Here is a 72,089-nt window from a genome sequence, read left to right on the forward strand (position 1 = left end):
GCATTCATTTATTCAACAACTGTTTATTGAATACTTGTTTTGTGCCAGACATTATTCTATGTACTAGAGATAACGTTGTGAACAGAATATATCAAGTCCCTATCCTTATGGAGCTTACATTCTAGTGGGGAAAGACAGACAATAAGAACATAAACAAGGGGCTGGCCCGATGGCGTAGCAGTTAAGTTCACGCACTCCACTTCATCAGCCCTGGGTTCCCAGGCTCGGATCCGGGTGTGGACCCATGCATTGCTTATCAAGCCATGCTGTGGCAGCATCCCATATGAAGTAGAGGAAGATAGGCACAGATGTTAGCACAGGGCCAATCTTCCTCAGCAAAAAGAGGAGGATTGGCAAGAGATGTTAGCTCAGGGTTAATCTTCCCCTCACACACAAAAAAAAAAGAACATAAATAATGTATGTTATGTCAATGTACATTTAATGATGTAATCCTTTATGTTTTCCCACAACTTTCATTTTAATTAATGGTCAATTCAATAACCAACGGTATCTTAGAAGTAAGAAAATATCATATATTCATTTTTTATTAATCCTTCGCAATATTTTTGGGAAATATTTGCAAATCATGGTGAAAAGCAATTCTGAAGTCTCCTTATGAACTGGACTGAGCAGTAAGCATCCATTAGCTATTTTAATCCTCTCAACACCCTTCTGAGATAGGTATTATCCCCCATTTTAAAAAAGCAGGAGATAGTTTGGAAAGTTTCACAGATGGTAGTATACATTTTTTGGGTTTGGTTTTTGATTTGTTCTTTGGCTGTCCAGCACTAATTTCCTCTCTGGGGGCCAGTCCCATTATATATGTATATAATTGGTGATATCTCTGGAAGGTGTCCTGCCTCCTAGTATGGAGGTCAAGTTGGGGAAGTCCTCTTGCTTCTTACCTCTGGACATCAGGGTGAGGGCACATAACCCAGGCCCAACCAATAGAATCTCCCACTGAAGACTCTGAATGGTGAGCCAGGGAGACAAAGAGGAAACAAGAGCCTAGCAGTAATGGCCTTGACCATCCAGCTGGAATACTGTCCAGGGATAAGAGGCAAGGGCCCCAGCAACACATCACTCCTTGGCTTTGGTTTCTACTGCTCTTGGTTCTGTTGGTTCTCCCAGCCCAATGCTCCAGGTTTCCTGGCAATTCTCTGAGCTACCTTATATCCTTTCAAAAAAACACGTTTTCTCTTAAATTAGCCAGAATTGGTTTTCATAGCTTGAAACTTAAGAAGACTGACTGGTAACACATCTAGAAAATGGCCAAGTCAGTGTTTAATTCTAGGTCTGTCTAAATACAAAGTCTGCACCTTTTATTTAAGTAAGGCAACTAGTTAGTCAGTTATTTATTCAACAATTACTCATCAATCCATCACATGCATAGCAGGTACCATCTCAGAAACCTAAACATTGAAGATTTACTAAAACACCTATGGAATTGAGTTTAGCTAAGATCTAGCAAGTAGTTCTCTGAAGTGAAATTGATTCTACAATTTAAAATCCTATCTCCTTGTATTAGTGGTACATGGAAACTTGGGTTCTTTTTAAAGTTTCTAAGTAGGATCCCCGAAACATCATCCCTGCCCAGAGGTTACCAGCTTGCTGTCTCACGTATATTATTTTTTATCACCCAATTTTTCTACTCTGCTTTCCACATTTCTCTGTGATATGGTCTCTCATTCATTCCCTTTTAGTCATTAACTTGCTTTGACATGATCTTTTTAGGTTGGAATGATTTGGATTTAATTTAGATTTGATACAAGAATGATAAAAAAGAAAGCAGATTTTTGCTCCCCTGTAAAGAGAGAAAAATCAGGATGAGGAAATGCCTATAGTGTGAAATTACCAGCTTGAGTTTGTCAGTCTCTTTGGAAAGGTCAAGGATGTTGCTTAGCACTGGCCTTGACGTGAAATTTATTCACACTAACGTGTAAATGACTTACAAGAACATAAATTACCATTCCTCTTCAGTTTTTGCACTTAACAATCAAAGCGTCATACTTAGGAATATCGGGATTGATTGCATTAACGCATTAGAAGAGTGGATACTGGAATCTTCTAGAAATATCTAGATCACAGCTTATAGGCAATTATTTACCTCAATCTGCTTCCAAAAATGGAATTTAGCATACTCTTTAGAGTTCTAGAGGTGAGAATATTTTCTATTGGCCCCAGAGTTTCTTTATTGTCATTCCTTCCACTCCAAAGCTTCCCTTCCTGTCTGTACTGGGGCCATCATGATGAGTTGGAACAGTGGTTTGGAAAGAAAATAGGGGAGCAAGATGACCAAATGGAGGGAAGTTTCAAGGACTCATTCCTTGCTCTTCAATTTGGCAGGGGCTATGAAGGTGTAGTAGCTGCCCTGCAGAGGACAAGAAAGGATACAAACGCAAATTTTGAAAGATTACTGTAATAGTCTTTTCCTTTCCTCAAAGCAAAAGATGACAATGAATATATACATTTGTACATTCATTCGTTCTTTTATGAAACAAACTTGATTAAGTGACTTTCGAATCATTCAGCCTTCAAGGAGTTTACAATCTAGTTAGTTGAATTAGTTTACTAGATCCGTGGTTTTCTTTTATTTTCTTCTAAGGATCATGTTTTGTGTGTCTCACAGTACATGACAGAGATGAAGTTCACATGTGTAACAAACTCTCGTTGGGTACCTGGCATTATTCACTGGACCCCACACACAGGCTGTAACTCCATCGTTTTCTCTTCCATGCAGGAAAGTATATCAGAATGCAACAGAGCAAGAGAGCGAGACACCACTATAGTAACAAGCTTGAATCTCGTCTAAGTGTGAAGGTAAGTCATTCACACACTTTCATGGCTTAACAAGTACTAGTAATAAATTATTTGCAACACACTTCACAAATGACTTGCAAATACCAGGTATGTCACCACCAAAACACATTACTGTAGACGGCAAGGGCAGTATTGAATACTCTCTGTGACTGGGATATTCTTGGCACTTTTTATACATTTTTTAATTTATCCCAGACCCCATAACCCTATTTGCTCAAATAATCCAGTGGAGGATTTAGCATGCATCAGAATTACCTGGAAGGCTTGTTAAAATGCACCCTGCTGGGCTCCATTCCCACAGTTTCTAATTCAGTTAGTCTCAGTAGGGCCTGAGGATTTGCATTTCCAACAAGTTCCCAGTTAATAGTGATGCTGCTGGTCCACGAACCACACTTTGAGAATCATCAATCGAGTCATCCATTCATCCATTCAAAAATCATTTATTAAAAGCCTACCAGGTGCCTGGCACCAAAGTGAAAAGATTAATTGAACATGGTTTTGTAAGAGCTAATATCTACTGAGCACTTTGATAGGGGCTTCGTTATGACCTGATTTATTCCTTTATGACAATCCTATAATTAGGTATGTTTTTCCCTATTTTACAGATGAAAATACTACAGCTGAAAGAGATTGAGTAACCTGCTCAAAGTCATATGGACAGGGATGAGAAATAGGATTTGAACTCAGGTCTACTGGATGCCAAGTGGTTCCAGCAGACACCATGCTATATGCTATGGTACCGCTATAACACTGATGAGCTCACACACAGTATTATTGTCAGTCATTGGCAGATTAAAAAAAAGACAGATGTTCAGAGATGTTAAATAACTTGTCCAAAGTCATACAGCTAGGAAGTATCTTAAACAAAATTTAATCTGTTTGTTTGATGCCAAAGTGTTTTTCTTACCATTCAACACCTTTTCTCCATGCTACTTCTAGATCCTGATCCATCTAAAGCAGAGCCAAGAAAAAGAACATGGCTCCAGCTAACCAGAGTGTGCAAAGAATGGGAAGTTCCATCTAACATTTTGGTTAACTAAGATATATCTCTGTGTTAACTTATTCAAAAGCTTTTTAACAGTTATCAGTTCACTTTCTATCCTAAGTCAGCATAATATAATGTCATGTTTCCTTGATGATTCAGGATCTTACGTGTCCCAGAACCATCATTATAAGCAGCATTCGTTACCGAGAAGTGTCAAAGTGGCTGCAGAAGATACCAAAGATTCGATTGAATGTGTGGGGAGCCCAGAATTACTGAGACAAATTCAATTATATTCTAATCATTTACTTTTTCTGTAATCAGAATGGAAAAGACCCCTAAACTGAGGCTAATCAAATGTTTCAGCTGAGTTGGATTCAAATTAATCAAATTTACCCCAATTTGTGTAACTAGCCGACAAACTTCAACAAAAGTGACTTTTTTCTCCTTCTGCGACTTGGTAAATCGCAAAGAGTGAAGCTTTCCCTGACTCCTGTGTATCGCTGTGTTACCCCGTCATCAGGCAGAGAAATGAGCTGTATAATTACCTTTTGAGACATGAATCATCCTTGCTCTCAGGGCCCAGACCTGTTTGTCTCTATAAAAGCAGCTCAAGGTAGAAGTGCAAACGTGCACTGTCTGTCGTCCCCCAGGCTGATATAATTACCACGCTACCGTGAGGAGATGAAGGTGTTCCTTGCATCTGGCCTCGCTGTCCTCCTCATCATGGCTTTGAAGTTTTCCACTGCAACCCCCTCCCTATTTGCAGCCACCCCCAGGACCTCAAGGAACAACTACCACCTCGCACAGGTTTGTGAATCTTTGCACAATTCCCTCTTCCTCCTCCTGCCCCGGAAAACCTAAAAGGGTGTAATGAGAAAAATAGAAAAAATCTGTTATTGTTTTAAAATCATCTTATAAGTTCATTGAGGTCTAATAGATACTCTCTCCTGGACGGCGAAGACTGATGGTTGGTGCACATTAGGCGTACGTGTTGCGTGACTGAATAAATACACGAATAAATATCTATCTAGGTATCTTGCTTCATACAGAATTTGAGGTGGCTTGCAAAATTACATGCAACGGGAAAAGACAAAAGAAATATTTGAGGAATAATGTAGAAGGAGATTAAGGGCAGAAGTAAAAATTGTGGTGTAAGATTCACATGCCAGAGATGGGTTATAAATTTAGTGCTAAGCTTCCTAGCAGTCACAACAGAAAGATTTCCTATGTTCACATTTCAGAAAATGGTTTTTCTATTCAAGGCAAATTTGATCAAAATCTAAAGCGAACCAAGGTTTTCCCGGGTGCCCACCCGGTTCTCATTTGAGAGTCTTTCCTCTCTAAAGCATGTTCCCCAAGTACCTTATTTACTTATACTTTCTGTATTTTCCTCTTTTAAAAATCTCTCCCAACTAACAGTTGGAAAGGATCTGATACAAATAATTCATATTAGAATTTTTGCAAAGACTATGTGTGACTCAAACTGATTTAATGTACAGTCATGCGTTGCTTAACAATGGAGATACTTTCTAAGAAACATGTCCTTAGGTGATTTCGTCGTTGTGTGAACATCATAGAGTGTACTTACACAAACCTAGATGAGTAGTCTACTACACACCTAGGCTATATGGTACTAACTTTATGGGACCACCATCGTTTATGCGATTGGTTGTTGACCGAAAGGTCGTTATGCAATGCATGACTATTTGCTTCCAAGCGTTCTTTCCATTTAAAAAGAAGGTGGCAATCTTGAATCTAAAGAAACCAGTTTCTAATGATAGAACTTCCAACAAAGGTGTGTGGATGAGACGTTTTTGCACCAGGGCCTCTCTTTCAAGAGTCTGTCAAAATGACAGCACGTCTCTGGTTACTAACCCTGCCCCCGGGTTGCCCTCCTACCTGCCAGGCTGCGCCTGTGCACTGCTTCAGTGGATGCACTGCAGAGCTGATCTACACCCGGACACACTGGTGTGTCCCTACAATTGTTGACACCGCCCATCCTTTCTAATTGGTTGGTCCCTCCTGCCACACCAGTTATTAAACATTTTGAATATCAGCCCTGCATATAAACAATACAGTGGATGCCAAATACAGGCCTGTTGAATTGAACATCCTTTGACTTAAGCCCACTTTTAGATAAACTAAATTCAAAATAACATATCTCAGAATACTAGGGTCTATTTCAAACTGTATTTCACTGGTGCCACCTAGCTTTGAATCCCTTCTCCCCAAACGTAATTTTCCTTCACCTAGCCTCACGCCACTCTGATTCAGAAACTACAGTCTCTGTGTCCTCCAGGAGGAGGGTCATGCCGAGGCCAGAGCTGATCTGAGGTGGCCAAAAACTGTGATTATAGTCCAGGTTCACACAAAGTATGGTCATCGGGACAAAACTGGCCACATCTATTCATTTACATATTGTGTTACTGCTTTTGCATCACAGTGGTGGAGTATGGTAAAACCGAAAATATTAACTATCAATCAGCCTTTACAGAAAAAATTAGCTGACCCTTGAGCAGTCTATGCAGGAATAAGGCCAGAAAGTTCTAGGAAAAGCTATCCTTGCTAGGAATATTTGGAAAGAATCAGGTGGCCAAGGAATGTTGAGGATCTTTAGTGATCCCTTACTTCTTCCTCTCCAAAATAAGTCAGCCCTCCTCAGTCTCCCTCATGACCCACTCCCAGAAAGACCTTCAACCAGAAACCAAGGAAACTTGTCCACACCCTGCCACCTGGCAGACAGCAACTCCTCCTGCCTGCCTCCTCAGTCATCAGCTCTGGGCAGGAGCAGGTAACACTCTTCAGCAGGCTGGGACGATCTGGGCAAGCCTCTAAAGTGGACCCCAGTGACCAGAAAGAATAATGTCTCACCTTATAGTTTACAGAAACATATAACAACTTTGGCACAGCCTTACAATACAACAAATGAAATGACATGAAAATAGCCTTACGTCATGAAAATAGCTTATGTTCATTCATTCAACAATTATTCATGAATGTTTACTATATGCCATGTGCCGGGGTCTGTTCTAAGTACTGGAGAAACATCAGGGAACAAAACAAGTTCCTGTTCTTACGGCGCTTCCGTGGGGGTGTAGAGGAGGTGGGAAGATGCTTGGGGGAGATAAACAAGTCAGTCAATAAGTGCCCGAGACTATTTCAGAAAGTGAGAAGTGATATTGGAAAATAAATTAACCAAGATTATAGAGAGTGACTGGAACGGGGGGGGGGGGGGGCATTTTCACCTGAGTAGTCCAGGAAGGCTTCTCTGAGGAAGTGACATTCGAGATGAAGCTGAACTATGTGAAGGAGCCAGTCATGTGAAGATCTGGAGACAGAGCCGTCCAGGCAGAGGAAAGAGCAAGTGCAGCAGCTGGGGCGAAGGAGCCTGGGTTTGAGCATCGGGCTAGTGTGGCAAGAGCTGAGAGCCCACGGGAAGAGGCTACTGGCTGAGCCCCAGAGTCAGGCCAGGCCAGCCGATCACCTGGGGCCTGGCAGCCCGGGTCAGGTTAAGCACCTTCCACACGGCTCTCTTCTTTCCAGGTTGCTCGCTAAGAGAGAAACAAGTGGTTTCTCGTGCCTGGAAACTCCAGACAGGCAACGTTTCCAAATACCATCTGCTTCTTCCCAAACCCACGGTCACAATAATCTACGTTGGAAAAGATAAACAGGTTTTTAGTTGATTTATTTAATGCCACTTGCATCCTTTAAATTCTGATTGGCTAATTACCATAAAGACTTCGAAAATGATAGAATGATAAAATGGTTGCTTAGTCTCATAATCCAGGGTTTTATTCCACTCTTTTGTTTGTTTTTCGAAAAGTAATATCAATACAACATTTAAAACAGGTTGTTAAGTTGTCCTTAAAAATAATATAAATTTTCATTATCATGTTATTATGAACTTATAATTAAAGAAAATAAAAAATAAAAAGCTTCCAAATACAAACGGTTGAATTCAGCTGCTTTACTACCATTTTACTTTCTGTGCATAAAGACATTTTTAAATTGTTATTATATTCAAAATTTGGCTCCTACTTTCCTGAATACTATGTCATAAGAAAATTTTGATTTTAATACTATTTTCATAACATCGTTTTAAAGAGTTACAAATATTCCATAATATAAGTGAGTTATAATTCATTTAACCATTTCTTTTGTTGGACACAGATTATTTTAATATGAATAATATTTCTATGAACATCTTTGTACAACAGTCTAATCTAAAGGATTATTTTTTCAGGATAGAATTTCAGAAGTAGAATACTGAGTAAAAGGGTATATACATTTTAAAGTCTTTTGATACATTTAAAAGCATTTGCACATTGAGGCCCTCATTGGATCCTCACACTGGTGTGGTCAGTAGTACGGACACCAATCCCATTTTATGGATGAGAAAACTGAAGCTAAAAGAAATTAGGAATTCCCTAGCTTGTTAGAACCCAGGATTTATCACACAGCAAAGAGTTTCCACAACTCCATTTCTGTGCCTTAGCCAAAACAGAAAGAAATGTTGAAGAACCATATCTTGAATTTCACCTTATCCTGAAGCATACTTAAATATGACTTTTAAGCTCTTAACTCTCAGGAAGGACACTAGGAAAGTGCACTGACCGATGAGTTGGGAGGGAGCTTGGGCCACTAGCTTGCTGGGACTGCCTCTCTAGGCCTCTGTCGCTTTTATCTATCAAACGTTGGAAGAGAAGTGGAGAGAGGACCATCTGAGAGCCAACCTCAAATCCTGTGATTTTAACTATGGGGGGGGGGGGGTGCGGCAAATGGGACAATGCTGGTGAGTCCTGAAATCTTTGACCCAGTGCCCCAGTCAGGTGTTGAGCCAACAACGTACAAGTGTTCGAATTAACAGACACAATTCTAAGTGCACATCTAAGTACCTCATCGAACATCTGGACTCTAAAAAGTATGCTAAAATCTTGTTAATAACTTTGGCAAGAAAATGCCCAGAATAATTTGGGCTCTCAATACCTCAGAACATCTGATAATTCTTCAAAGAAGCATATTTTCATATTTTGCCTAAAGAAAAAGAGCTCAAATATTAACTGAACATCTACTCTGGGCCCAGAACTGTGGCAGGACAGGGCCCGCGTTGTGAAGGAGTCATGGTCCCCACCAGGAAGGAGCTTACGACCCAGCAGACGAGAGTGACGAGAAAGCCGTGGACGATACTGCAATGTGGCAGGTGTTTACTAGTTTAAGAACCACATCCTGCGGGAGCAACTCCCTTGTATCCCCACAGTAACCAATTTTTCTCTTTTTAAGTAGGAATCGTTTCTAATTTTATTTTTACTTCACTAAAAGGTACTATTTTAATCCTATCTACTATGACTGGTCTTAAGCCTTTTGAGCCGCAGGTCTAGCATCTTATGCATATTTTAAAGAATAAATATTTTATTGTAAAACTGTATATGTTCACATTAGAAAAATCATAAAACATATATAACTAAAAAAGAATTATTCCCCATTTCATCACTAAGATACATCCACTGTTAACCCTTCAGTCTTTATCTTTCAAAACAACTTTTCTATGACTCAGGGCCAGAACTAGGGTGAGGGGAGTGAAGCAGGTTGGACACTGTCTTTATTTAAAATTTTGATATTTTGTGTATCATATATTTTTTGCATTAATTTTGATTTTTTTAATATATTGCATAAAATATTACTTTTCTTGATTATTGAGTTTTTGGCGATGCCTCACGTCCTCACCCTGGTCCCAGTTTATGACTATATATCTGTGTGTGTATCCATATACACAGATTTTTGTTTATAAACATGGCTTATACTATAATAGTAGTTGTAAACCTGTTTTACACTTAATATATCACGAGCATCCTCCCTTATATGACCATATTTTGTGAAACCAAAATTAGAATATAGAGTGCAACATATAACCTAAGAAGGGAACAAAATATTTGAAATCAAAACTGTCTCAGAAAATAAGGAGCATCTGGTTTTCTGCACAGAGCTCACCTCTGAAGAGCATAGTTCAGACTTACCATGAGCATCACATTATCACAGCATCAACTTGAGCAAACAGGAATGGCTCAGAGAACCAACGTCATCTTGCACAAAGATCAGAAACACAAGATGCGGGCCGGCCTGGTGGCTTAGCGGTTAAGTGCGCACGCTCCGCTGCTGGCGGCCCGGGTTCGGATCCCGGGTGCGCAGCGACACACCGCTTCTCCGGCCATGCTGAGGCCGCGTCCCACATACAGCAACTAGAAGGATGTGCAGCTACGACATACAACTATCTACTGGGGCTTTGGGGGGAAAATAAAGAAATAAATAAACTCTTTAAAAAAAAATAAAAAAAAAAGAAACACAAGATGCTTACTTAAGATGGCCTAACCAGAGATGGACAAGGAACCAAATAGTTACGCCTTTGTTTCAGAGCCCCTCAGCCAGGTCCCAGGGCCTGGGCATCCCACGCTGCCTCTCCTTTGCCTCCTCTGGGCTCTCATCTCACCAAGATTTGTACAAGGGACGACCACCAGGGAAGTGAGCTTCTCTCACAAGCAGGGCAGGGAGCAAAAAATCGGTTGATCCCACAGTAAGGAAACAGAGCACCTTGTCAAACAAGCGAGCAAGTCTTACTCCTTTTTATCTTTTCCTGAACAATTACAGTCCATATTCATAGCAGAAAACTTTGGAATATAGGAAAGAGTAAAGAATAAATTGTCATCAATAATTTTACAAACCAGAGGTAAATAAGAACAATATTCAGACATAGTTCCTTCCATTATTTATGTTACTTATATTCATTATAATATTATGTATATTATCAATTTTATATATATTATACATATCAATTATATATTATATATACATTATATAATATATATACACATTCTATATACATTATATGTATATACATTAACAATATATCCATTAATATCTTAATTTTAAATATTAACATACATATTAACATTATTGTATTAATATACATATATAATGAACATAAGTATAACATAAATACATACACATATATATATTTGGTTTGGTTTATTTATGAAATTACGGTTATAATTTGTATAAAGATTTCTCCTCTGCTTTTCTCAGTATATTGTCATTATATTGAGTGCATTATTCCATGCCATTGAATATTTTCCAAAAATATGATTTTAGGAGATGGCTAGTATTACTTCACATGAATATATAATAATATATCTAACAAATCCCCTATTGTTAGACATTGAGTTTGCTTCCCATATTTTATTACTTATGTATATAAATAGATATATATAAATATGTATATATAGCAATTTATAAATAGGTATATATAACATAAAAATAATACACATAATGTATAAAATATAAATAAGTATATGGTTATATGATATATAAATAAATATAATTATATACAATAAAAATATAAATAATATATAAATATATAATTTTATATATAATAAAATATATATATAAATCTTTAGCTGCTCTCTATTTTCCTAAAATAAGTTGGGTGAGTGAAATTCCTGTGCCAACAGCAGGCTCTAATCCTGCCTCACTCACTTCACCCAAGCAGTCATATGAAAGTGTTTTGAATCATATATTACAGGTTTTAAGCCTTTACGTGCAAATGAAAGCCTTATAACTTATGGTTAACTTTACTTGTCTCAAGGGAAAAAGAGCCTGTCCCAGGAACACTGCCCCATGGAAACAAGCTCAGCCTCCCACATTGAACACACGGGAACCAATTAAAATCCTCAGGAGGGAAACAGATTGGCCCTCTGCCTTCATGTAAGATGACAGGCTGGAACATAAAGCCTCTGAGAGTTAAAAACATACTGACCTTGCACAATGTATAATGAAAATATGATACCAATAACTGCTTACCTGGTGGTCTAGTGGTTAAGATTCGGCGCTCTCAACACTGCAGCCCGGGTTCATTTTCCGGTCAGGGAACCACACTACCCATCCGTTGTTCTTACACTGTGGCGGCTGCACGTTGCTGTGATGCTGAAAGCTATGCCACCAGTATTTCAAATACCAGCAGGGTCACCCATGGTGGACAGTTTTCAGCGGAGCTTCCAGACTAAGACAGAGTAGGAAGAAGGACCTGGCCACCCACTTCCGAAAAAACTGGCCATGAAAACCCTACGAATAGCAGCAGAGCACTGTCTGATACAGCGCCGGAAGTTGAGAGGATGGCGCAAAAAAGACCGGGCAGGGTTCCACTCTCCCTGTACACAGGGTCTCTAAGAGTCAGAATTGACTAGACAGCACTAACAACACCTGCTTACCAGAGAAATAGGATTGTCTGTTTTACAAATTGGGTAAAGATTTCAATGACAAATAAATGATCCATGGGGAAAAAGTGTTCACGTCATTTTCCTTCCACTATTTCTCTCTCTTACAACACCTATTCATTGTAGAAAAACTATAAAATGTAGCTGAGCAAAAAAAAAAAAATCTGAAATCCCCACTACCCAAAGGTAATTAATAATAATTTGGCATATATCTTTCTACGCTTTATGTAAATATATCTATTTTTTTTCAAAAATGGAAATATGGTCTACACACTATTTTTAATATATCAAGACTGCTATCCCTGTCTTACCTGAGCATGGTATTTCCCAGAGACTGTGCTGTAGATGTGTCAGCCTCCCTCTCCATTTCAGGCATACCTTGACAAGTATTACACAGTTAAAGGAGGGCACCAGGTTGGTGAGATGGTTGCAAGAGGAAGTAAGTCCATGGTAAAGAAGATTAAGGAGCTGCAAGTGTTCTTCGGCCTCCCAGTCACCGGGAAGTTAGACAAGTCCACGATGGATGTGATCAAGAGGCCTCGATGTGGAGTTCCTGATGTGGCAAACTACCGCCTCTTCCCAGGTGAACCCAAATGGAAAAAAAATACTTTGACCTACAGGTAATGAGATCTGAGTCTTTCCAAATTCAGAGAGAAACACCCTCTCTCTCTTTTCTTCTTTTCTTTTAAAAATATCTTCCTTCTGATCTGTATAAAAATCATGACTCATCAAAACCATAAGAAAGAATAAGAACCCTTAGGTCGAACCTTTAGACAATGACAATGGAGAAGTCACCAGAAAATACAATCTCAGGATTATTGTAATGGCTGGCCATTTTAGGCATTACAAACAATTTTACCAGTTAGAGACAACATATTTCTCTTTAAAGAAAAATAATCTAGTCTATGATTAATAACCTGACAGTACCAACCAGTTTTCTTAAAACAACCTGCTCGATCAAAAGGATATGTTAAAACTCATCTATCAATAAATTAATTGTTTTCATTGATTACAAAAATCGTTTATTGATGATTTATTGTCTACTACAGGCAGTCAATTTTGGAGATATAAGAGTGAATAGATAACCTCTTCTGACCTTAAGGAACTCACAGCCCTTTCGGGGAGACACACATGCAAGCAAATAGTCACAGCTCCGTGTGAAAAGTGTGAAACTACAGGTCTAAGCAGAGAACTGTGGGAGCACGTAGAGGGAGATACCAAGTTGCCCAGGGCCCGGGCAGTGACATCTGAGCCTGATGCGAAGGCAAAGTAGGAGCCTGTCTGCCCTCAGCCCCAGGCTCCCGGATCGCCCACCATATGCCCCCTCCACCTCCACGCTTCAGCGTGCCCCCCACCTGGCCATCCTCTGGCCTCCTCCTGTCCCGAAACAAGATTTCTGTGCAGTCCGAGGGGACACGCCCAACCAGAATCTGCTTCCTCCCTGTGCTCCGGGTATTCAGGCTGGAATTTCTGCCCGGCAGCCTGGATCCACTTCTTGGGCCAGCTTGGCCTCCTTCCGGGGTCGGCTGGGTTGGACCACTCCTGGTGCCCGCTCCTCCGCGTGAAGGTGGGGCCGGAGGCAGGCGAACGGCGTCCGGACGTGTGAGCCTCGCACATGCCAGACAGAGGTGGCACTGGAAAAGAAGTGTCTTTTATTTGTATTTTTGTCCCAGGCCTCGCAAACGTGAGGGGTTTTCCAAGTAGAAAAGCAGACCGCGCAAATAGCGGCAGGGAGTGGAACGGCCTGGTGTGGGGGGCGGCAGGAGTAGAGGGTGCGCAAAGAGGCATGGCGGGAAGTGAGGCTGGAGAGACAGCCTGAAGGGCAGCTAGAACGCGAGGCTAAGCAGCTTGGACTTTATTCCCAGGGCAGTGGAGAGTCAGGCCAGGGTCAGGATCAGATTGCATTTTTACGACGAGCACATCTGGTTGATATCTTGGGATGGAAAAGGCTGGACTGTAAGACTCCCAGCAGTGATGTGCTGGGGCCAGCTCCAATCAGCTCTCAGGTGCCCACCTTTACATTTTCTGGAATTTTGCAGCCAGTTGTTAAGTTTCCAAGAATTTTGTGAGCAGGTTGCTAAACGCAGCCATTATTAAAAATTATATAAACTTACAATTAAATACATTATATTAAAAACAAAGGTAATCAAAACATTGCTTTCTAATTATTATACTACATTTTACTATTATCTGTGTTCACGAAGTCATTTACATCTATATGTTAGCTGTACAGTGGAAATGATGTGCTGCTGCTTGTCTCTTCCCAACTTTTCATTCAGTGGTGGCAAGTTGGTAGCTTGAAATTAGCCATAGTGAGTGTGTTTACAATACAGAAATTGGCAAACCCTACAGACCAGGAGTTCGGGTTATGGAGCTGGTTGTTACACTATACCAGCACACCGGTGAGTCCCCGTGATCAAATGAGGGCCCAAACCCAAGGAGAGACCAGAAGATTCCTCCTGACTGCTTGTTAGCTGCTATGAGCCTGTGAGTCCATAAGGTGGTGCTCTGAACACAATTATTATCCTCTGCTTAGGCATAAGAATTCCGCAACAATCAAAGCATTTGGGGAAGAAACACCCCATATGGAATTAAACACACAAGTAATTACGAGATAATTAGGAATAAGAGGGAAAAAATTTATATAAACCCATAGAGTCTTTGCCATTATCTTCTTAAACAGTATCATAGAATCTTATTCTGTGACTACGCACAACAAAGATGGGGCATAGATCAAGGTAACTTAGGACTTGGAGAAGTATCATATTCTTGTGATGAGTTGGGCAGCCCCAAAACCCCTGCAACACACTCACACTGCCCCTCCCCTCTTGCTCTGGAACAACTCTCCTAACCCCCTAAAAATAAAAATAAAGCGCTAGAGGCTATCTTAGTATTCTGTCTGTATAGCTATTGGATCCCAGAATAACTTCTTATAACATAACCCAGAGGATTAAAATACGCAAAATATATCAGTGTGCTTATGTGCATAAGCTTTGGACTCAGAACTTGGCTCAAATCCTGACTAATCATAAAATGTTGATCCTTACTATTACCTTTAAGGGTTACTGTAAGGATTAAATGGCATCACGTTAAAAAGTGCTTGGAACAGTGTCTAGCACTTAGTATGTGCTCAAAGAATATTAGCTGTTATCACTGTTGCTTTATCAATTTCTAGCCCCTGGGTCAGGACTGTTCTCTACATTCTCTTCTTTTCTGGTGCTGTCCCTTTCTCCAACTCTGTCTCCTCCAGCCCAACTCACACAGTCAGCTCAAAGATATGTCTGACGTCTACAATGTGAGAGATTGTCAAGGTACTAACCATATACAGGGTCATGATAAATCACAGATTGATATTATCAGTAGGCTTGACATATTTTGAAAGCACTAACTGGTCCCTTCTAGTTTCCTCTTCCTCTCCATAGCTCCCTCCTCTTGGCCCCAACCCCTGGAGTTAAAGATCTCCCTGTTCCTTCCCTCTCCAGTGCTAAACTGAGCTATTTGCCATCCTCTGTGTGGAACATGGTCCCTTCCTTTTGGTCCCCCAGGACTACTGCTGATTTCTGGTTGAGATGGCACCACCTGTATCAGGATAAACTAGGATATTTGTTAAAAAGCAGATATCTGGATCACACCTGTGCATTTAACAACCTTCCTAGGTAGTTATCACAGGTCCTAAAATTTGAGAATCACTGTGGCTCTAAAAACCACTAGCTTTTGTTCATTAATTCATCCATTTATGCAGTATTTTCAAAGTACCTACTATGTACAAGGCTCTGGACTAGGAGCTAGAAAAATAGAGAAAGTAGGCTCAGGCCCTTCTCTCAAGGTTGGCTCTCTCAGACCTAGCTTCTCTCTCTCATTCATTATTCCATCCCAGCCCAAGGCCCCAGGTGGGAGTTCCTCTCTCCTGTCTTTCCTTCATATGCTGCCAGAAACCCCCAGCCCCGAGGTCCAGAGCAGCACATCCCAGAGAACCACCAACCATCTACTTGCTGTTTGTCCAAAAAGCTCTATACTTTTCTGCCTTCGGATGTCACTGTCACACAGCATTTGATGAAAGACTCAAGCCTTTTTTAGTCCCAGGGAGCATCCTTGTTCAAAGCCAGCACTTCCTCTTTAAGAAATGCATTATTTTAAGAAAAAATAATTTTTCCCCCATGGCCCTGGGGAAATCCTGATGGCCTTTGACTAAGAACTTGCAAAACCTCAAAACTCTACGTTTTTATTTTTTACAATTGAAAATTTTCAGTCTCTTTTAGGGAAAAAGAGTTCCCTTCTCAATTAAAACCACTTTAGGGAAAATGGACTTCTCGATACTTGTGAAGTTACATGTGGTATTACTCTTTAAAATTAGTGACTATATGGTAACAATGAAAACCAAACTGCTTCAGCACCAGATTATCTCAACTCTTTCATTTCTCCCCTTCATTTTTCTTATTGTTAACATGTTTCATTAATTTAACAAATATGAAAGCAAAATCAGAATTATTGTTTTGGAGAAAAAATCTAAATTGTAGATCTGTGCTCAATATTTTGATTTTTAATAGAACCTTAGCCTAATTCTTGCCTTCTTCACTTAGGAGCATTTACTAAAAGGAAAACATGTTCCTTCTATTTTCACAGAATATCCAAATACACAACTTCCATGACTTCCGCTGACGTGGACAAAGCAGTACAGATGGCCCTGCAGGCCTGGAGCAGTGCTGTCCCCCTGAGCTTTGTTAGGGTAGACTCGGGAGAAGCCGATATTATGATATCTTTTGAAACTGGAGGTATTGTGGGGCTTCTTGGATATTGTTTACTAATCCAGAGGAGAAATGTTCCAATACTTTCCCCTCTACAATATTTAAGCCAAGTGATCAGTGCAATCCCCCTTCACACAATGGTGTGAAGAGCAGAGGCCAAGGCCATGGCAAAGTCATGGCCTTCATCCGGCCAGAAACTAGAACCAGAGGAGTTCTCAGCATTTCTTGTCATCATTAGACTCAGCTGTAGAAGGGACTCAGTGTAACCAGCTTTCATCGTGGTTTTGCCCCATTAAGGACAGATTCTGTCAGATTTAGCTTTCCCATTGTCTAGGAGGCCGTCTCACCTCATCTCATTCCCATGATGTTGTTCATTGCTGTATACCCGATTCCATATTAGCCAAGAATCCTCTCCTTGAATCCTCACTGAAGGAAATCTATTCCACAGTGGCGCTGACAGCTTTCCGCCTGCAGCAGTGGTTAGGAGACTGACGTTGCTGTCTTGCCCCCACTTGCAGACTACCTTTTGGGAATTGCCAGGTTGCCTCCAACTTGCCCATTTCTTCTTCATCCCCCCAACCCACCCTGGTAAGGAATGGAGGCATAACTTACACAGGGATTGGTGGCACACTCTGAGCCCTTTTCAGAGAAATACGTCTAGTTAGTAGATAAAGGAAGAGCCACATGGTTCATGAAATTCTTTTCCCTTCTCCACTTTCTAATGGTGAAGCTAAGTGAGTGCCACTGCCTCTTCCCCTCCACAGATAACTTTTCTAGGTGTCCCTGCTATTTCAAATCTTGATCTTAATTTTAATCTGATGTCCCTGGGGGACAACATGCTTAGGAGCTAAGAGAGAGAAGATCGAGCAAGTACTGAGTATGAACCCTTTAGAGATGGCCCTGGGTGTGACCTGGCCCATGGCGCTTTCTATTTCTCCAAGACCAAGCTTCTCCCTCAAGCTTGGACCAAGGCCACCCCCAGTAAAGTGGCAGGGCAGTGTGGCTCTCTCTTGATCTTTCAAGCTTGTTCTCTGTCCCCTAAAACACAAGCTGACTAGGGACTGTGCTGCCATTTCACTAGGTCCTCAGGGCGTGCAATCTGATTAAACTGCACTGCACCAAAACCTGAGAAATGGTACACTAGCACTTTGTCTTATTGGTTTTTAATAAAACACTGTATCCTCACTAAAATCCTGAAAAACTGTGAAATGTAACTTCTACAACATCCCTCATTTTATTCTTCCTCCTTTTCTATTAAATGTGTAATGAACTGTTAATTAAATATAGACAATAAAATAAAAACATATAAAGCTTAAAAAGTTAGGATTTTATAAACACCTTTATTACTTTCATGAGTTTTATATATGAAAGTATATCAAAATTACAGAGAAATTTTTTTTGACACTTCCTTAAATTGTATTATATTGTGCTGTAGAAACAGAAAGCACACACTTGTTCAATTTACTATTAATATCTTGGCTGAATAATATGTTGACAGCTATACTCTGCCAACACGTTCATATTCCAATCAATGGACAAGATTGCTATCAAATGACCATCTGTTCTTTCTCCTTTTGTAATCTACAGTGTGCACATAGTACATAGTATGCCGTGTGTCAATTAATAGACATTGCAATAAAAATGATAACAAAAGGTCATTTTTTATTTTTAATGTTTACTATCTTTGAAATACAAATATCCCTTTTAATTTTTCAATGAACAGGTTACTCACGGACATGAACTTCTTACAACAAAAAGTGAATATTGAAAAGTAGTAATATTTGTATGAGAAGTGTCAATGGTATTCAAGAAGTTGTCCATTCCCTGTAATGTTATGTACCCCTCAAAAATTGCTAGAAAGACTAAATCCTGTTGACATTTCTCCTCACTTGCTTAGATCACGGGGATTCCTATCCATTCGATGGGCCTCGAGGGACTCTAGCCCATGCATTTGCACCTGGAGAAGGCCTGGGAGGAGATACACATTTCGACAATGCTGAGAAGTGGACTATGGGAATGAATGGTATATATGCACAATTCACCATAACCTGGAAAATATTGTACCTCTTCTGGGCCTCCATCATGAAACCTTGAGGTTCAACGTCCCAAGCCACCCTTTAACTAGGGGGGCTGGCTAGGAAAAACAAGTAAGCCAAAAATCCAAAAGGGAACACCATAAGGGAAAAGATCTACCCTCAGTTGTGCTGTAGACTTGTCTGATCTCTGGTTCATAGTGTATAATCTCAAGAAGCAGCAATGCCCTCCTCAGCACACAGTTCTCTTTTTCTTTAGCTATGTACTATCTATTGTTTCTTACTTGTACTTGGAAATAGGCTAAATTCAGAAATGACCTGAGGGAATCAGTACTCTCTCAAAATGTGTGATGGGGATGGGTATAAACGTTCCAGAATATTATGCATGTCATCTGGAAATCTTTAGTGTGAAACGTTTGTAAATAAAAAGGAGTAGGCTGTATTAGCAGGGAACTAGTAAAGCATTTGTGGCCTAAATCTACAGATTATTGCCACTATTATCGTTTTGTCACCTTTAGCTCTAAGCTCCTTCTTTATCCATCTACTGAACATCACTGACAATGAATAACATGAATTGACTTACGTTTCCATCCTCCCCCACCCGCAAGCCTCTTCTAGCCAAGGGGAAGAGAACTAGACTAAAGTCAGCAAAGCTAAGTGCCAGAATAACCTACCAACATTTGAATAATTCCGTTAGGAAAAGAAAATGAGTTAACTGTGATTTGGGCAAAATAAATTCTCCTATAAAGACAGAAGATATTGAAAACAAAACCCTGTGTTGATACTGTCTTTTTCTCTCTTGTCTAGGTTTCAATTTATTCACTGTTGCTGCTCATGAATTTGGCCACGCCCTGGGCCTGGCCCATTCCACAGACCCATCAGCACTGATGTACCCAACTTATAAGTACCAGAATCCTTACGGATTCCACCTCCCCAAGGATGATGTGAAAGGGATCCAGGCACTGTACGGTACGTTCACTACACTTCTTTGACCAGTAGCCCTGAAAGTGACAGGCGTTCAGTCTCCAACTTAGAGAAAGTATATTTGCCAAGAGTTACCTGCATAGGTAACAATTAAGCTAGAGACCACAGCCCCCACTATACCCTCTTGTGAAGAGGTTATTTACCAGATATGAATATTGCTTTTTTTCTAAAATGTGCAATTACATTTTATATCTTTTCTCCAAAGCATATTGGTCCCTTGATGGCCATAGAAAATACAAGCATTTTTTCGTTTTTTTGAGCGTAGGTCAGCAGTTAGCCACTGAGAGAGGATGGATTATTTTGTAGTTTGTATATATGATGCTTACCCATTTGCATATAAGTGACCTTATCTTCCTAAAAACAGCAATGATGATGATAATAACTATACCACTCAGTCATATAGACAATCTGCAGTTTACAAAACATGTTCTTATGAGTCATCTCTCACCATCCTCATGACCAGCCTGTGAGATATGAAGTGTCTTCCTCATTTGATAGCTAAGAAAGCTGAGGCTCAAAGACAGTAAGTATCCCAAGATATTCAAAATTATCTCAAACATTAACATTCTTTCAAAGGTAATAAAAGCTTATTAGAAATTCTATATCCAATTTTCCTTAACAGAAAGACAAATTCATTAATCCAGGAGAAGGAATCTTGAAACATCATTAGACATTGCCACATTTTCTTTAATCGATAAAAGGCAGGAAAATCTAGAAAAATGATTTTCTCTTAAGCCTCGGAGCCTAGTTATTCAGGCTTTACTTGTCAGAGCCTCTCCCCATCCTCTCAGCCTAGAAAAAGACCTGGAAAGCCCAGATCCCCCGTGCCTTCCTGCGTGGTGGCCAACCCATCTGACTGTTTAGAAATGGGCACACACATCTGTAGTCAGATTTCACCCGAGGCATGAAGGACAAATTTATCCAAAGAAGTGTTCAGCCAGCTCTATCTACTTCAGAGACACGGTATGTGCCAGTTCTGTTCCTCCCTTGAGTGACAGAAAAATGTACTGTGAATGTCTCCATTTTACAAACTTGGCTCAGGAGCATATATTTTGATAAGGCCATTTTTATGTGGGTGAACAAAATGTAAAAACATGGTTTTATATTGCCAGGAAGCATACACAGCACCCACCCCTGACCACCTTGCCAACCTTAACCCTTAGTAGAGTGCTTGGCACATAGTAAATATTCAAAAAATATTTACTAGTACATTTCTGATCTGACCAATTTCCAGTTTCTGATCTTTTCTCTAAGCCTCACCCCACCCTCTGATCTTCACCCCATTGCTGACCTTACTCCACCCTTGATCTCACCCGTCTCTCACCCCTAGTGGGTCCTTCCCAGGGCCTCACTCCTTCCCTGATGCTCACCTCTCATTACAAGACTTGATCAAGAGCAGGGACCTGCCAGGGCCAATGGCTCAGGCAGCCCCCACTCATTCTTCTATAGCTGGCAGATCGTCCCCAGGAACACAGAGTGGGAAATAAAAACTCACCAGCATCTTTCCCAAGGAGCGGATCCCTGTTTTACAAGAGGATCCCCGGGAAGATGCCTTTAAATAGCAAACACCTTCAGTGTATTTTGATGCCACAAGAATTCACTCAGTCTTTCCTGGGTACCTCAAAAAAGGCTATGCACAGTGCAGGACACCAAGAAGTGGATGAAAATAATACAAAAACACACAAGAAGGTTATAATCTTATTGCGAACAAGGAACTTAATTAGAAAGAAATAATCAGTGGCAACTTTGAAAATACATTTCTAATTTAGAACACCTTTAGCTATCAAGGAAGTTATGTATAATAATGAAATAATAGCTACCATTCTTTGAAGATTTACTATGTGCCAAGCATTCTACTTAAGTGCTTTCGGGCATTATTGCATTCTCACAAAAACCTTCTGAGGTAGGCACTATTGTTGCCACCTTCCATTTTACTAATGAGGAAACTGAGGCTTGGAGAGGTTAAATTATTTGCCTGTATCACACAACTCAGCAACTAGTGAAGCAGGAATTCAAACCCAGGTCTGCCTGCCATGAGCAGCCATGCTCTTTATCACCTTGTCATATACAGTGAAAGTGGCTCTCTAGAGCAGAAGTGTACAGAATCTAGATTCCTGGTACCATTTTGACTGAGTCACTTTGAATCCTAGGACCTCGGAAAACATTCCCAGGAAAGCCCACTATGCCTCACGCCCCTCCTCATAATCCGTCCATCCCCGACCTCTGTGACTCCAGCTCCTCCTTTGATGCTGTGACAATGCTGGGAAAGGAGCTCCTGTTCTTCAGGGACCGGTAAGTCAGAGATGTGCCACCAACTCTTATCAGGCCTCGGCTCCACGCATCGGTCTAGAGGTCCTTTTGCCACCCTGTGTGAAGATTGTGCAGAAATGCTGTCCTGTGTGGCAGTGGGGTGGGAGGCACAGGTCTTTGGGGAGATACGAAACTGCTCCATAGTGGAGCACCCGCTATGCTCTTGATGCTGTGCTAAGTGTATTCCATATATGCGCTGTATTTCTTTTAACCCTTTCCACTGTGAAATAGAGATTAGAATCCCCAACTTACAGATGAAGAAAGAAGTTCAAAGAGAGCAAGTAACTTTCACAAGTTGACTCAGTTTCATTAAGTGGCTGAGTTATAACACCAGCCCAGATTTATCTGATGTCTATTTTGTTCACCACTGTATCCCTGATGAGAGCGCATAGTGGATGCTCAAAAAATATTTGGAAATGAGGGTTGGATAGTTGGACAGATAGGTGGATGGATGGATAGATGGATGGCTGGGTCATCAGATGGATAGATAAACGGTGGATGGTTCCAAAGTCAGCACTCTTCCTAAACCCCTCTTTCTCAAGGCCTCCTGACTTTTCAACTGTCAGTTAGCTATCAGATAGCACAGAGAAGGGGGAATATTGGTAGGTTTTGGTTATCTACAACTGTAGCTACTGAAGAATACTTTGAGGTTTGAGTTTCTAATATTGTTGTTTTAGGAATGCTTCTTTTGGGATTGCTAGTAGAAGTTTTAGTAGTTCTGTGAGTTGTAAAGAATGTTGAAGTAGAGTTGGTATTTAAATTTAATGGTATAGGAGATGATTGAGTAATTTATGATACTGGAGATGCTGGATTTTTTCCTGAGGATGGTATAGGAATAGCTGCATTATATAGCAACAAGAGTTGATTAGTGGTGGTAGCTGATCATTCTTTATTATTATTTTTATTGCTATGGAGATTACTTGTGGAAATTAAATAAAAGTAAGTTTAAAATTAGTGTAATAAGGAAAGAGAGGAAATATAATTTCATTAAGCCTTTTTGGTTTGAAATTAATGTGGAAGTTTTTATTTGAAAATAGGAAATAGGTTTGGGTAAAACATTTTCTAGTCAAATTAAGTCTAATAACAATGATGCTAGTTTTTGCCTTCCTCAGAGATTGCTGAATGGTGAGATACAGTAAGTAATAATCAGAAAAAAAATCCAAGGGGGTTGGAAAATTTATATAGGTGGGAAAGAGATTAAATTTTAAGTTTTGCATTATAAGATTCAGTTCAAATCCTAGAATGAAACCTGAGAGAGTTACAGTGAGAGCTATTAATTTGAGGTGTAGGGTACAGTTATTTGTGGAATAGTGGTTGGAGTCATGTTGTTGGAAATAAAAATCCAGTGAAAATGCTTCCGATTAAAAGGCACTTAATAGAATTGGTTAGGAGAGGATTACTTTCATTCATTAGAATTAGAGTGGGAAAACGAGGTTGTCCTAGAAGTGCTATAGAAAATAATTGGAGTGATAGTAGGCCACTGTTAGGGAAGTGGTAATAAGTGTCATTAATAGGACTCAGGCATTGGTATACAGCGTTACAATTCTGCCCACCAATTCTGACGTGTGGGATTTTTCCCCACTACCAAATAATTCTCCGACTCCGGCTGGGTGTCCTACAATTCAACTCAGTTCTGAGTTGAAGCATCAGATTTGGCAAGTTATGGGCTCAGTCCTACAAGACTGCCCTCAGCTTCAGATGCCAATGGCAAGTCCAGGTTGTTACCCGTGCTTCTGACCAACTGGCTGTACATCAGAGGTTCCTATGAACCCCTTCTTGGGTTTGATTAATTTGCAAGAGCTCTCATACAACTCAGGAAACCAGTTTACTCACTAGATTACCGGTTTATAATAAAATGATATAGTTCAGGAACACCAGGTAGAAGAGATGCATAGGGCAAGGTACGGGGAAAGATCTCGGAGCTTCCATGCCCTCTTGGGGCATGCTTCTCCCCCCAGTCTCCACATGTTCACCAACCTGTAAGCTTTCAGAACCTCCTCCTTTCGGGTTTTTATGGAAGCTTTGGTACATAAGCATGATTGATTAAATCATTTGCCATTGGTGATTGATTCAGCTTCCAGCTCCTCTCTCCTCCTTGAAGGTCAAGGAGGTAGGACTGAAAGTTCCAACCCTCTAATCTCATGGTTGGTTCCTCTGGTGACCAGCTCCCATCCTGAGGTGCTTTCCAAGAGTCACCTCAATAACATAACAAAAGATACCTTTATTACTCTCATCACAGGAAATTCCAAGGGTTTTAAGCGCTCTATGCCAGAAACCAGGACAAAGACCAAATATATATGTTATTATAAAGCACAATATCATAGACAGGTCAGTGGTTGTGATAACTAAGCCTTTGGAGTAAAAGCCTGTAAGGAAAGGCATAGCTGTGAGAGCTAGGCTTCCAATAATAAGTGAGGTTGTAGTAAGAGGTAAAGTTTAAAATAAGCCACCTATTTTTCAGATATCTTCTTCATCATCTAAGTTATGAATAGACCCAGAACAGGTAAATAATATGGCTTTAAAAAATGCACAAGTGCAGATGTGAAGGAATGCTGTGTGTGGTTGGTTAATGCCGATAGTAAATATCATTAGGCCTAATAGGCTTGAAGTAGAGAAGGCAACAATATTTTTAATGTCAGAATGTCTGTGAAAGTGCAGATTGCTGTAAATACTGTGGTAAGACCGTATTTACAGTCTACAGTGCCTAGACAACGAGTTAATGTTTGAATAATTTTATTATTTTCTATCAATGGGTAGAAGCAAATTAATAAAAAGGCACCTGGTAACAACTATTGTACTTGAGTGAAGTAAATCTGAGATTGACGTTGGGCCTTCTCTGGCTGAGGGAAGTCAGGGGTGAACACCAAACTGGCTGAATTTACCAGTTGCAGCTAGAAGTCCAATTAGTGGAAGGCGATCGTGATTAAGTACAAAAATTATTGGAAATCTCATGAGTTTAATAGTTCCTTTTCTCCTCCTGTAATTGCTTCTTTCCTTGAAGGAAAAGAGAAACATACCAACACTCACTCCCGTTTCTCCCTTTACTGGGGACAGAATTCAATCACACCAGAATGGGCAGAGGTAGCTCAAGAACATGCTTGTGTGACATTATTTTTTATGCTTTTTTCTTCATTAGAAAAGTATTCATTGAGCCCATACAAGATGCCAAGCACGTGAGGGAGAAGGACATTTAAAAAGCGCTGCCATCTCGCTGTGTGCTCACATGACCTCTTCTCTGTGCATCTGGAGAGAGAGAGACAGAGCAAGCTCTCTGGTGTCTCTTTTTATAAGAGCACTAATCCCAACAGACCAGCTCCCCACCCTCACGGCCTACTCTAACCCTAATTACCTCCCACTGGTCCCATCCAAATACCATCATACCACCACTTTGTGGGTTAGGGCTTCAATGTATGAATTTTGGGGGGAACAAACATTTAGCCCTGTTAAAAAAGGCAAAATTCAACTGAGTAAATTTGAAGATCTAATTGGCTTTATTAAGTGATTCATGAATCAGGCAGCATCCCATCTAGCAAGCAGAAGCGTGCTCCGAGGGGTTGTACAAAATGGAAGGTTTTTATAGGAAGAAGGGCGGACCAAGGGAGCCATTAGCAAAAGAAAAGAAAAGACTATTTTTAGGCCAGGCCATCCCCTCTTGGAGGAAGGAAACAGTAGGGGGTTTTATCATGCAGATCACCTCTTCTGGGGTTGGAGATGGCCTACCTAACAGATTACTTTACTATGCTTGACTAGAAAATTCCGGACTGGATTACATTTCTGGGAGAGGTTGAAATTGCAATTAGATCAGGTGTTAAATCTAAGTTTGGTATCATGGACTTTAGCAGAAGTGATGCCATTTTGGGCTTGTGGTTTTCTTTTTAACAGCCCATAACACAGAGTAATCACATTGCTAAACATGTTGTATACTCTCCTAGATTTTTCTCTGGATAGAAAGATACATTGTAAGTATTGGAAGGGCTACACAGATGTCCACAAAAATGGAATTTTACATGATGTGCTGATTTATAAACTTTTTTCACCCAACAATATCTCATTTTTCCATGTCAATGAATTTTCATCTTCATCTTCATTTTATATATGTATATATTATTCCAATGAATAGATATATCATTGCTTATTTAACCAATCCCTTACTTATGAACATCTAGATTGTTTCTAATTTTTAAAAATTAGGAAGAGCTTGAGCTAAATCTTCAATAATGGAGAGACATCCACTTTTCAAAGGCAAATTAGAGTGGAGCCCAGGAACCTAGGCTTAGCGTCAGGCTAAGTTGGTTTAAATTCTAGTTACGCTTCTTACTGATCAGGCAATCCTGCACAAGTAATGTTGCAAACACATAGTGAGCACTCAATAAATGGCAGTTACTATATTTAGCAGTGGGAATCAAAAATATGTACAATGGATTAAGGCTTAGAAACAACTTGAAATATTTTTTATTATTTATTTTTATTGATTCTTTTTTATTAAGATATCAATTATTGACTTAGTTTTATTGATTATTACCAAAAAGAAAACCAAAGCATAATTGGTAGGCATTGACCAGGGAGCAATAGGCAAGGCACAAAGCCGGAGGAGCCTGGAACGCTGAGCTAAGAAACGTCGGCTTCGCCTGAGGGATAACGTTGTCAGATTCTACACTGCCCAGACGAGTACATGTAGCACTCATTCAGTGATAAAGAAATGAGACGCTAGCCACGGTGTAGCAGGTAGCTTATTCTTTTGGTAAATATCAGTGGTTGTGATGGGGGCAAGGGAGACGGGGAAGTCAAAGGTATTACACCCTTTCATGCAATTGTAATTGTTTTCTTGAAAAAGAAAAAAAAAATCTAAAAGCCCTCTATATTTATCAAACTATGAGCATTTGGCAATTACTGATGACTATTTGAAGATGATACATCTTTTGACGTAGTCTTGACTATAAAAACTGAGGGTGGTGACAGAAGAGAAAGGGAGGCAGAGATGAAAGCGACATTTAGACATCAGTGGTCAGGAGAGGGATTAAAGAAAGACAGATAGCTGATCAATATGTATGTCTTTGCTTAGTCATCACCTTCTCATCTTCTCCCATTTCTGATCTGATGAGCTATTGTAGTAGGGCAGGTAATTCCAAAGAACTAGGAAGGGCTAGAAGGAGGACAGGGAGTCAGGAGCGGTCCCCTTCTAGCACGGGATTTGTTACTAACTAGCCATGGGTCCTTGAACCTCTCTTCCTTCTCTTTAAAGTGAGGTGTTGTCTGATATTAATAGTGACTTTAACGTGTTCAGTACTTACTATCTAAGCACTCTGTTATCAAATCTTTTCAATGGCCCTGTGAGGTATTATTATTATTGTCTTTTTACAAGACACGGAAAGGATAAGCAACTTGTTCAAGATCACATAGCAAGTGAGGGGTGGAGCTTTGACCTGCACCCACACTATCATCTGCCACAGCCCATGCTCCTAACCACCCTGCCCTCCCGCCTCCTACAATGCCCTCCAGAGCTAGAATCCCATGACTCTATCACTCTGATCCCCTCCCGGCTGTCACGAAAAGTCCCAAAGCACTTGCTAAGCCTGGACAAAGAACAAAGAATTCTTTCAAGCCACATCTATAATGGCAACCTGGGGGCCATTATGAAAGAGCTCCCAGTCTGTTCTCTCCCACCCGCCAGTCTGGAATTCCCCATCACCAACAATAATCTGTTAAGACATTTCAAACTGTGGATGTAATAACCACATGGTTTGTTTTCAAAGCAAGATGGAATGCAGTACTTTTAAAGTCACCATGAGATTGTTACATCTTCTTCATAGTGTATGAAAGTACCTTGGTACATTCAAATGTTCTGTTTCAAGAGAAATAAACTTCTGCTATAATAAGTTGAAAGTCATATATATATGTATTTAATTCACATACATTTGTTCTTTATAATAGATGACAAAGTATTAACACTATCTCAGATTTCCTCAGGCACTTAGGGAAGAGAAGAAGGAAATGACCAGAACTGCAGGCATTCCAAAATTATATTTGCATCTCTCAGATTATTCTGGGTTTTGCACAATATAATTTTAAGAATAAAATCAAGAATATCATAATCAGCTATAGACTTTGGAAGAATAATAGCATTTCACAAATGGAATAAGCATAAAGGTTGGTCATGTCCAAATCCTTTGTCAGAGACAAGAAAGCTAGACCCAGGTCTCTGAGCCTAGCAGAAGCTCCACTGCAATCTGGGTCTTCTGACTCCCAGTCCAGAGTCGATCCTATCACTCGTATAGAAAACCTTCTGACTATGTAATGGAACTGCCAAGAGAAGCACTGAAATATGACTTGAATGAACTTTTGCCTTTTGACAAGTATGCATTTGAGTTAGTAGAAAAAACACGTGAGGGCTCCTCCTGTGATCCCAGGCCCTAGGCCTGCAGGTTGGATAAACAGCCACAAGGAGGATGTTCTTAGACTATCTAGGTTTCCCAAAAGTGTTCTTCTCCACATTCTGTTTTATTCTCAAAATAAGATTCTTTATTTAAAAACATCTGTCAATTGCTAATTGTCACATTTTGAAAGATGTTATGTATCTTAGATTAGAATGCAAAGAAAGACATTTTTAAGGGTCATGCAAGCAGGAATTGAAAAGAAGGATGAATGTAAGAGGCATTCTGAAAGAGTCACCTGCAGCACTTCGTCGCTAATTTAGTGAGGAGCACAACGGAAAAGGAAGAGTCAAAGATAGCAGCATCACTCACATAGATAGGAAAATCAAGATTTGTTGGACACATGAAGAAAAACTCAGTGTTAGATATGTTGAATTTAAGGGGATGACAATTCTAGTGGAGTTTTATAGAAGTAAGCTAGTGCTCAGGGGAGAGGTTTCATAGGTTATGGAATCTCCCACATGGACAAGGCAGTTAAAGATTTGAAAATAAACTATTTAATAATAATTATTATTAATTATTATTAATTAATAATAATAATTATAGCTGACATTTCATGATCATTTACAATGCCCTGTGTATTATGCTAAGCATTTTACAGACATTTACTCATTTAATCCACACTGTCATTTTCCTCAGTTGAAATTGTCACCTAGGTCTACTTGATATCAGAGACAGAATCCCTGTAATAGAGCCCGAAATAAATCAGGGAAAAGAAGATTATCTTTTTTTTTAAATGATCAATAGTGGAAAATGCTGCCAAGGTCACCAGATTGAGGACTGAAGAAGAGGGACTGACTGGCCAAGATAATTAAGGAAGGAAGTTTCGGTGGAGCAGTGCGAAAGGAATCCAGATCATGAGGAGTGAAGGAGCAAATGGTGGGGAGGAAATGGATATGGTAGCTATAGATCATTCATTTGAGAATCTTGTTAACAAAGGGAGGTAAGTTAGGATAACAGTTGGAAGAGGCAGCAGGATCAACTGAGGATTTTTCAAGATGGGAAATCCTTGGGCATATTTGAAGACATGAAAGGAGCCAATAGAGAAAGAAACGCAAAGCACTGTGGGAAGGAGGGACAATAAAATCAGTAACCACTACTATTAGGTAGCAAGTTTGCAATCTAGCATTTCCCAGGGTTCCATGGGCTTGAGGAAAGCCCGCACAACTGAAGAGGAAGTCTTCCTCCTTCATAGGCTCCCTGGGGTTGTGTCTTTTCTGGCTATAAAGTTGTGTCATTAAAAGCCAACAAATGGCCTTTATTTACTTAGACTGATTCTCTGTTATGTTTTAAGAATTCAGCCAAAGAGGCAGAAGGTACTAAGATCCCTGATTCATTGTCATTTCTTCTGAACTCCCTCCTTCTGGCTAAGGATGGAGCCTTTTACATCTTCGCAGGTTATGGCTTATAAATATGGATGCCCATAGGCTCCTCAGATGGGTATAAACATGTACTTCAAGGATACCGGGCACAACTTTGACTATTTTTAACTACTGTTTACACATGGCTTTTTATTTTATAACCTGTATTTTTCTTGGGCCCAGTGAGATGAATGCTGCTTGTTTGATTTCTTGGCCTCTAAAGCTGATATAGGCAGCCCTTCGGATAGAAGCAGCCTTGGTTAGTGAACACCCAAAATGAGTGGCTTCTCAGCCAATAACATGATAGTTTGTACTTCAAAGTTTCCAGTGACAAAAATTTTGTGTCAGTGAGATAAATTTAGAAGGAAACTTAGCTCCATTGATAAACTCTAAGTTTGTTTTACATACACTGATCAACTAATAAATTTGCAGAGTGAAAATATATCTTTTTTAAGTATCTACAAATAATTTTAAGAGTAGTCCAGAGTTTATAAAATGCTTTTCTATGCATTATCTCAATCGAATCCTTAAAGTATTAGCACAGATATTATTATTATTCTCACTCTTATTTGACAGAAGGAAATTGAGTCTCAGAAAAATTGACTCACACGAGGTCACACATCCAATGATAAAGCAAAGTTTCAAGCATCCCTTGGTTCTCTCACTGCACCACATTACCCAATATCAGAAAAAATGAGCAGCAATTCAAATTGTGAGCAGCAAAAAGATAGAAAGAAGAGGGGGCCGGCCCGGTGGCGCAAGCGGTTAAATGCGGGCGCTCCGCTGCGGCGGCCCGGGGTTCGCTGGTTCGGATCCCGGGCGCGCACCGACGCACTGCTTGGTAAGCCATGCTGTGGCGGCGTCCCATATAAAGTGGAGGAAGATGGGCACAGATGTTAGCCCAGGGCCGTCTTCCTCAGCAAAAAAAAAAGAGGAGGATTGGCGGATGTTAGCTCAGGGCTGATCTCCTCACACACACAAAAAAAAAAAAAAGATAGAAAGAAGAAAGACATCTCTTCCCCTTGAAACTAGGGAACAGGATGACAGAGAAGACAAGAGTCAAGGAGAGTAAGGGGTTGAAGAGGATGGAAAATGAAGGTGCCCATTCAGCTTGGGCTGAATTACCTTGACAGTCCAGCAAATAGGAGGTGAAGGCATTTCCTGAAAAACAAAGACTGATGGGATCTGCCTCATTAGGTGGGGAGCAAAGACAGTTCTGTATAAGAAAAAAAGAACAAAGGTTCGACAAACATAGATCAAGTCCCTAGATATGCCAGGCACCAAGCTAAACCTGAGGATAAAAAGATGAATAATACATGACCCTGCCCCAAGATGTTCACCGGACTGGCAAAGAGCTACAGAGGCCGGGTGAAGGTTACCAGTGACCTAATCTCCAACTTGATTAATTACTTGCTGTTCTTTAGTAAAAGGGAATGAAAATTTCAGAGAATATGAAAATTGGTGATCAAATAAGTTTCACTCAACCCTCTGGCACCCATTTATTTAGCCAACAAATATTTATTGAGCCCTGACCATTTGCCAGGCACAGCATTGGCTCCTGGGTACACAAAGGTAAACAGTGCAGTAAATATCTAATCAGCAGGTCTGTAATATCAATAAGCTCCATTGTTTTGCTCTCCTTATCAAAGATCAGATTACAGACTACTGACAAGGTCTGTTTATCTATATCCATTACTGGTTTCGATACATCCTGCAGGTGTTCTTTTCCAACAAGCTTTTAGATTTTTTTTTTTTGCTTATATTTTAAATCCATTTACAGATGTACTAGGAGATTACTTGCTATACTCTTTTTTTTGTCAATTTTAGTTCATTTATTATTGTAATCTATAGGTCTAAGCTTGTAAATTCTCTGAGTATGTGTTCTGTGGCTTTATTATGCACCAGATATAATTTTTCTTCATTAGCATACTGAAAATTTTCATGATAACAAATTCTGTTGGAATTTGTGATACTTTACATAAGTGATGGGTAGTGTTTATTTCTATGTTATGCGTACAGTGTATACACTGTAATACGTCATAACAGTGTCTAAACAAGGGTTTCTTAACTTTAGCACTAGTGATATTTTGGCACTACAGTGTTGGGCTGTCCTGTGCAGTGTAGGATGTTTAGCAGCATCCCTGGCCTCTACCCATTAGACTCCAATAGCACTGCCCACTCCCAGTTGTGACAACCAAAATTGTCACCAGACATTGCCAAATGTACCCCAGGGCACAAAATCACTCTTGGTTTAGAATGACAACTCTACTTCAATTTAGTCCTCACAACACCTACAATATCCTAAATCAAGGTTTATTTAGTAAGGAATTTAAGATTCTACCACCTGTGAAAACTTCCAGAGGTACATTTTCGGTTTGCCTGCACTCTTAATCACTACACTTTACTGCCTCTCATATTGAATCATTTGGGACATCAGTGTCCTGTAACTTCAAATGAAAGATAGAGTTCAATTTTGACTAGAGTCACTTGTTGATTTTTAAGTGAGAAATGAAGGAAAATATATCCTAGCTTTACGGTGCCCAAAGAGAACGCAGCTGGAAGTCAGCTGTACCTTATCAGACACGTAATTCAGACAGAGCCCAGTTATCATCGGAGGGTGTGTCTGCGCCTGCCCCAGCCTGCTTTCCTCACTTCCTCATCCCCACCACCATAATCCCCTGAAATGCACACTTTGTGCCTTAGTAAGCATATAGCATAGTGACTTGAACAGAGTTAGCATTTGAAAACTATGTATGGAACCGAATTAATTGGAAAACACTTGCTTTTTGGATTTCTCATCAGGTTCCCAATTAATCCATTGTTTTGCCCTCCTTATCAAAGATAAGATTAAGGGCTATTGACGTGATTTGTGTATCTATTTTCATTGCTCGATTCTTCTGGATATTTAAACCTGTGCTCATTTTGTGGTGGTGGAGAGAAAGAAGAGAATAGCAGTCTATCTTGGCTTCAGAAAAGGCTAGGTCTGATTGGACAAGGGGTCAAGTTATGAACAAAGAAAGACCAGAGATCTTAACCACCAAATGAGGGCCCACCAGCTTTTCTGAGTCTCAGTTTTTCATCTGTTTATACATATGTTCTAGATAAGTCTGTGATGGCTAGGCCCTGGGGGGAGGCTCTGTACCATAAATGGACTCCTTCTACCCTGTGTATTGTCTATGGTGGGTGCCCAATTGGTGAGGAGTTAAGGCCTAGGCAAAAAATTTTTTAAATGAACAATATCTAACCATATGGCACTTTACAGTTTATAATGCACTTTCATATGCATTATCTCATTTGATCCTCATGAGAGAGGCCAGGTATTATTACATGCATTTGAGAGACGATGAAACTGAGATTTGGAGATGGTGGTCAGCAGTGGAGTTGACACTCTAGACCATATCTTCTAAAACACAATGTGCTTTTCCTTCTGCATCATGTGCTGCTTAGGAAACATGAAGAAGTATTTCTCTCTTCTCAATATGGTTCTTTTTTAGATTCCATCACCAGCTTAAATTGACTCACTGGGACGCCTTCACCAAACCCCTAAATGCAATGGGGTATCCCTTCTGTGGGGTGTGCTCTGTATTCACAGAGCATCCTGAACTTAACTCTCTGTAGCACTAGTCACTCTGACTTATAATTGCTTAATCACCTATCTGTCTCTACTACTAGATTATAAGCTTCTGAGGGCAGGGCCTGGGTCTTGTTTAGTGTTTCATCCTTGATATCTACACAGTACCTGCTGATAGGTGCTCCATAAATATTTGTTAAATTAACTGAATAGAAAAACTCAACATAAGATTTGAGGAGTTTCTACCATAACTACACAGAAAATTAAATGTCAATATTGTTTTACAGTTTCCCTGTCCACAATTTTATGTATTGATTCTAGCTTCTGTGGAATAAAGCACATTATCCATATTTTACAAAAATGATTTTCATCTCCAGAATTCAAAATGGACTACATTTACATTGAAAGTTTCAGCCCAGTACCCTTGTGTATAATGCCACAATTTTATGGAAATAATATTGAATAAGTAGATGGATGAGTTGCTAAACCTTAAGTTAAGTTATGGTTACCAGATTTTCTGTTAACTAGCCATCTGGTTCAACAATATAAACACTTTCAATAGATAACTATATAGGCAACATGATCATTTATAATTGTTAACGTTTTTGCTGTTTTTACTAGAAATAATTAGCATCTCTCAACCACAAAGGTTTGGTTCATTTAGATAATATTCATAATGTTCACCTGGATCATATTTATCTTTGTGAGATTTTAGTTTTTACAAGATCAGAATAGGACAGGGAAATTTGTATCAAATGATATTTGGAATAGGAATGTGTACAGCTTAAATGTGTACATCATTGATGTTATTTCCTTGCCATATCCTTCCATGTTTTGAACATCCTTAAATAAATGAAGGAAAGGGGATTGCAGAGATGCTAAGAGAATGAAAAGGGAGAAGAAATTGTTTACCAAGGTCCGAAACGTTATATTCTCCTTAAAAACAAGACAAGGGAAAGCGGCATTCAGCAATGACCTCTGAAGTGTGGCTTGCAGTACATTTCAGTCCAAGTTCAATTTAAGATCTAAATCAATCCTTGATCTTGATTTCTTTTGGATTGCCCAATAGGATTTTCTGGCGTCGGCAGATTCACTTGGCGGCAGGGATCCGACCCAGCATGATCACCAGCTCCTTCCCCCAGCTTATGTCCAATGTGGATGCAGCTTACGAAGTGGCTGACAGGGGCACCGCTTACTTCTTTAAAGGTACCCCGCAGACTCCCCAAAGAAAGAAACGGCAGGGTGCAGTGCCCAGTTTGTTTGTAACATCCACTACTATCAGCGTTTGTTCGGTGATCATGAGGCGTGTTCTGGTCACTCCTTCTCCTCAGGTTGGGTATGAAATGCCACTCTATGGTATTTGTAACAATGACAGGGATGACGATGACTATCAGACTGTTCTCAGAGCCAAGACTTTACCCTAGTGAGGCACCATGCTAAGTGACAGTGCCCAGGGAGCTAGAAACCTGGTCCCTGCTCCCTAGGACCTCTGCTCAGAGTGACACGGCATACTCTACTGAAAGCCTCTAATTAACAAAGCCAGCATGGAACCCCATGAGGAGAACAATACCTTGCTGCTATGTCATGCTCAGAAGCAATGGGGAGTGGAGGGATGCCTGTGACTCCAGGAGGTGGACACACACAATATCAATCTCTGGCTCCATCCCTTTACTATCTGAGTGACTTTGGGATGTTACCTGTTCTGAGCCTTCGTTTCTTCCTGTGCAAAATGATTATAGTAATATCAGCCTTGAAGATGTGACAATGGCTAGCCAATGGAAGTTATCCAATAAGTGCTAACTATCAGTTTTAGCTTATATTTTCTTGATGCTAAGGGATAAAAATAGAAGGCTAGTGCCAATTTAAGTTAAGAATCACAGCATTTGCGTGTCACTTGTCCCTTCTCTCTCATAGATATATCAGACTGAAGTGAAAATATAAATGAAAGGTATCTTGAAAATATTAATGTGTTAAATTTAAGACACAGTTGTATCAACATTATTGCTTTCGGAAGGCATCGCTAGGGATTTTTGTCTTTAGGGCAAATTTTAAATCTTTTACTGACTTGAATAGTTAGAGGCTTATATCTCCTATTGGGTTATAGCCATGGCAAATATCCCAGAAACTAGCCCCATTTATGATCCTGCATAGAAATCCTCATGAGTGAAGTGTATCACCAAGTGGTACAGAGTTTTTGTAAACTTTAATTTCTATTCTCAGGCCCCCACTACTGGATAACAAGAGGATTCCAAATGCAAGGTCCTCCTCGGACTATTTATGACTTTGGATTCCCAAGGTACGTGCAGCGAATAGATGCTGCTGTCTATCTCAAGGATGCGCAGAAGACCCTTTTCTTTGTGGGAGACGAATACTACAGGTATGGTTTTTCTCCTTTTGATTGTCCAAATGTATTCAATGGGAAGGAAAAAATCTTTTGCAGAAATGAATGAAAGGCAAGTTTGCAATAGGCCTATTGACTCTTCTTGGCCACTGGGGTGCCATTTACTCGTGCTTGACGCTGTCTTCGAGATATGGAACCATCCAAATGATAAGTGAAATGTTCATTCATTAATCCCATTCTCTGGTCTCTAGGACACCAAACATCCTGATCTTTCAATGCACTCAGTAACTGGATCCCCAGTGGCCTAAAAGAGTGGATGCAGCATCCCCAAATACATAACTACCCACGGGGAATGCCTGAGGGGAGAACTGACTCCCTGTTATGTGAGTACCAATGCATTCCTGAATACTCGGTGATTTTGTGCAAAATGGATGTGGTCATGGCTGTGGGGCTCTTTGAAGGAAAGTTCTGCTGAAAGGAAAAGGCCCTATTGCTAGTTCCTTTTATCCAACCTAGGACATGAAGATTCTTCTTATCCAAAGTGGATCATATATAATTTCCCTGCCTGTCTTGCACGAGGTTATTGTAAGCAGATCTGAGTAAGGTGTCATCTGTCATCCAACCACTGCACACAGGGTCACACATCATCTCACCTACTGGGTTTCTATCCTTAATTGACTCATGTTGAAGAATGAGTGCATCTCTTTGCCAAGCTCTGCCTCTGCACACCTCCCCTCTATTCCCAGTTCTCTCTTTGGCATTGCTTGTTTTGCTGAACTTCAAAAGAGAGAAGCAAAAACAGAATCTAAGCAAGTGACTATGCTAAACACTTTAGGCCCATGATAGGGTCTGGTTGGAAGCAGGAGAGCACCCAACTTTGGTCCAAGAGTTTTTGTTTTATTTTATATCGTCTATTTTTAATAACCATTTCTGTGACATAGAAATTTGTAAATAAATATTTGTCATCTTCTTCCACCTGACTGATATTATCTTCCCCAATTTGGAGCTGAGAAAGTAATGTAACTGGAGCGTAGAAAAGGAAAATTTATTTTATAAAAATGAATGCCAAACAAATGTGGACCCTGCTAACTCTTCTGGGCCACTGAGAGCGCTGGTAGCATTGCTCAAAGTATCATGTGGTGTCACAAGTTGTCACTCTCAGTCCAATGTTTAAACCACTAAACCAGCTATTTTTCTTTCAGACGTTCCCTTCTGAAATAATGACAGTAATTCATTTACTAAGCCCCTAATATCTGCTGGGCAGATTCTCCAAAGTCTTTCTTTAAGATAAGGTGTCTGTAATCATAATACTGACATACGGGAAGACAGATATTGAGAAACTCGATTCCCATTGTGGATTTTTCAGAGAATGAGCTGGAGAGAGCATATGTGTGGGAGTATAAGGGCATTTATGTTAGGATTATGCAGTTAATTTTCCAAAGCTTGTTAACAGCCTCATTCTCATTGGGGGGATTATCCACTCTCCCATTATTTCTCTTCTGCATTTATCACCTGGTCTTTGGACTAATCTACCACCCACAGTAAAGCATGCACCTCCAGCCAGGCAGGATTAAGGCCTAACAGCTAACACAGGAGGCTTGATGAAAAGTTTAAAATTTTCTGTAAATTTAAGACTGGGGAGGAAGACAGTCTCTGATTTTAATGATATCTAATGCCCCCTGAGCAAATAATATTGAACCTTTCTAACTTGGCCTCTGTAAGTGTCTATTAAGGAAAAGTCTTCAGTAATCTAGATAAAACAAATACATTGAAAAGTTGGTCTAAGGCATTACCTCAAATGTTAAAGAGCTCATTTTGCTGGTAAGAGAAGGAAATCGTGGTAGGCACTTTTAACATTAACCCTCCCAGGTTATCGAGAGTATTAAGTGATAATAATGCATGTAGACACCTAGCACAGTACCTGGCCCATAGTAGGTACTGTCAAAAAAAGCAACTGTTCAGTAATAGTAGGAACTTATATGGTAATTAACAAATAACTACTTTAAAAGCTGTAATAGAGGCTGGCCCAGTGGTGCAGCGGTTAAGTGCGCGTGCTTCTCTTCAGCGGACCAGCATTCACAGGTTCAGATCCTGGGGACACACTGACACACCGCTCGTCCAGCCATGCTGTAGTGGCCCATATAAAGTAGAGGAAGAGGGGCACGGATGTTAGCCCAGGGCCGATCTTTCTCAGAAAAAGAGGAGGATTGGCAACAGATGTTAGCTAAGAGCTAATCTTCCTCACCCACACACAAAAAAAGCTGTGATAATTAACAAATGATTGCTTAAACCTCAATGTTCCTCTGAGCAGCAATCCAGTCAAAGAGCTGATCAAAGGGAATTTCCTTTTTAAATACTGAAGGACTCTGACATTGCACTGAAATTACTGCTTTTGGCAAAGCATAGGCACTCCTTTCAACAATGACGGTCTTCTACATTACACACTTCAACACACACATTGACTTATGCACTAAAGAATAGAACAAACAACCTTGAGCTACAGCTCAAAAGTTCAGAAAAAGCTATTGTATCAGCTCTATTAAAAAACACTCCCCTGAATTCTGCATATTTTATTTAACAGGGCCTCATGTGTATGACATCTTATTGTCACGTGAAGCCCTGTATTGGTTAGAAATTGTGTTCAGCTGCTAGTGACAGAGACCCCAAAATAACTGTGGCTTAAACATATGAGGGTCGTGTTTTTCTCATATATGTAAATGTCTGAATTTTAACAGATTTAGGGCTGGTATGGTAGGCCCATGGTCATTAGAGACCCAAGCTTCTTCTAACCTTTTGCTCCACTATTAACACGTAACTTCCACTCTCATGGTTGCCACCAGATTCAAGGTGGCCAATGGAGCTTCAGTTGTTACATCTAAACAGGAGGAAGGAGGAAGCTAGGAGGAAAGGGCAGAGGAGACAAATGAGTTCTACAGGTAAAGCACATTGCCACACTCAAAAATATAGAAGACCAAGAATTTACTATATTGACATCCATTGACAGTGTGTTAGGACTTATTCCCTAGTTATTCCTCAGGTTCTTCTTTGGTCCTCATGTTCATTCAGTCTGGGACACAAATAATGTGCCAAGGGAAGAAAAGTCTCTGGATATGCTTGTTGTCGGGGGAATTCTCCAGGAACTTCCAGGGTTTGGGACCAGTTTTAGTACATGATACCATGAGAAGACTATTGAGTGAAACTTCCTCCACTGAGGACTGAGGGTTGCTTGGGGCCAGACTGGTTTAAGCTCAAGAGTGACACTATGTCAGCATAGTAGTAACTTACAGGGGAGTAACCCGCAGAGAACCACAAAGTAAGACCTAACAAGGGGGTTCTACCATGCTGATGCAATTACATGCTACCTCACGGATTGACACACTGGTTAAACTTTACCAACTAAGGCTACTTCTCCACACGTCCATTTGTTTTTATTCCTTTTTTCCTCTTTCTAGCAGACCCCTATGATCCAGTAAATTTTTGTTTCTTTACATTACTTCCATCACCTATAGCTAATTTCTCTCTTTAGATGTTCTCCCTCACCTACCAATAGAACAGAAGCTACACCAAGGAGTTTCTAGGGAGCACCATCAATTCTGTCATTCTTTGAGATGGTCAGTATTTCCTGAATTTTATGTAAAGTGTCTTGCAAATCTACAGATCCAGGCCCTTTTCCATCCCTAAATCACTCTTTCTATAAAGATAGACTGGAAGTATAATTGATGCAAAGTAGGACACAGTCTTCCACATTCTTTCCTCCCTGGATGCCTCAGGAATACTGGAAATGGATTTGTTTATTTAAGAATCTTATACTTAGCCACCATAGAAAAATAAATAAAAAGTAATACAAATAAGAAAGATGAGTAGAGTTAAATATCTTGTTTTTTAATCTTAAATTTTTAAAAATTCATTACCAAATTACCACATTCAACCTACATATATTGGGCATTATATGTCAGGCTCTGTACTAGGACCTTGACACTCAAGAGAAGGCATAGAGTTTGCTGTTTAAGAGTGTGGGCAGGAGTAAGAGAGTGTTAATCTCAACTCTAACTGCAATCGTCAGCAACTTGGATCACCTTTCTGTTTTAGTTTCATCATCTTCAAAAAGGGGACAGAAATAGTATCTACTTCATAGAATTGTGGGAATGAATGAGAAAAATGTGAAATGCGTGTTGTACAATAAGTACTCAATTCATGTTGGGTGCTGTTAATGCCCTCGATAAGTCTTACAGTTGAGAGTACATATACAGATAAATAATTAAGAGCAATCCAAGTAATACAAATGGCCTGATAGAAGACTGCACAGGGATCAGTGGGGCAAAACAAACAACAGTCAGCTCTAGCAAAGGTATCAGGAAAGAATTCTTAGAGGAAGCAATGACTGAGCTTCATCTCAAGAGTTGAGTAGGAGTTTCCCAGGCAGGAGGTGGGAGGGGTGGCAGTGGCTTCCAGGCAGAGATAGCAGATGAAGCAAAGGCACTGATGCATGAAATAGCCTATGTATATGGGAAAAACCTCAAGCAGTTCTGTATGACTAGAACATGGGCTAGAATGAGAGATACGGCCCAAGGATAAGCAGGGTGTAGATGACAGAGAACCTGTGCCCTTCTAGGGAAATCAGTATTTATTCTATAGAAAAGAAGAATATCTTTAAATGTCCTAAACAAGGGAGTAACCCAAAAGATTTAAGTTATAAAAATATCACTCTGGCAGCAGTGTGACTGGATTAGAGGGGGCCAAAACTGGAAGTCAGCTAAACCAGTTAGGCCAGAAGGTAGTGGGAAATGTATTCAAAGTGCTCCAAGAAAAAAACACTTTTCAAACATGAAGGCAAAATAAAGGCATTCCCAGATAAACAAAAACTGAGAGAATTTGTTTCTAGCGCATCTGCCTTATAAGAAATACTAAAGGGAGTTCTTCAGACTGAACACAAGTGACCCCAGACAATAATTTTAATCTACATAAAAAAATGAAGAGCATTAGTGTATGTAATTATGTAATTATAAAAGATAGTATAAATGTATATTTCTTCTCCTTTCTTCTCTTAACTAATTTAAAAATTAACTGTATAAAACAATATATATAATTGTATTTGGGTTCTGTAACATATAAAAATATATTTGTCAAAAACAGCACAAAGTAGGTTCATGGGAGAAAAACTGTATGAGGCTAAGCAAATGCACCAGATGGTAACTCAAATTTATATAAACAAAAGAAGAGAGCCAGAAATGGTAAATAAGAAGGTTACTATTACAAAAGCTATAAATATATACTTGCTCCCCTTTTTTTTCAACTTTTTTAAAAGACATTAAATTATATAAAATTGTAATTATAATAATGTGTTTTTGGGGTTTGTAACATATACAGTTGTGCTATGTATAACAATAATACCACAAAAGGGTATTCTGTGGAATAAAAAAGGTAGAGAATAGAGCAATATAGGAGTAATGTTTCTATATCTCACTGGACTTAAGTTAGTATAAATCTGAAGCAGATTATGGCAAATTAAGATATACGTGGTATGCCCTATAGCAACCACTAAGGAATAACTTTAAAAAATGTAGTGAAAAAAAATCATGAAATAAATTTAAATGGTACATTAGAAAATTTTCACTAATGCAAAAGAAAGCAGTAAGGAGGAATAGAGGAACAAAGAAATAGGAGACATGTAGAAAACAAAAAGTAAAATGGCAGATATAAATCCAATTACATCAATAATGTTAAATATGAATGAATTAAACAATACAATCAAATGGCAGAGATTGTCAGACTGTATGAAAAAAAACGAGATTTAACTATATGCTATCTACAAGAGAGAAACTTTAGAGTCAAAGACACAAATAGATTGAAAGTAAAAGGGTAGAATATATATATATATATATATATATATATATATATATATCATGCAAACAGCAACCATAAGAAAGCTAGAGTGGCTATACTAAAATCAGGCAAAAGACTTTAAAATAAAAAATGTTATTAGAGATAGAGAGGGACATTTTATAGTGATAAAAGGGTCAATCTACCAGGAAGACATAACAATTATAAACAAACATGAACCTAACAACAGAGCCCCAAAATGCATGAAGCAAAAATGGACAAAAATGTAGAGAGAAAACAACAATTAAATAATAATAATTGGAGACTTCAGTAATGGATAGAACAGCTACACAACAAGATCAATAAGGAAAGAAGACTCGAACAGCACTATAAACTAACTAGACCTAACAGATAACTATGGAACACTTCACTCACAAAAACAGAATACACATTCTTCTCAAGTGCATGCGGAATATTTTTCAGGACAGATGATATATTAGGCTGCAACACAAGTCTCAATAAATTTAAAACAATTGAAATCATAAAAAATATCTCCTCTGATCAGAAAGGAATAAAGCCAGAAATCAATACCAGAAGGAAAACTAGAGAATTTACAAATATGTGGAAATTAAACAACATACTCTTAAACAACCAATGAATCAAAGAAGAAATCACAAGGGAAATTTAAAAATACTTAGAGATGAATGAAAATAAAAATACAACATACCAAATCTTATGGATGCCGTGAAGGAAGTGCTCAAAGGGAAATTTATAGCTGTAAATGCCCATATTAAAAAAAGAAGAAAAATCTAATACAAATATCAAGTTATGTTATATACCTGAAACTAATATAATGTTATATCAATTATACTTCAATAAATAAAAAAGAAGAAGATCTCAAATCAATAACCTAACCTTCCACCTTATGGCACTGGGAAAAAAAGAGCAAATTAGACCTAAAGCAAGCAGAAAGAAGGAAATAATAAAGAATACAGTGAAAATAAAAGAAGTAGATGATATATAAGCAATTTGAGACAAATCAACAAAATTAAATTTGGTTCTTTGAAAAGAACAAAAACGACAAACTTCTCACTAAATTGACCTAGTAAAAAAGAGAAGACTCAAATTACTAAAATCAGAAATGAAAGAGGGAACATCATTATCAATCTTAGAGAAGTAAAATAGATTTTAAAGGAATACTATGAATAATTGTATGCCAATAAATTAGAAACTCAGATGAAATGGATAAATTCCTAGAAAGATACAAGTTGATGAAACTGAGTCAAGAAGAAATAGACTGTCTGAGTAGATCTATAACAAGTGAAAAGATTGAATTCATAATCAAAAAATTATCGCAAAGAAAAACCCAAGCCTAGATGCTTCACTGGTGAATTCTACCAAAACATTTAAAGAAGAATTAATCCCAATTTTTCACAAATTCCTCCAAAAAATAGAAGAGGAGGGAACACTTCCCAACTCATTGTATGAGGCCAGCATTACTCTGATGCCAAAACTAGGTAAAGGCATCACAAGAAAACAAAACATCAGACCAATACCTGTTGTGAACATGGATGCAAAAATCCTCCAAAAATACTGGCACACCAAATCCAGCAACATATAAAAAGAATTACATACCATCACCAAGTGGGATTTTTCCCAGGGATGCAAGTCTGGTTTAACATCTGAAAATCAATTAATGTAATACATCATATCAAGAGAATAAAAAACAAAAACCACATGATCATCTCAATAGATGCAGAAAAAGAATTTGACAAAATCCAACACTGTTGCATGATAAAAACACTCAACAAAGTAGGAATGGAAGGAAATGTTCTCAACCTGATAAAAGGCATCTATGAAAACCCACAGCTGATATCATACTCCATGGTAAGACTGGATGCTTTCTCCCTAAAATCAGGAACAAGACAGAAGTTTCCATTTTCTCTACTTCTATTCAACCTGTACTGGAAGTTCTAGCCAGAGTAATTAAGCAAGAATGAATGAAATAAAAGTCATCCAGATTGGAAAGAAAGTAAAAATATCTTTATTTGCAAGGCACATAATCTTTTATATAGAAAAGCCTATGAAATCCTTTAAAGAAACTGTAAGAACTAATGAATGAGTTCAGCAACTTTGCAGAGTATAAGTTCAGTATGCAAAAATCAATTGTATTTCTATACACTTCAACGAACAATCTGAAAATGAAATTAAGAAAACAATTCCACTTACAATACCATCAGAAAGAAAAATATTTAGAAATAAATTCAACAAAAGGAGTGGAAACTTATAGTCTGAAAACTGTAGAACATTGCTGAAAGAAATTAAACAAGATCTAAATGGAAAGATATCTCATGTTCATGGATTAGAAGTCTTAATATTTTTAAGATGACAATATTCCCCCAATTGATCTACAGAGTCAAAACAATCCTTCTCAAAGTACCACTGGGTTCTTTGTAGAAATTGTTGAGCTGATCTTAAAATACTTAAAAATATGGAAACTCATGGGATCCAGAATAGCCAAAATATCTGGAAAAAGAAGAACAAAGTTGAAGGACTTAGACTTCTTGATTTCAACACTTACTACAAAGCAACAGTAGTCAAGACAATGTGACACTACCATGAGGATAGACATATAGGTCAATGGAATAAAGTTGACAGTCCAGAAATAAATCCATGTATCTATGGTCAGTTGATTTTTGACAAGGTTACTAAGGCCATTCAGTGGGGAAAGAACAAAATTAAGAAGTAAAGTAGAATTAAAGGAATAAATAGGAGTTCCATTTTGTACATGTGGAGTTTGGTGTGCTGGTGGGACCTGAGAATGGGAATGTCCAGAAGAGAGCTGGACGAACAGGTCTTGAACTCAGAGAACTCAGGCTGCAGAGATAAATTTAGATTTTATCATATAATCAGGTGGTAATTCAGACCATCAATATTTTTCCATGTTGTTACATATTCTTTGTTCCAGAATCTTCTCACAATTATTTTCCTCATGGGGTCCAGTTCCTAACTCCTATCTGGGATGGTACATGGCAGGCTTCTCACTCTTCTCCCTTCTCTTCATTCCTGACCACTCTCCCCTCTGTCCTTTTCTAGCGTAGATTGCAAAAGCCCCTGCCTCCATGAAAGCCCTGTGATTCCTGGCTAGAAGTGGATTATCAGCTTCCAAGGGCATTCCAGATATCCATTTCACTGAGATATCCATTCCAGATATCCTCTTTCACAATAAGAAAGGCCTCATTGAAGAAACTTCCTGAAAACATGTATCTTAGATACGTTATCAATAAATTCCCCTTTTTGCCGTCCTTTCTCACATTCTCTTTAAGCATCCTTTAGCAGACTCAACTCCCCATTCAGTACTTCAAAGGAGGCAGAATGGAATCAGTTTTGCCATTGACATATGATAGAAATCATCACAATCAAAATACCAGAAATTCCTAACAATCTAAGTTCTGAGTGTAAAATTAAACAAAATGCAGTCACATTACCAAAATAGTCCCCAAGTCCTTAGATTACAAAGTTGGAGAGTAAGATAATATATCTGGAAAATCACATCAGATATAATCTTTGGCACTGTGATACCACTAGTAAAGTTTAACTCTCAGCAATGATTTATTTAATATCTATACCCATTAATCAATGATGAACTATGAAACAAATGCCCATGAAGAAAATAAAGTTACAGGCCAATCGTTTTTAGTTGGTATTTAGGTTTCCCGAACAAGACCTCTGTAATGAGAAAATGTGTGCAATGATTTTTAACAAGTACCTAGTGTATAGTATATTCACAGTAAAATTTATTTCTTTCCTTAAGTATTCAAATTTAGCTAGCATTTATTAATGGTTTATTGTGTGTAAGGAATCGTGCTGAATATTTTTCTCATATTCTTTCATTTTCCCATCTGCCTTCTCAACAATCTTGAGAAGTAGGTACTGCTATCTCCATTTAACGGTTAAAAACATTGCGTCTCAAAGAGATTAAGTGATTGGGTCAAGGTCACACAGCTAAAAAGTGGTCCATCTGAGGCTGTATTTCACGCCTTCTGAATCCAAATCCAGAAGTTCTTCCCGTCCACCACATACAGTCATTCTTCATTCTCTTCACCATTTACATATTTATTTACTGTCAATTAGGATACCCATCCCCATGAGTCTCATCTTGTCATGTAATTTCCTTTTCTTTTACCCTTGATATAATCCTCAACATACCAGTAGACCTTCTTAATCATAATCCTTTCTTTGATTTGCTTCTCTGGACTACCTCTTTTTAATCTCCAACAGTCTGTAGCCCCCTTTCTCCACCTCTTCTCAACCTTGCCTACTGCTGCAAAATGTTATCCTGAGGTGTATGTAAAGGTTAGGTAAAGATTAAACTCCTTGATGACTTGGAATCTCAAATCAAATCACAAAGTCCGCTCCACCTCATATTAGCCAGTCAGAGTTAATGGGTCTTGGACCCAAAATAAACTACAAAGTCTTATGGATTGGGCTTGCCTTGGGTAACTACATGTGCCAGGCACCAGTGTGTGTGTGTAAATTTCTCTCATCCTCATGGCCACTATTTTTCAGATGAGGAAACCAGGGCTTAGAGATCAGAGCACTTTCCCCTGATAATGGAGCCAGCAGATAACCGTCAAAATTCAAATTCAGAGCCATCTTACTGTACGTTATGCTCTTTGTTCTATAAAAGAAATCCTCGAATATCTGTCCACAAACCAGGGGCTAGATCATCACAAAGTTTTCACTAGTCCACAGCAGAATAAAAACAACAGCACAATATTGTAAATGTAGGGAGTGTGGTTGGGGTCAGTATAAAGACATGTTATTGGCGAGAACCACCTTTAATTCTGAGATTATGTCCTTTCTGCCTTTTTGGTGTTAAAGTTTCTTTTCTTTGTGAAATGATAATGAAAATAGGTGGTAATTTCTTTTGATCATTTAATGGTAATGTTCTTACTTGGTATACCTATGTTAGTTATGTAGGTCCTGTCTACACAGTGTCTACATAAAAGGTCCAAATGAAATATTAACATGTTATCAGCTAACTCCAAAATGGTGATTTGTGTGTCGGACTGATATTTTGAAATATTTTGAAATAGAGTTTGTTGAGAGTAATGCTTTTTGGGAAACAGTTCTAGGATGAAAGGTGGGAGGCCAGAGAGGGAGAGGGACTATTAAATGCAGTCATGCAATGCTAAATGATGGGGATACATTCTGAGAAATGCATCATTTGGAGATTTTGTCGTTGTGCAAACATCATAGAGTGTACTTACACAAACCTAAATGGTATGGCCTACTACACACCTAGGCTATATGGTGGTAATTTTATGGGACCACCATGGTATATGTAGTCCGTTATTGACCGAAACGGCTTTAAGCAGTACGTGAACGTGTATAAGTGGTAGAAGGGATGGAGGAAAGAAACAGTGATTTTACAGTTCTGCCAAGGATTTTGCATAAGTTTTTATAAATATGATTGAGAACTAAAATTCTGAGATGGACATTGCTTCTCTAAGATTTCTTCTAAAATTTTATTTACATACAATATTATCACCTGTTATCCTCTGAATAGGTATATATAAGATTTTGGATGTCACCACCACCCACCTTAGTGAACTAAGTGAAGAGATGAAAAAAGAAAAATCTCTTTTTCAGATCTTTCTGTTGGATTAATAGTCATTATTTTCTCTTTAAAAGTTATTACTGTACTACCTAAACTGTGTCTCTATTCTCAAGAAAGAAGATCTTTGCTCTGTCCTTTCATACTTTCCAGACTTCTCCACCCAATTTATGTATAATAGAAGCAGATGCCAACTTGCCAGAGGTTTGCTACAAAGATTCTTTAGTCAGTCATTTGTTGGGAACTGAAAACACATTTTGCCATAAAACAGTATAAATGGTGATTAAGCTCTCAAACTCACTCATAAATGTCTGTTTAACATACATAGAGATAAGGCATAGCTCTAATGATAATAGCTCAGCTTCCTATCCTCTATTCAGAGCAGACAAAAGAGGATAAAGACATGAAAGGCATTCTACCATTTTCCCTGAGCATAGGGTCAACATTAGGCAAAGAATTCAAAATAGGTCACATTCTCTGACAGCCTCTACATCTACAGACTCACCAAAGGCCTCTTAGTCACTTTGTCCTTTCTTTTGTGCCCCACTCCCCAAATTTTAAGCTTTGGAATTATCTTCCTCGCTCCTTGCAATCAAGGCTTTCGTTTCCTCAATACAACTCTCTTAGGGAAGTAAGAGAAGAAAAACAACCTAATGAACAAAGATTAATATGTTAATTAATAAGAGAAATCTGCACTTCCATTTTTAATAAAGGAATCCAGATTTCAGCCTCTGGAACAAAGTGAATAAAAGAAATCTAGGCCGTGGGGGAGCCAATGTCCCTGGGCTATTCCTGTTTTTCTCCAGTTTTTCCTAGCTCCACTCCTGACACCTTGCAATCACTGCTGCTAATTCTGTACGGGTGCCCCACACTCTGTATTGGCACTTCAGATGAAGATGAAATACAGAAAGCGGTTTCCATTTTCATTTGTGCTGCAGTAACTCACCTAGCTCGGTTTTCCCCTTGGTCTACTGGAAGGTTCTAATGGCTCTCCCGGAAAGGGAGTTTGGGAGAGTTAGCCTCACTCCTATCCTCCACACTCCATAAAGCAGCTCGACTCTCTAGTCAGTTTCAGCCTGACTAGTTTCAGCCTGACTTCTTTCCCAACATTTGACTCCTGCTCAATGTCATGAGAGATCTGTCCCCTGGGCTGTATAGTCATAGCCACATGAGAGGCAGGAGATGGTGGGGGTGATCTGCTGCCACAGGAAACTGCCTAGTGGCCCAGGCACCGGGACGAATTGTCTGACCTTTTGGTGGTAAAGGAGTGGGGTGTCCACCTTGGGAATGTTCCCACTGGGAGCTCTGTGCTGATGAAGAAGGGACTTTCTCACACTTTAAATGAATTCTTGAAGAGGGGAGAGTCTGCTTTGCCTACACGCTGAACTCATACAAGTCATGCTGATTCATACAAGTCACAGTCTTTTTTACAAGGGGTAGTTTAGATCACAAAGAGATATATTAACTAATCTTCAGCGTTACCACTGCATGGTGGTTGCTGATCCAGAAAAAAATACCTAATCTACTATTCGGTCAGTCGTATAATCTTTCCAGGAAACAAAAGCAATTTAATTTAATTTAATTGATTTAAAAGGCAGAGGCTCAGGTATTCCAGATTTTCTTCCTTCTTATATCTATCCATTGAACATTCACATATTTGTTCATTTATTTATTGTGCATTATTTGTTCAATCCCTTCTCTATGGGTACATGGCAAGAAACCCATGAATAAAAGCCCCAGTGAAGGGCTTTCAACTGTTTGGTGAGCCAAGAAATTCATACATGGAGAGAGAGAGAGAATAATTACAACAGTAAATAAAGCACTAAAAATATATGTAGTCTTTCAAAAGGAAAGACTATATATATTTTTTTATTTAATTATAGGAACATGTTGCTATATATAGAATAACTAATTCTAAGCAGTATATCTAACAATTTTTTAGAGAGATTGTTTAGAGCAAATAACTCCCAAACTAGTAGTGCCAGAATCTTAGGACCCTGGAGGAGTAGTGATAGAATGTGTGTGTGTGTTTGTGTGTGTTTGTATGTGTGTGTGTGTGTATGGCAGAAAGAGAGAGAGAGATAAACGAGAGAGAGAGAGATCCAAAGTAAGTCATAAGTCAGCCTTGGCTAAATATGTCTAACCAGCACAGTGTCATCTACAATCAATAAAAACCCCTTATTAATATTATTTATGAAATAATACTCTTCCAGCTATGATGAACGAAAAAGGAAAATGGAAAAAGACTATCCAAAGTATACTGAAGAGGAATTTTCAGGAGTTAATGGCCAAATAGATGCTGCTGTGGAATTGAATGGTGAGTGTTTCCACCAAAAACTTTCTTTGAGGAAATTATAACAAGAAGTCTGAGCTCTGCTTTAACATAACAGAAAATGGGTTTCCAAATAGGAGTCATTGGTTCTTATTTTTGGTCATGAGTCCCTTATCAATTTAGCTAACCAGATTAACCACTAGAAGGAATAAGTATAAAACATTTGCCATTATGTCTCTCTTTGCAAATGAAAGGTTTAAAAATATAGCTTCAATTCATTAGTGAACCACATCATCAAGTCCACCGAAGTTAAAGTTACCTTTTTCATCTTTAAAATACACATATTTTCGGGCCAGCCCCATGGCTTAATGGTTAAGTGCGCGCGCTCCGATACTGGCGGCCTGGGTTCGGATCCCGGGTGCGCGCCCCGCCTCTCCGGCCATGCTGAGGCTGCATCCCACATACAGCAACTAGAAGGATGTGCAGCTATGACATACAACTATCTATTGAGGCTTTGGGGAGAAGTGAAAAAAAAAAAAAGGAGGAAGACTGGCAAGAGATGTTAGCTCAGAGCCGGACTTCCTCAGCAAAAAGAGGAGGATTAGCATGGATGTTAGCTCAGGGCTGATCTTCCTCACAAAAAAAAATAATAGTAAAATAAAATAAAATGCACATATTTTCAACCTTCCCAGTGCTTTTCCCCATTTCATCACTCAACTCTGAAAATTAACACGTAGCTGGGAATGTTGAATGGAAATGAACTGGGTTGAATAAATTTAATCGAATCTTTTGAATCAGTCAACACAGTTTTCTTGAGTATATAGCACAGAGCTGGACACTGTTCAGAAATGCGAAGACAGTTCCAGATATGGTCTCTGTTCTTGGAATGGTTAAGTCTTTGGGAAATACCTCTCCATCCAACACAGATGAAATTACTAGAAAGAAGACAATCTGTAATATATACTGAATTGTGTGATAGTCTTCACAATAATTGCAAGAGGTGATCTGAGAAAAAAAAAGATCAGAACCAGCATCAGTAGTTGGAAATTTCATGGTGGAGTTTCAAGGTTTTGAAGAATGGCTAGAGGTTTGACCAGAGAAAGAAATGGGGAGGGGATTTCCAGGAAGGGACAGCCCGGGCAGAAGCACTAAGCATAATTTAGCTTGACCTATTGGATGACCCCAGGGAGGAGGCTGTACCCTGGCTAGAACAGAGAGAAAGATGGGAGATGATTGAGAAGTTGAAGGTGTTAGGCTTTAGGGCTCGGTGAGAGTTGTGCAGAGGACTAGCTAACTTCCACTTGACAAATTCCCAATTCCCCTTTGGTACCACCTCAAGAAAGTTAAAATTACAATCCTCCGATTTATATATTTGCAAGTCATTTTCAGTAACCACAATTTCAACTTGTCTCTTTTAGGCTACATTTACTTCTTTTCAGGACCAAAAGCATACAAGTATGATACAGAGAAGGAAGATGTGGTTAGTGTGCTGAAATCTAGTTCCTGGATCGGCTGCTAAATAGAGAAGTCTAGTCTTTCTTAAGGTATGAAGATGACTGCAAGCAGCTGGTAACTGGATCTTTAAGGACTAAAGCAGAATGTAGGATAGGGATTCTTCCCATGGCCTTCAATTCTAAGGACAATTTAGAGTTCATTGAAAATAACTATGCTTCTAAATTTTTTCATAGTTGTGGAGTCAGAATTTTAATCCAAATGGGAAATTCCTATATGGTCAACTTTACACAAAATCACAGTCAACACAATGCACTCTTCAGTTAGACGTCCATTTTTTTCTTTCTTACCTAATATACTAAAGCAAATTGATGTTTGGTTTTTATTTCTGAAAAAAAGCCTACTTGTGGCTTCCCTGACATGTATTATAATTCTTTTAATAAGAAATGTCATTATCTTACAAATTATAATTATTCTTTACAAGTAGTGGCTTTTGTGGCCTTAACAGTTGTTATGATGAATATAAATTTATCCATCTTTACTTAAAACATATCACAAACAAAATACCGTGTAAGTTTTGTTTCTCATTGTTTATTTGTTTGTTTAACTCTGTATGTGCTCACTGGTCTTTGAAGTAGGTTATGGTGGGCAAACCTTTTCAAATAAATTTTCATGCTAGGCAAGAGATGGGCCCTTGGCAACAGGAAAACTTTTAACAAAAGCCAACAGAAATGTTGCGTAAGAGCAGTTCCTCATTTCTCTTTTCAGTTAATATTTACTCGCTTCTGTCACATTTTATTTGGCAACAAATTCTACGTGCCAATAGAAAACTCAGACCTTGAGATGGTATCGTGAGTATGCAGACCCAGAAGAAATAATAGTAATTCACTCTATTTCCTGCTTTATTGAGGACAATAAAATGCCCTCAATGAAACTATCTTTAATCCATCTAAGTCAGTCTCTTCTGAATCATTTTCCATTTAGGGAAGTTCATCTTTTGTTTTAGTTTCTCCTACTTCAAGCTAAACTTTTTTTTCCTACCTAGTCATCTGCACAGATAAAATACAACTGTCTGTCATTCTTATGATAGTTTTTTAATCTTATCCTCTAGAATGTAAGGATTCTAAAACATTTTAGTGGGTCTAAAGTTAGATGACAAAATACATTTAACATATTTCATGGACAGCCTGGAACATCTACAGTGTTCAACAGATGCTAGTTACTATTGTTACTATCGTTTATTAAATTTGTTTCGTACACTCACTAAATAGACTTAGCACTAAGAAGGGGTGGGCAGTTAGTCAAGGTTACTCTAAGCTTTCCGTTTGGTTTCTGTTACTGGAAGTGGCTGTTTACAGCCAATCAGATGTGGAGTCTCTGCTAAAGGCGAAGTCTAGTATGCTTGCTTTCCAACGCCAAATGCCTCTATAGAGTAAGGAAAGCCACTTGTGCAAAACAGCTGAGGAGAACTTCTTAATATCAGTAAGCAAGGAGGGAAAACAATCTGGCAGTTCCTCAAAAGGCTAAATGTAGAGTTACCACGTAACCCAGCAATTCCGCTTCCAGGTATATACCTGTGAGAAATGAAAACATATCCACACAAAAAAGGTGCACGCAAATGTTCACAGCAGCATTGTTCATAATAGCCAAAAAGTGGAAACATGTCCCTCAAATGATGAGTGGATTTTTAAAAACGTAGTAAATTCATACAGTGGAATATTATTCAGCAATTTTAAAAAAAGAAGGACTAATACAAGGTACAACATGGAGGAACCTTGAAAACATTACACTAAGTGAAAGAAGCCAGGCACAGAAGACCACATTCGTATGATTCTATTTATATGAAATGTTCAGAATAGGAAAATCCATAGAGACAGAAAGCTGACTGGTGCTTATCGGGAATTGGAGGGAGGGGGGAATGGGAGGCAACTGCTAATGAGTATGGGATTTCTTTGTGTGGTGATAAAAATATTCTAGAAGTGATGATGGTGATAGTTGCACAACTCTGTGAATATACTAAAAGACATTAAATTGTACACTTTAAGTGGATGAATTGTATGGTATGTGAATTATATCTCAACAAACTTGTTATATTAAAAAACGAATAAGCAAGGAGATCAAGGAGGTATGATGATCTGTGCAGGTCGTGCAGTCTAGTCAATTGTGGCAGGAACCACATGGCAGCGAAGCGTCAGTCTGAAGACATCTGGTGCTGAGCAGAACCAGCCAGATGTCCTGCTTGTGTCCAGCGCTAGCCCAGGGCATGCATGTCATAGACACTTCACTGAATAAATGAATGTTTGTGCTCTGAGTTCTTACTGACCCAGACCTGCTAGTTTTAGCTCTGTGATGTTAGTTAAATTCCCTAATTTCTGTCTCAGTTTCCTCCTTTGTCAGATTAGAATAGAAAGAGTCCTTACCTCCTAGGCATATTTGGAGGCTTAAATATATGAGGCAAAATTGTAAAGCTCTTAGGTAGTCCCTGTTACCCTATAGGAGCTCTGTAGTTGTTTTTGAAGCAATTAGAATTAGTTTTGTTTTGAGATATTTTGGAGAATTTGTGTATATCCCTTGAGATAGGTGTACACATGATGAGCTGTAGCACCACAAAGATTGATAACCAGTGACCTGAAATTTTTCCTTTCCAAATTGCAAATTAAATCAATAATTAAATAATATACTGACTGTGGTTAACCCCCATTCCGCAAAAATAATTCTTACAAATCACATTCCTTTGCTGAGCGAGAGAACTCCTGGCTCCCAGATTTTGTTGTATGTATTTTGGAAAGACACAGTCTCTCTAAAGCACAAGAAATAGTGATTGTGTTTGTGTCAAAACTCAATCAGAACATTTGTGTGCTCATTTGAAACAAGAATTTTGTGCAGAAATAATTTATAACATACACTCCTCCTTGGCTTCAGAGTAACTGAGTGCAAAAATATTTTGTTAAATAATAATTTTGAACAAAGTATGGTTCGACTGCTACTTTGGGATCAAGAAGAAACAGAACGGAGTTTGCTTTCTGATGACCTCTGTGTATTGTCCTATTAACCTCAGTGATAACTATTGATGGGCAGTCCAGAAGCCCTTGGAAAGGGCACCAGAAAGGCTACTAAAGGAGAATGGATTCACCTGAGGTGCACAGGGGTGGGGGGCATGAGGGAGCTTCCCTAACAGGTCTGCATTAAATTTTCTGTGACTGGAACCAAGCTCGCTTCCATTTAGCCTGGTATGAATTGGCAGACCCAGCTTTGTCTGTTGAGCCCTCTGTTCCTTTTCCAATCCTATATGAAAATGCCTTAAACCTCCACTTCACATAGAAATTGGCAAATGAACTATGCAGTTTTTTATTTGGAATTCTGTGTGATATATTTAAAAATTATCACAGAGTAGCCGGCCTGGTGGCCTAGTGATTGGGTTCACGCACTCTGCTTTGGTGGCCCAGGGTTCGCAGGTTCGGATCCTGGGTGCGTACGTACGCACCGCTTATCAAGCCATGCTGTGGCAGGCTTCCCACATATAAAGAATAAGAAGATGGGCAGAGATGTTAGCCCAGGGCCAATCTTCCTCAGCAAAAGAGAGGAAGATTGGGAACAGATGTTAGCTCAGGGCTAATCTTCCTCACGGAAAAAAAAAAAATCACGGAGTCTTCGTGTGCCTTCATTTATATCTTATTTAGGTGTTTTCTCTTTATGCCTATTTTTAGTCATTTCCTTCTACAGACGATGATATTGAAGGTTCTGTGTGAATATTCACAGCTAAAACTACCCGATGAAGCAGCATTTGAGAAGAAATGCATGACGCTGGTCAACAAGTTGGAGTTTTAGTCTTCCATGATGGAGTATAGGAAAGTCTAGGCCAAAAGATTTTCTGCATTTCTCCCCTAGAGGCCTGGGTAAAAGGAGGAAACAGCCTCCTCTGATCATCTTCCACCTGCTGAGCTTTGTCTTTGGTCCCATTCCCATCCCCAAATGGCTTGTCAACATGATGAGACTAAAGCACATCCTGTTATACTCAAAATGCCATAATCCATGCCTTGCTCCCACCACTTAGACTCTTGGAATTGAAAGACGAGCTGAACTGGGAAGCCTGCTGGTAAATAAATTATAGTAGGAAATTAGTGAGTGACTTTGGGGTCCAAAAGAGGACTCTTTTTTTGTGTATATATCTTCATTTTAATCTCTTCTCCATTAATCTGAGTCCAATGTCCTTTCCTTTAATTCAATATATCATGTTAAATGGTTGGGGATGAAGTTAAACTTCTGTTGCACAATGCAGCCTGTTGTTCTGACAAGAACAGGATCCGAAGACAAAAGGACGGGAGGGAGTGAATGAGAAAACAGTTGCAAAAGACCAGTTGAGAAATGTAACCTTTGAATCTATTTTAGATAATCTACAGTGGAAACAAAACGCATGTCCGTATAAATAGTTAGCAATTTGTTTACTCTTGGAAAATCCCAAGCCTGTAATGCAATGATAAATAATGTGAGCTTTTGAGGCTGGGTAGTAAATGTGTTTACAGCCGCCTCTATAGAGGATGGGATGCCAAAAGTCCTATTAGAGCACATTCCACGTGAATCTCCGACTGCCAATGATTGTGGTTGTAACTTTACAAAATTTTAGACATATATCCATATATGAATTGGCAATTTCTGGAAGTTGATGATTTTATCAGCAGTTTCTTTTGAAAGACTTTGTCTCTTCCCTGAAATAGTTTTATCTTCATGAATAATCAGTTCAGGCTTTTTGAAGGATCTAGCTACTCCCACCATCTACACCCTCAGTATTTATTCTTAATTCGTTAAAAAATATTTATTAAGCATTGACTTTATGTTGGCAACAAACTAGGCTCAGCTGCTTTCTAGTGTAAACTTCTGCCCTCAAGGAGCTTACATTCTCATGGGAGAGACATTCAATATTCAAATGAATAAATAAATCTAGACATAATGAAAAACACTGAAAATGCTTTGAAAAAAATAAATAAAGCAGCGAAGGGGATAAAGGGTGTAGAAGTGCCGTTTTATAAAAGCATGTTTGGGGAAAGGACATACTGAGTCGGGGATATTTATGCAGAGATGTGAGTGAAGGGAAGGAAGGAGCCATGAGGGTCTCTATGTTTCATATAGAGGAAGCAGTAAGTGCAAGACCTTGAGCTAGGAAGGGGTTGGGCATGTTTGAAGCATAACAAGAAGGCCAGTGTGGCTGGAGGCAAGGAGAGAGAAGAAAAGTAGAAAGAGTTGAGGTCAGAGAAGAAGCCAGCCAGACTATGGAGAGCATTGTGGGATACCTAAGGAGATTGGATTTCACACTACTGAGATGGGAAGTTTGAGCAGATGCATAAGATAATCTCAGCTATGTTTCAAAGGGTCACTCTGGCCGCTGGGTGGCACACAGCTTGTAAAAGCATATGAGTGGATGCAAGGCCACCAGACAGTGGCATTTTCTAGGGTAGAGAGGATGATAGCACTGCCCAAGGAAGGAGCAATGAAGATGCTAAAAATGGTCAGATTGAGGAAAATTTTCCAGGGAAAGTCAACAGGATTTGCTCCTAAAGTGTATGTGAGATTTAAGAAAAAGAAGAGTCAAGAATAACTCCAAGGTTTTTGGCTGAAGCTAGTGGGAGAATGGCAGGGAAAGGAGGAAGGCTAGAGGAAGAGCAGGTTTACGAGGGCTGGAAATCAAGGGCACAGTTTTGAATTTGTTAGGTTTGAGTTGCCTGTTAGACATCCAAGTGGTGATTTCCATTTAGGTAGATGGATATAAAAGCTTGAGTTCAAGGAAAGTTTTGGAGCTGGAGATAGAAATTTGGGAGTCATAGCCATTACATTGTTATCTACAACACTTTGAGCCCCTTGACCCCACAGACTACCATGGAACTTGGGGCAAAAATGGATTATGAAAGAATAAGAAGGCAGAAAAAAATGATCTTAAATTTTTTTAATCACCATCCAGTGCTCAGTCTACTAAGCCATTTTTTCTCCCCTCTTCAAGAACATGGTTTAATTTTCAACAAGTGTTTTTGAGGTTTTGAGGGTTTTTTTTCCTTGGTTTATACATTTGTTGGTATAAAACTCAAAGAACAAATCACAAAAGAAGATACAATATCTTAGGGATTGCTGTTCTGTAATAAAGTTGTTGGTAGCGTAGGGATTTATTAAAAAGAGTAAAAGAACTTTCAAGATTTTTTAAAAATCCATTTTATCTTACAGCGAAAACACCTCTGTTTGTAAGGTCGCCAAGCCGTACAGAGAAAGTGACTAGCAAGGTCTCTACCACATTCTTCTGTCTTTGCCTGAAAACCAGAGTCACTGTATCTTTACCTCAGATCAAGGCCTTCCTAGTACCCAAATCAATCTTCAAGACAACAGTTATACCTGGAACCTCAGTCCAGCCATACGACGGAGCTTGTATCAAAAGGGCCAGTCTTGCTCTCTGGTGCGCCAGTATACCAAGGGCTAGGATGAATCCCAGATATGTACACCCTTTCCTGTCTGACCCAGTGTGTGCAACCAGGCCTCTTCCTCAGTTTCCTTTCCCAGTACACAGATTCCTAACCCTACTTTGAATCCCAGATAACTTGGCTGGTGTTCCAGAATTATATTCAGCACTGTAGTTTTTCAAGCATCATTGCGTACCTAATCTGCTTTGAGACTCACAATACCTTGAGAGGTATTATTACTTTCACAGTCACATAGGTAAGACTAGAAATGTACATGAACGTGTACAGAGAGGACAATCAATGCTAACTAATTGCCAAGTGAGTGGCATGGACCACATATGCTAGAAGAACCCAAATAAGGAAAATGTGGCAAGAGGGAAGGAAAGAGGAAAGGAGTCTTGGATTTACCTTCCTACAAATGAACTTGAAATTCAGTTCTGTTATTTTCATAACACTAATACTCTAATTGGGTAGGTTTAACTGCCAAGACTTCCTTCCACCTTTCCATAAACAAAACCACATAATCTCTCTCAATCTCTCTCTCTCTCTCTCTCTCCCCCTTTCTCTCTCCCCCTCCCTCCCCCTCTCCCTCTCTTTCTCTCTTTGCTAATTACGAGTTAGTCACAAAAATGTTTGGAAAAGTTTCAACCAGCTCAAATTTAGTTTGAAAGCCCGAAACCTAAATAGGTTAAGTACATATGAATGGAAGTTGCACAATATTGGAAGCAACCTTGGAACTACTACAGAACGTAAAGGCTGTTCTGGAAAGTATACCACGTGAAAAACTCCAGCAATCTGTTTCTGGGATCTTTTGGTATTTCTGTATGTCCTCAACACATCAGCCCAAGGCTCCGTCCTTATCAATATGGGAGGGGGGGGATTGGGAATGATTTATTAATTTCTTTAGTCATTCATTCAAGATATTTATTTATTCATTGATAAGAAAAAAGAACTCCTATAATTAAAGCCTTTCCAGAAACCAAAGACACTGGCTCTAGGATACTTTCACATTCTAACAAAGTCAGTCTAGGTTTATGGCCTTCGCTTACATAAACTGTGTTTTCTAAGGTCCACTACCACTGGGATGAGCTATTCCTTTTATCTCAGGGAAATCATGCCTAACTCGGATACCTCACGACTAATTATGTGTGTTCTTAGAGGGTCTCCCATGCATACTTATGAATTATCGGTCTCAAATGATTTCATCTGACAATTTCTGGAGACATCTCCTATTGCTGTCAACATCGATGGCAAACCAACTTCAGTGTGCCCCTATTCCCCATTCCAGATCCCGTAGGCTGCTCATGCCTTGATTCCACTCCATACTGCAACAGGGCTCCTGCTGGAGAAAGCTCTCTCCAGCTTCCTTAATTTCTTTCAGCAATGTTTTGTAGTTGTCAGTGTTCAGGGCTTGCACATATTCTATTAAATTTATCACTAAGTATTTTATACATTTGATCCTACTACAAATGGTATATTTTATTCTGATTTCCAATTATTCATTGCCACTATATAGAAATACAACTGATGTATTTTGTATATTGGACTCGGATTCTTTGACATTGTTAAATTTACTTATTATCTGCAGTAGCTTTTTTGTAAATTTTCAAGGTTTTCTACATATTATTTCTATTTACCTTTTTCTACAATTTTGCATATTTACTTTTTCCTTTCCAGTCTTTATGGCCTGGATTTCCAGTACAATGTTGACAAAAGGTGACGAGAGCAGACATCCTTGCCTTGTTCACATTCTTAGAGGAAAGACAGTCAGTCTTCCACCACTAAGTATGATGTTAACTGTGCATTATTTGCAGAGGCTTTTTTTCAAATTGAGGAAGTTGTCTCCTCGTATCATGAATGGGTGTTGAATTTCGTCAAATGATTTTCCGCATATTGAAATGACTAAATAAGTTTATCTTAAAAATTCTTTTATTTATTCTTTTAATTTTTTGTCATAAATTAAACAAAATGATTTTCAAATCTTAAACTGACTCTGCACTCAATCCTGGAATAAAACTCACTTAGTCATGATGCATTATCCTCTATATATTGCACGATTCATTTTGATAGTATTTTATTTAAAATTCTTGCATCTATGTCCCTGAGGGATATTAACCTGAGATTTTCTTTTCTTGTGTTTGCTTGGTTTTAGTCTTAGGTTTATGTTGGGCTCATAAAATGAGTTGGGAAGTATATGCTTCTCCCCTGTTACATAAGAGTTTTTCTATGAACAGTATTATTTTTTTCCTTAAATGTTTAATAGAATTTACTAGTGAAGCCACCTGGGCCTGGAGTTTTCTTTGTGGGAAGATTTTAATTACAAATTCAATTTCTTTATTTCATGTAGTGCTATTCAGATTTTTATTTTGCCTGTGTCCGTTTTAGAAAGTATATCTTTCAAAGACACTATCCATTTCAAACAGGTTGTTGAATCTATTGGCATAAAGCTTTTAAATAATATTTTCTTATGATCCACTTAATGTGTATAATAAATATATTGGGATCCCCTCTCTCATTCCAGAAATTGGTAAGTTGTATTTCTGCTCTTTTTTTGTTAATCAGTCTAGCTAAATATTCATCATTTTTATTTATCTTTTCAAAGAACTTTTGTTTTCATTGATTTTGCTCAACTGTATGTCCATTTCCTATTTTATTGCTTTTTGATGCTTGTCTTGATTATTTCCATACTTCTACCTTCTATTTCAAGATTGTATCTTAGTCATGACTCTTTCCACACTCATATTGCTTATCTGAGCCCTTCTTTTTTTTTTTCCTGATCAATCTCTCCAGATATTTGTTTCCTTGGAAGCAAGATGTCATTTATTTGTTTCTTTGTATGTTTGCTTTCTATATCTTTGATTTCTGCTTGATCGCTATTATCTTCTTCCTTTTATGTTCTTCGGATTTATTTTTTTGTTCTTTTTTTTTACTGCTTAAATTAGATATTTATTAATTTTGAGTCATTCTTCTTTCCTAATATAAGCACTTAAGGCTATAAATTGTCCTGTTTTTGTTCAATCCCTAAGTTTTAAAATGAGATATTTCATTATGGTCTAAATACAAGTATTTTAAAATTCATGATACAATTTTTTTCTTTAACCCACGAGCATTTAGAATAATGTTGTAAAGTTTCCAAATGTCTGGCAATGTTTTTAATTAATGTTTTTGTTATTGAATTCTAATTTAATTGCATTGTAGTCTGAGTATGCAGTCCAAATTATACATATTTTTTAAAATTTTCTGAGACTTACTTTGACTTGTCTTTTGACTTAATACATGATCAGATTTTTGTAAATGTTCTCTGTGTGTTCCGATATAGGTTTTCAGTATGTGAACTTTCTTTTGGGCATATTGTTCTCCTCAAATGTCTCACTAATATCCTCTGTGAGCTCACATTTCCATGGGATTATCAGTTTCCCTGGCTAGGGGAAGGATGAAGGCCCACGTCTTAGTTTGTGCCTTCTTGCTGAGTTTAGGGACTGGGAAGGAATTGAAGCACCTCGGGGCAGAGTGCTTGGTGATGAAGTCTGGACTCAACCACCTCATTTCTTATCCTTGTCAGTGGATGCTCCCCTCGGGGCACCTTTAATGTCAGGTACTGAGCATTTCTGAGGGCTGCTGCTATGTCTATAATTTTCTAGTGTCTAGCCTGGGGAGGAGTGAGAGAAGGGATCTTTCAGGAGCTGGTTGGGCTAACTACATATCTTGTCATTGACTTCCCATCTTTTCTGGCATCCAGCATCAATTCCACATTAATTTATATTCAAAAATATATATATATTTTTTTTGTTTGTGTGAGGAAGATCAGCCTTGAGCTAACATCTGATGCCAATCCTCCTCTTTTTGCTGAGAAAGACTGGCCCTGGGATAACATCTATGCCCATTTTCCTCTACTTTATATGGGACGCCACCACAGCATGGCTTGACAAGCAGTGTGTCGGTGCGTGCCCGGGATCCAAACCAGTGAACCCCGGGCCGCCACAGAGGAGTGCATGCACTTAACTGCTATGCCACCAGGCCGGCCCTTATATTCAAAAATATTTATTGAACATCTGCTCGACCCTTGTATTATATCAGCAAACAAAACAAAAGCCTTTGCCCTCATGGAGCTTCCAATGTACCTGAGGAAGACAGGCAATAAGCAGTAGACATAATAAGTGATTAAATCACATAGAACGTTAGCAGATGATAAGTTCTATGGAAAAAAATAATTGTAGAGCAGTGCTAGGCAATTGGGAATTGGGGTTTAGGAGTATAGTTTATAATTTTAAGTATAGTAAGCCAGGGAAGGCCTCACTGAGAAAGTACAAATTAACTAGTATCTTCATGAGAAAAAAAAAAACCCATTTCTTATTTTAAATTAAAATAAAATGTACACTTATATTATACTTAGCACTGATACATCAGAGAAAAAGACTTAGCTTTTTTTCATAAAACCAAAATTATTAGACCATTCTGATTGCCAAATACTTACCATTATTATATGAACTTAAATTCTTAAGATGTTTCTGAGTTAACAGTCTCTGTAAAAAAGGATTTTTTTAAAAAATTAATACATTTACCATATTAAAACTTCACTTTTGGGGATCAGCCTAGTGGCATAGTGATTAAGTTCGAGCTCTTTGCTTCGGCCGCCCAGGGTACACGGGTTCAGATCCTGGGCCGGATCTACACACTGCTTGTCACGCCATGCTGTGGCGGTGTCCCACATACAAAATAGAGGAAGATTGGTGCAGACGTTAGCTCAAGGACAATCTTCCTCAAGCAAAAAGAGGAGGATTGGCACAGATGTTAGCTCAGAGACAATCTTCCTCAAACAAAAAGAGGAGGAGTGGCAACAGATGTTAGCTCAGGGCGAGTCTTCCTCACCAAAAAAGAAAAAAAAAAACTTCACTTTTCTTATTTTCTGTGAATTTGGGGAATATTAGAATTACACAAGTGCTGATTTACCTCTATAAAAAAATAAGAACAGACCTTCTTTAATATGAGACATTATAATCTAATTTATTAGTACCTTCCAGTATTAATACCTTCCAGAAATTGGAAAGAATTCCCCACTCTCACAGTTAAAGGATAGGACCTTTTTCAGTTACAGAAACTAACACACACAGACACATAAGCACAGAGAGAGCTTATGGCTTCAGTCTCACACTTCAGCCGTGAGTCAAGAAGAAACACTGAAATACGAAAACTAACTGCTCTAGATCTCAAAGAGATATTCTCTTCTCAGTGGGCACAAAATTCTGATTTGATTTGAGTTGACAAATCAATGAACAGACAGATAAACAAACAAAAAAGACTAACCAACCAGATTCTCTGTTGTTTTCACCCAACAGAGAATTCATCTCCAACATCTAGAGAGATCACCAAATGGTTATGCTATAAACCAAACTCCCAACCATTGATGCAACCAGTTGAGAATAAGTTATTGACTATGGGAAAATCAGATAGAAAAACAAAACACAAAAGCAGTAGAGAAAGAAAAGAAAAACTAGAGAAACACAGGGTAAGCAAAGCTAAAGTTCTATTGTTACTTGGAATTCCCTCTGGAACTAAGTAAGGATGTGCCCGGGTTAAGCAACCTTAGTGAACTTCTCCAGAAATGCAGTTTACTTGATACTTTGTTGGGAGAGCCCAGTCAGGCTTCTCAATGGAACCTCCAAAACTGCTAAACTATAATTTTCTAAAAGAAAAATCATAACTCACACAAATGAACATGTGTCAAAGAATTTGTTTATTCAATTAATTAATGCGGGTACTGATAGGAGATTTTGGAGAATGTATCTATGCAATTAGGAATGCTGAAATGATTTTGCTAATAAATGCATAACTGGTTAATATCCTATAGGTCAATAAAATATAAATTTTACATTTTAAAATTTTATCTCTATGGAACAATATGCCTTTGCATTTCTATGGACAAGATTGTTTGCATGACTCTGGACAGGAAAAACTTCATTGTTATCAGTTTTCTACAACTTAGTTTCTATCCCTACAGAGCTATAAAATAGCCTAGTCAATCAGATAGTCAAATAATCAAATAGAATCAAACAATCCTTGGAGGATCAGCAACACTCAGGACTACTCCACTCAAAAAACACTCAATGCTCTTTTTTACCCATTTCCAAGTTGATAATTTTTCCTGAAATTTAAAATCGGTAACAAAAATAGAATTTCCCACATCAATTTATTCAGTTCTATGTAACTAATTCTTTATTCAGCTAGATCTTGGGCCAGCAGTCTGCTTTCATATATCCATCTTGGCTAAGAAAACCCAGCACTGGTACGTTATAAGCATTCAATTAGAGTTAGTTATTATTGAAAAGTTAGTTCTAATATTAGTTCCTAACATTATGCTGAAACTTTGGGTTTAATTTTTTTATTTCATTTTTGAAGTAATTTGTACCAATAAAATGAACATATTTAAAGTTAAAATTAAATATAAAAGACAATCCTCTAAGTCAAAACACGGCTTTCTCCTCCCATTTTGCCAGACACTATTCTTCAGAAAGTTGGTTACTAGGTAGAGCCACTGAGAGATGGAACATTCGAGAGGAGGGACACTTCCCGGAGTGGGGCGTTTGAGGACAGCTGATGTGGCCTCTGGAAGTTCTTCTGAGGACCTGAAGGCAGTGCTTGGCATCTGACAGCTGTTGCTCCTTCAGATCTGGGAAAATGCAGGCAGGTCCAGAGCCTCCAGGCAAGGACTAGCAGCTATTCTCTTGTCTGTATTTACCCAGAAACTAGCCTGCCAACCCACATCTGATAGGTAATTGGAGATATGTCTATTACTGAGGCAGTACAATGTCAAAATAATTGGCTAAATGAAAATTTTTTCATCATTATTTTTGGGTACAACCACAGTTTTATCAAAAGCATAAGAAACTTTTGGCACTTGAAGTTTTTTAACCTTGGAGTTTCAGCTTTTTGCAAGCACAGAATGTCCAAGGACACAGGTTTGCCTTTTGCTAAAGCACAAACTTGGTGCACTTGTATCACGAGGGTGGTGTGCAAGAGAGAAGTACTTGAGCAGTAAATCCTGCTGGCCACCAGGCATCCACATTACAGTGTGTTTTATCAGTATCCCTCACCAGTGTCAAGGTTCTGCTGGATTTTTAAACTGTCATATGCTCTACACTCCAGGGAGCAGAAAAACACACACAACATATAAGAAATTCTCCTTGCCATCCAAAAATATTCATTTTCATTAGATAGACAAGATGGAGTTAATAAGGTGGCCAACAACACCAGAGACAACACAGCTAAGAGCTGAAGAAGTTCTATAACAAAATGCCAGGAAAATCAAGGTGCCCATGAGCAATTACAGAGGAGAGAGGTTTGGAAACCCATCCTGAAAGAAATAAGGGATTGGGGCAGATAAGAAAAGAAGGACAGGCATTCCAGAAAAAGAGAGAGTTGTAATAGGAAGATAGTACTAGGAAAAGGAACTAGTTTAGAATGTATATGGTATAGGGGCTGGCCTGGTGGTGTAGTGGTTAAGTTCACACACTCCACTTCGGTGGCCCGGGTTCGAGGGTTCAGATCCCGGGTGTGGACTTACATACACACTGCTCATCAAGCCACATCCCACATACAAAATAGAGGAAGATTGGCAACAGATATTAGCTGGGGGACAATCTTCCTCACCAAAAAAAAAAAAAAAAAAGAATGTGTATGACGTAGAACATGGAACAGAACATTCCTTTGGTGGCGGAATTAGATTGAATAAAAAGCAAAATTTTTTCATGGGAGAAAAGAGGAAAATAGCATTGAGTGGGTTATGTTATGTCAGGCATTTCTACTTCATTATTTCATATAATCTCTTTCAAAAACTTAATCTTTGTGAAGAAAAGACCACTATCATCCCCATTAAGTACACAAATGAGACTGAAGGAGTAAAATGACTTGACCATCTGGGATTTACACCCAAGTCTTTTGACTCTCAACTCTTCTGACAAGAGCCAGTACTTTTTCTAGTTGTGCCTCATGGAGAAGGTAAGACTTGTGCTGGTCCCCAAAAAATACGTAAGTATTTGAATAAGTACTAGGTATCAATCTCCTGAGTGTCAGGAACTCGTTGCCCAGCATTTAGCAGATGCTAAATAAATATTCATTAGATGTGTGGGTAAATTAATAAACAAATAAGCAGAGGAAACATTCTGGGAAGAGAAATGGTTTAAACAGACAGTAAGGAGAAAATAATACAACTTTTTAAGAGAATTATGAGGAGTTTGGAGTGTTAGACTGGGTTTACATTGTGAAAGATCCTGAAAATCAAGCTGAAGAGCTAAACTTTATTGGACAAAAAAAATGCGGGTTACAAAATGGAATTTTTTAAAAATGGAGCTACAGAGTAAAAGAGTATTTTTTTTTATTGAGGTCACATTGTTTTATAATGTTATATAAATTTCAGGGATACACATGCACCCCTGTGTTCATTGCAGCGTTATTCACAATAGCTAAGACTTGGAAGCAACTAAGTGCCCATCAGCAGATGAATGGATAAAGAAGGTTTGGTATATAAACACAACGGAATACTACTCAGCTATAAAAAATGATGAAATCTTGCCATTTGTGACAACATGGATGGATCTTAAGGAGATATTTTAAATGATGGCTATTGGTTTGCCACCTTGGGAGTTCCCTGGGTGAAATTTGATACTGGCCCCCATGCACAGAGGGCAAGGAGAAACCAAAGAAAGATGCAAACCACTTCAGATTGGTAGGTGGCAGGTTTAATTAGCAAGCGAACTTCTGAGGCTTGTTTTGGGCAGCTGCAAGATGAGTAGATATCCACACCAGGTCACCAGAATCTTAAAAGTTTATATAAAGGACTTAACTGGGTAAGTCACATATACAGTCCAGATAGTCTTAACAACACATGACTCTCTCAAGGCTGGGTCCTGGAAATGGCTCCTAGTGTAGGAATGGTGGGAAGAACATATCCAAAGACTGGGGAGGGAGTGAGGAGCCTCTGATTGCCTGGGTGCAGCTTGCAGGTCAACCAGCAGTCACATTCTCTCGATGACCTCTTCCAACAATGATTTAAACTAAGTTGCCATTGTGTTAACTGAGAGGAACAACTGTTTATGTGCCTTATGTGAATATAGTGGACTTTCCTATCTGGAGGAGGAGGAGGACAAGAAGGAAGAGAAGCAACAGCATGTGACAAACGACTTCCTTCCCTTCAGAAGACATTATTACAGACATATTCGACAGACAAAATTACTCTGAGAAATTGCTTATAAAAATTGATAAATGCTTTCTCTCATGTTCTATAGATATGTCATCACAGACTGACAGCAAGCAGTTCACAGACAGGCATAGCTCTGTGGACCACATCTAGGGTAGCCTTGGTCCATAGGACATGGCCATTCAAAAGCATGTGCCTTAAATTCAAATTTTTTATCATATCAACAATATCATACAGCAAGTTTCCAAACTGAGGATGCCATAACTAAAAGTCATCTATAAAGTGTCTATATTATATACATTTATACTTATGAAATATCTATAAACAGATTACAGAGAAGATACAAAGGAGAAGGGAAGGGAAGGAAAGAGAAAAGGAGGAAGAAGTAGAATTGGCTGACGATTTCATAATTGTACCAAAAATTATTTCAATTAGGCTTTATTCATAAAACATTGTAACCAAGTGTAAAAATTCTACTGAGGAGAGAATAAAAGATCATTGAGTTAAATTTCACCAAATGAGAGTTTAATTATTACACAAATACAAATGTCTTTGACAGTGAAACTGTCAAGCATTTCAATGTAATACCTGTCATACCAAGAAACCCTGCCTTGCGGCCTAGCATCAAGGGACTTACCTTTGTCTGTTTTGGGACGTGAGCCAATATGTGCCCAAGATTTAATTATTCTTTTAACAACAGAGCCCAAAATTCCAAGACATGACCATATGACTAAGCTGACCATGGTTTGCCAAGAACTTTAGGCCAGTAAAGCTCAGGAATTTAAGTACCAAAGAGCACCAAACCACAGTACTATTAACAAAATATAGTAGAGACAGTCCCCAAGTTATAAATGACTTGTGTTTCAAAACTTTGTCAGTTGGCTCTTCAGAAGTCAGAACACATTTCCCATGATGATGATCTTAGAAACTAACAAAGGACTAGGGGGTATAAACCTATGAGTAGAATTGTTGGGTCATATCTATGCATATGTCCAGCTTTAATATAGACCACCAAAGGATCTCAAAAGTGGTTGTCCTAACGTACCCTCCAACCAGCAGTGTGTGAGTTCCAGTGAACGCTCGTTGTTATGGAGCATTTTCTATGTACCAGGCACCAGGTAAGTGCTTTACACGTGTTGTTATATTCACTCTTCACAACAACTTAGTGAGGTGGGTATTACTGTTTTCTCCATTTTCAGGTCAAGTAAACTTGCCCCAGTTACATAACCGAAAAAAAGAAGCAGAGCCAGGATTGGAACCCATGTCCGATGCTCTTAGCCATTAAGCCTTCCCTGAGAAAGACTTCAGTGCAATTACAGCCACAGAGCAAACGCATAGGAAAAATACCCTCATAATACACTAAAGGAAGAGCTGTATCTAGTCCTGTGCGTAAATCAACTGTCAGCTCTGCATAGGGATATACCTGAGGGCTGATGGGAACAGTCAGGAGGCTTCCAGATGGAGTTAGCATGAGACAATGATTCAGAGATTCAGGAGGAAGGGAAGGGTGGCTTAGGCAAGGCTGGGACAACACACAAGCGAAGTCAAGAACTCCGTGATTTGGCTCACTCTGCCCTCTGCATTGGCAGCCGCATGCGTAGGTGACATCCTTAGCAGTGAGTTGTCTGATTTTCTGGAACTCTTCCCAGAATAATACAGACCCCAGGGCTCTGAACAAAAGTGATTTTCACACACGTTTCACCTTTCTCAGGGGAGAAAATTACTGTTATCTCTTCCTGGAACTCTGCTCTTTGTTCTTTGGTTCTGTTTGTTGCTTCTGAGTGGGATTTTCTTTCTCTCTTCCTCATTCCCCTAAGTTGTTCTAGCCTCCCTCACTGCTCTGATGGGAATTCTTCTTAAAATGCCGGCGGTCTCTTTGATGAGCTGAGCCTCGCAGATGTAAGGTAAACTCTGGGAAGAGTGCTTGAGCCTCTGGCTGTCTCACCGCTTTCCCACAACCCGCAAGTGAAGCGTGTCTGTGCACAGATCATCGGTTTTCTCCTCTTAAAACTTTTGGACTTCCCTGAGGGGGGGAAACCCTGGGAGACTCAGTCTGCCTCTTTGAGATCCAGGTTGGCCTGGCCTTACTCTCTAGGCGGACAGTTTCCTGAGCCAGCTTAGAGTGCTGCATTTTAGCTCATGTCTCCAAATATCCACCTTTGAGGTCACACCTTCCTCTAACATCCGAATACAAAAATGAGAGCCCCCTCTGCCCTTCTGCACTGGGTCTCAAGTTAACCACCCCCCCGCCCCTCGCCAAACACCAACACCACTCAGATCCTCTGAGAATTGCCGTGCTAGGGGGATGCTTACATTCTCTATCATCTCTTATTTGTCCTCATCATCTCTTCCTCAAGCTCCTTCTCTGAGCATCGTGGTCATCTGTGCCTTGTCACCCTTCCGGGCCTGCTGTCCTCTTCAGCATGGACACAGCCCTTCTTCCCCAGGTCATCACAATCCCAATGTTGATGTGAGTAGCAGATTTATCACAGGTTTAAGGGGAAGATTAGAGCACAGAAGAGGAAACTACTTACGACTGGGTGTCAAAGTGCTCTTGAAATGTTCCCTGACCATTCTCATCCCTACGTTCTTTCCTGGTTGCTTCTCCTCTTGGGCCCTAATCTCCCACAGCTGCTGCAGCCTCTTCTCTCTCCTCTTGCCTGTATTCTCTCTTTTTCCACTTCCCCAAATTTGGAGACCCTTGAACACTTCCTTGGGACCACCAGGAAAAATAGGAAATTCCTATTACTTTATCACACAGATCAATTTAGCTTCCTTTGCCTCCATTTCCCATTTTCTGGACCTTGACTTTCATAATCAAAATGCCATAAATGATATTTTTAAAAGAAAATTGTCCACTTTAGGTTTCCAACTTCAGCAATAGCCCAGATGTCTGAAAATTTTTAACAACTTCAAAGTTTCCAGTTCAGATTTTCTTAGTTTCATGGTGCAAGAACCCATACTTTCCTCTCCCAGGAGTCTATAGGTAGAAGGAGAGCAGATAACAATTTAGTCTCCCCTTTTCTTGGACAAATTTCAGAGCTGGGGTTCTTTTTTTCCTCTTTCATGGGTAAAAATGCTTCTCTAGGACGTGGTCTCCTGGAGGGGAGTCATGTCTTTGGCACCAGGCAAAAGCTCAATTTAAAAATTGGCCATCAGATAATAAAAAAATTCTGCTCCCTCCACTATTCCATGTGGAAAAGTAAGGCACCTCTGGATTATGGAGCCAACACAGAGAGCAGTAAACACATGGAGAGTCAAACTGAATAACAAATTCTTTTCACATACAAAAGAACGTTCCAGAGATCTGAAACACAGTTCTAACTTCAAGATGCATGATATTTACGTATGAGATTTTTTAGGTCCTATTCCCCATGGTCCCTGTGAAAGAAGCTTTTTTGTTCCTCTACTCTACGCCAAGAGTTTAATTCTTAGAATAGTCCTGGGGGTTGGGGCTTTACTCTCATCTAACAAGCAGGAAAACCAGGGCCCACAGAGATTGAGATTTTGTGTCTAATTTAACACAAATAAGTGTCAGAAGAATGATTAAAAGCTTGTTCTTCAAATTCCAAGCCCCTCATAAGTTGTGTTTCCCCCAAACTCAGAAGATAGTAAATCAAACATCCAAGAGGTGATCTACCTCTTAGCATTTGCCTCTTATCCCAAGTCCTCTAAGAACTATATCAGATGAGGGGAAATAAGGGGCAACTGGACAATGAAACATGAAGACAGGCTTCCAAGGTGGAGGAGAAGGAGATGAAAAACAAAGGCAGCATTAAGTATGACAGCCTATGTTTATTAAATATATTTGTAGCCCGTTAATAAAAGTATTCAAATTATTAATTATTCTTTGCAGAAATCTATTTATACAGCTCTGTTCCTCTAGGGTAGGGAGAACAAATATGAAAAAAACAAAAAAGGATAATCAGAAATGCTAGAAATGCTTAGTTTCAAGAATGCTATGAAGGAAGGGCAGGATTTCCAGCCCAACTGTCAGAGCCATGAGTGAAGAGAATGCCAAGTGAAAAATGACAAGTGTCAGACACAGGGGTGTAGATCGCTGATCGATGCATGGTGACCTGAGACAAGACAGTTTCAAAGTCTCCCTGACAATATGTGAAAGGCCCAGACACAAACAGGATTTTGCAGCTTGTGAGAGCTGACCACATGCTCTCCGAACACCACTGGAGCTACTGTCGTCAACGTGCTATCATTATAAGGATTTCACACTTCACTGCTGGAAGGGCCCTGGGTGACATCTGTCCCATCCTTCATGATATTCACTAAGCAATGAAGTTTAAATAACATGCCTACAAACTCACGGGTTGTCAAAGCGGAGTCTAGAACTCAGACCCAGCCTATATTCCCAGAATCCTGAAGTGAAGAGGTGAATTTCTAGATAGGTGGAGGTGGGAGGGAAGGTGGCAGTGGCTACAGCGGAGCTCCCAGTTCCAGGCAGTCCTGTTGATCAGTGTGCTTTCTCCCACTTTTGCCTTTCTGATGACATACATTTGGTTTTGTTTTTTTTGTGTGTATGAGGAAGATTAGCCCTGAACTAACATCTGTTGCCAATCCTCCTCTTTTTGCTGAGGAAGATTGGCCCTGGGCTAACATCCATGCCCATCTTCCTCTACTTTATATGTGGGACGCCTGCCACAGCATGGCTTGATAAGCTGTGCATAAAGTCCATGCCTGGGATCCGAACCCACAAACCCCAGGCCGCTGAAGCAGAACGCACGAACTTAACCACTATGCCACCAGGCCAGCCCCCTGATGACACGCATTTTATAAGCCTCAGTTTTCTCATCCGTATAATGGGAATAACAGTTACAGGATTATTTTTGTGAGAATTAAATAAGATAATCTAGATAAAGCACTTAGTACAACACCTGGTTCATAATAAGCAATAAATTAATGATTAGTATAGTATTAAAATAATTAATCATTAATTTTGTTTCCCTTTTAAAGTCCTGAGGACATGTCTCATGTTGTAGTGCTACCAGTGCTAGGTGACAAGAAATCCGAGTGCCAGTCCTGGTCTTGCTAATGTGCTCTGCATTCTCGGTTGACTTGCTTCATCTTTCCAGACTGACTAAATCTCAGTTTGCTTTTTATTATCATCATGTGCCTGCAATTCTGAACAATATCATTGACAAAATATTCCTGCTCCAAAAATCTTCTATTAGTATGTCCAAAACAAACGCTGAAGTGACTTGAATTTTAATAACGTACATGTATACTTCAAATTAGCACAATTTTATTATTTGTCTTTAATACATATTGTGTCCCACATAGAAGTTAATCTGGAGAACTTCTAGCTAAACAGTCAGCCTTGGACAAATGAGGACTCGGCTACACACACCTTTTGCAAGTAAGATCACAATGGTTCACGCTCACTCTAGCACAAGCTGTTACTCCAATCCCAGTAGTGCTACACACTCCTGTGT

At 39.1% G+C, this 72,089-nt stretch overlaps 1 protein-coding gene across 1 annotated transcript; it reads left to right on the forward strand.

The window, feature by feature from the left end:
- The first annotated feature begins 4,486 nt into the window (after positions 1–4,486).
- Positions 4,487–51,076, forward strand: MMP20 (matrix metallopeptidase 20). Its single transcript, XM_058545329.1, has 10 exons — positions 4,487–4,612; positions 12,442–12,689; positions 16,693–16,841; positions 18,712–18,837; positions 19,655–19,816; positions 21,982–22,123; positions 34,574–34,710; positions 35,725–35,881; positions 49,499–49,602; positions 50,976–51,076. The coding sequence occupies exons 1-10, from the start codon at positions 4,487–4,489 to the stop codon at positions 51,074–51,076; spliced, it is 1,452 nt and encodes a 483-aa protein (XP_058401312.1).
- Positions 51,077–72,089: the final 21,013 nt, after the last annotated feature.

The sequence above is a fragment of the Diceros bicornis genome, chromosome 7 (genome assembly GCF_020826845.1).
Source record: "Diceros bicornis minor isolate mBicDic1 chromosome 7, mDicBic1.mat.cur, whole genome shotgun sequence".
NCBI lineage: Eukaryota > Metazoa > Chordata > Mammalia > Perissodactyla > Rhinocerotidae > Diceros > Diceros bicornis.

Coding starts and splice junctions, on each gene's coding strand:
- MMP20 (XM_058545329.1), top strand. CDS start 4,487: ATGAAGGTGTTCCTTGCATCTGGCCTCGCTGTCCTCCTCATCATGGCT. Junction 19,817..21,981: donor AGGGATCCAGGCACTGTACG/GTACGTTCACTA, acceptor TTTGAATCCTAG/GACCTCGGAAAACATTCCCA. Junction 49,603..50,975: donor TGCTGCTGTGGAATTGAATG/GTGAGTGTTTCC, acceptor TGTCTCTTTTAG/GCTACATTTACTTCTTTTCA.